Below are 72089 nucleotides of genomic sequence, written 5' to 3'. Positions count from 1 at the left end.
TATTTGGTTCTTTTTTACATGCCAAGCGTTGTTTAATTGTACTAATTAATCGTTCTATTGAACCTATTGCGCGATGATCGCTTGCTGGAGTGGTAAAGTTGAGCTAGATTGGGAATAAATTTACTAATATAATGAACCGAACCAAGGAATGAGGGTAACTTTTTAAATGTGTTAGGTGGTTGCAATGAAAGGATTGCCGAAGTTTTAGTTTCTAGAGGTGATGTCCTTGATTGGGTAAAATTATATCCCAACTATGAAATTTCTTGCTCCGCGAAATGACATTTAGGAAGATTGATTCGAAGGTTATCCGCGGCCAGTTTTTTAAGACAATTTACTACAAGATTAAAGTGATCTTCTTCTGAACCTTTACTTACAATCATTGTGTCGTCCAAAAAACAAAATGTGTTTTTAAGACCGATTAACGTATAATCCATCGCCTTCTGAAACTCATGTCTGTCAGTCCATAAAACCCTGTTTTAAATCGGTTTGTGCCTGTCATATCGCCACTGACGATATCAAAAATACATTGTTTTTCTGTCTCAGGGCGCTATACGCATACTTAAGGTCTATAGTAGAGAAATAGTTTTTTTCCGCTGGTTCTGTTTTGTAATCTGTTACTATTTGTGACATGGAGTCCATAAGTGTTTCAATATTTGTCATTTGATATTTTTTTGTGTATGGATTTGTTAAGAATTTTAGAATCCAAGGCTAATTTTGTTGTTTGGTCTCTTTTAAATGTAATTACAATAGGAGAAATAAAATATTGATAAGAACAATTATTAAGTTATTCTATGTGTCCTTCTTCAAGAAGTTTTTTAATTTCACTGTTAACTCGGTCTCGTAAATTAATGGGTACTCCTCTACCCTTTTGATGTTTGGGTTGGAAATTTTTGTGAAATTTAGATTTAACAATGTGAATTTTTGATCCGCCAATGCGTGAAATAAGTTGAGGAAATTGATTTGCTATGCGTGTTCTAAATGGACATTGAGTCGTGATAGTGTTGACCATACTACCTTCATTTGAACAAAGAGTTTGGGTGATTGAAATTCCCCGGACTTCAAATAAGTCTCTGCAAATCAGTGGTTTCAGTCCGTCTTTAACAACAACAAATTCGGCAACTTCGATCCGCCACCCATTACTTTCTATCGGTGCTTGCATCATTCCAATGACGGGTATTGGTTCATTAGCAAAGGTCTTGAATTCTTGAGCAGGTGCTGTTGTCAGCCATCGTGCAAGGGTAGAATTGTTGACTACTTCCGCAGGAAGAGATTCCTTCAAAATGCTACTAAACACGCTGCCGGAGTCAATGAGGAGTCCTACTTTGGTATTTCCGATCTGTAAAGTTGTCTTTTTTGGTTCGATTTGAATTGTGTTACTAGCAATGCGTGCTACCACAATATCATCTGAACTATCATAGTCGGATTCACATTGAAGATTGTAATTTGTCTTTTGCATTGCATTGACAGAGTGCTCAGTTGTTGTTTCTTCAATTGAGTTAACATTTGAGTGGGTGGGTTTCGTGGATGAAGACTTTGGCTTACGACATACGCGTGAAAAATGGTTCTGTAAACCACAATAATTGCACGTCTTGCCTTTCGCAAAACATTTATCCTTGTGATTTGCTGACTAAGTCAGGCCACAATTACGGCATAGTTGGTTTGACTGTCGAGTAGAAGTAGGGGTATTTGGTCGTTGATTTGATTGGCTAAGATGCAGTTGTGAGATTATAGCATTGACATGCGATGCGGGTTGTGTGTTTGAAATCTGTAACTGATTCCGTTGTCCGAGTTCCATGTTTATGGCCAAACGTAAGGCTTGGGGTGGTTCGAGAGTTTTTCTAAGTATTTCTCTTTGAATTTTAGGATCTTGCATATTTGCAATAAAAAGATCTCTGATCAGTGCATCTTCTTGATTTCCAAGATCGCAATTCTCGGACAATTCATTCAATTTGCCAAAGAAATGTTCGACAGATTCTCCGTTCGACTCCTTGGTAGTGAGGAGCATATACCTATCAAGTTAATGTTTCGCTGACGAATGAACGTAGATTCCATGATATTCCAAAGCTCCACCTTTGTCAGTATGTCCATCTTGAGATGCGGGTTTCTGCTACATATGATGCGTCTTCCTTCGATGCCCAAACTGAGATATAGCATTGATACTGTCTTGCGGTCTGCCTGTGTCCATGGCTTGTCTCCAGACATGATCCCAATCTCCGTCTGTTTCTGACATCGATTTTCCCAGTTCATTTTCAATTGCGCATTTCTTGCTAGTCGTTCTCAATCCGATTGGGCTGAGCAGCCTGTTATTGTGTTCTGGTAAATCGGTTCTAACGGTAGTTGACCTCTTTCGGGCTTTGGTTCAAGCAACATGTCTAATGCAGTATTCTCCGTCGCAATAAGAGCCAGTTTTGCCTGCATCTGCCTTTTCTCCCTTTTCAACGGAGGGTCTGCACTCGGTTTTTCCCAGAAAGGCTGTATGCCGAGTGGGGTTCGTTTTTGTGTTGCTGACTGTGCCATGTCGTACACAATCAAAATTGTGTACTTGATTTTGCAATGCGAATCACTATTAGTGTTTCTGTTGAGTGTACTTGTGCGGCGAGTGCACTTAACACAGTTTTGTATTTGAATTCGCTTAGTAAATTGCCTATCTGACACTTGTCTAGATTACTCAGATAGTAACCACGACTGACAAGAGATAAGTTAAATTGAATAACTGTACTCGAGGTGCAAAACTAAGAGAATGAAATATTATAACAGTTAGCAATTCAGAAGTCATAACTAATTGTGAACACATAATTCCCAGGGCGGGAATTTGGGCCAACAGACATAATGTGTGAATTAAAAGTGGTAGATGCTGAACTTAAAAAGCCTTTAAGATACGGCCTTCAAAATTAGGTACAATATTAAATGAGTACCTCGCATAATAATTTTAATGCACCAAATAAAATGATTATGTACAACATATATAAAGGAATTTGAAGGGAAATTGAGCTGAGCAAACTTTTACAGAAAAAAAAGAAAAAAAATCAACTCTTCTGTAATACAAAAAATTTCATGAAAATTAAACAGCGTAGCATATAACAGAAGAATAAAAACATAATTTTGTTGGGAAGTTCTGTAAGGTTTGTTTTTCAAAATGGGTTATCACTTCCTCCTAGCCAATTGACTTTTCAATTTTTAAAATAGCAGAGGTAACCCAGTCAATATCGGTGCAGGAAAAATTGACAGAGGTGGGTTGAATATCCAATCTTCACGCAGATTTGATCTTCTTTAATGGAAAAACCTGTTTCCATGTAAGGAATGTCAAATTTGGTATATTCTAGCTATGTGGATTAGTCCTGATGGTGGCCTGCTCAAATCAGAAAAAAATAGCTTCAATATTAATCTTTTTTGTGGGGGAGGGGGTCGAGCGCGCTGAACTGCGGGAGGAACGATGTCAATAGTCTACGGGGTGAAAGAGGCTGATTTTTATTTTTTTTTTGTGGGGGGGGGAGGTTGAAGTGGGTGGGGATTCAGACTGTACCCGTACCTATCCTTCAGAGATCATCAGTACTGAATCAGAACAAATTCAGAGAAATTTAGGTTTTCAGTACTGAATCAGAGATAATTCAGAACGAATTCTGAATTTCTCTGATTTAGAGAAAAATTCAGAATCAACTTTATCTGAAAATCTCTGAATCAGAGCAAAATCAGAATAACAATTTCTGAATCAACTCTGATTCAGAACAAAAATCAGAAATTTTTTAAAGCAGCAAAACAAACAAAATTGGTCAAAAAACTGGCTCCGAAATAGGTCTTTGCAACAATAGCAGTGATAAAAGTACGCATCTTGAGTTTTTTTGCACTTTTTAGAATATAAATATTAACTATGGTTCTGATCATTTTTTACAACATCTGCTCTATATCTGAGCACCTGGTTCTATGATGCAATTAGATACTCTATGCTAACCAAGAACACACAAAATTTTTGGTCAGAATGTGTTCCTTTGAGAGAAAAAACTGTCATTATAGAAAAATATTTTGCGACTTTCTTTTTAATCACTTATATAAAAAATCTTATATAAAAAGTCTGTTAAAGTAAATTTTTTTGATTTTCTTGATTTTTATGTAAACTAAACCGTATGGCCGCTCCGTACATAATCTGCAAAAACTGCAAAAAACACATATGAGAATAAAAGTTGTCTTTATTTAAGTAATTTGCATTTGCAACAAAGAGTTTTTCAATTTTTCAAACAAGTTTTATATGAATACTCATCACAAAATGTAAACCTTTGCGACGATATAAGTAAAAATATCCACAAAAATTTTGACTGAATTCAATAGTCGAAGGTGGAAAACGAATCGTAAAATAAGGGGAAAAATCTTTGTCACACAATTCCACAAAACTCTTTTTTTTTGAAATTTGATTTTTCGGATATTAGACTTATTGTTGGTTTTTTCGGGTATTTTTGTTTTAGAACCAGTTGTATGGGATATCTGAACTGTGAATCTGCAAAAGATTTGGGCAGAATGTGCTTATTTGAAAAAAAGTTGTCATTATGTACGCACGTTGCAATTTTCTCTATATTCATTTTTTAAAATAGGTTTTGTTGGTATTGTCATATAGTGCTATTTTCAGGCATTTCTGGTTTAGAACCAGTTGTTTGAGATATCTGAACTGTGAATCTGTAAAAGATTTGGTCAGAATGTGCTTATTTGAAAAGAGTTGTCATTATGTACGAAAGTTGCATTTTTCTCTATATTCATTTTTTAAAATAGGTTTTGTTGGTATTGTGATATAGTGCTATTTTCCGGCATTTTTGGTTTAGAACCAGTTGTATGGGATATCTGAACTGTGAATCTGCAAAAGATTTGGTCAGAATGTGCTTTTTTGAAAAAAAGTTGTCATTATGTACGCAAGTTGCATTTTTCTCTTTATACATTTTTTAAAATAGGTTTTGTTGGTATTGTGATAAAGTGCTATTTTCCGGCATTTTTGGTTTAGAACCAGTTGTATGGGATATCTGAACTGTGAATCTGCAAAAGATTTGGTCAGAATGTGCTTATTTGAAAAAAAGTTGTCATTATATACGCAAGTTGCAATTTTCTCTATATTCATTTTTTAAAATAGGTTTTGTTGGTATTGTGATATAGTGCTATTTTCCGGTATTTTTGGTTTAGAACCAGTTGTATGGGATATCTGAACTGTGAATTTGCAAAAGATTTGGTCAGAATGTGCTTATTTGAAAAAAAGTTGTCATTATGTACGCAAGTTGCAATTTTCTCTATATTCATTTTTTAAAATAGGTTTTGTTGGTATTGTGATATAGTGCTATTTTCCGGCATTTTTGGTTTAGAACCAATTGTATGGGATATCTGAACTGTGATTCTGCAAAAAATTTGGTCAGAATGTGCTTACTTGAAAAAAAGTTGTCATTATGTACGAAAGTTGCAATTTCCTCTATATTCATTTTTTAAAATAGGTTTTGTTGGTATTGTGATATAGTGCTATTTTCCGGCATTTTTGGTTTAGAACAGTTGTATGGGAAATCTGAACTGTGAATCTCCAAAAGATTTGGTCAGAATGTGCTTATTTGAAAAAAAGTTGTCATTATGTACGCAAGTTGCAATTTTCTCTATATTCATTTTTTAAAACAGGTTTTGTTGGTATTGTGATATAGTGCTATTTTCCGGCATTTTTGGTTTAGAACCAGTTGTATGGGATATCTAAACTGTGAGTTTGCAAAAGATTTGGTCAGAATGTGCCTCTTTGAAAAAAAGTTGTCATTATGTACGCAAGTTGCAATTTTCTCTATATTCATTTTTTAAAATAGGTTTTGTTGGTATTGTGATATAGTGCTATTTTCCGGCATTTTTGGTTTAGAACCAGTTGTATGGGATATCTGAACTGTGAATCTGCAAAAAATTTGGTCAGAATGTGCTTACTTGAAAAAAAGTTGTCATTATGTACGCAAGTTGCAATTTTCTCTATATTCATTTTTTAAAGTAGGTTTTGTTGGTATTGTGATATAGAGCTATTTTCAGGCGTTTTTGGTTTAGAACCAGTTCTATGGGATATCTGAACTGTGAATCTGCAAAAGATTTGGTCAGAATGTGCTTATTTGAAAAAAGTTGTCATTATGTAGGCAAGTTGCAATTTTCTCTATATTCCTTTTTTAAAATAGGTTTTGTTGGTATTGTGATATAGTGCTATTTTCAGGCATTTTTGTTTTAGAACCAATTGTATGGGATATCTGAACTGTGAATCTGCAAAAAATTCGGTCAGAATGTGCTTACTTGAAAAAAAGTTGTCATTATGTACGAAAGTTGCAATTTTCTCTATATTCATTTTTTAAAATAGGTTTCGTTGGTATTGTGATATAGTGCTATTTTCCGGCATTTTTGGTTTAAAACTAGTTGTTTGAGATATCTGAAGTGTGAATCTATAAAAGATTTGGTCAGAATGTGCTTATTTGAAGAAGAGTTGTCATTATGTACGAAAGTTGCAATTCTCTCTATATTCATTTTTTAAAATAGGTTTTGTTGGTATTGTGATATAGTGCTATTTTCCGGCATTTTTGGTTTAGAACCAGTTGTATGGGAAATCTGAACTGTGAATCTCCAAAAGATTTGGTCAGAATGTGCTTATTTGAAAAAAAGTTGTCATTATGTACGCAAGTTGCAATTTTCTCCATATTCATTTTTTAAAACAGGTTTTGTTGGTATTGTGATATAGTGCTATTTTCCGGCATTTTTGGTTAAGAACCAGTTGTATGGGATATCTGAACTGTGAGTTTGCAAAAGATTTGGTCAGAATGTGCTTATTTGAAAAAAAGTTGTCATTATGTACGCAAGTTGCAATTTTCTCTATATTCATTTTTTAAAATAGGTTTTGTTGGTGTTGTGATATAGTGCTATTTTCCGGCATTTTTGGTTTAGAACCAGTTGTATAGGATATCTGAACTGTGAATCTGCAAAAAATTTGGTCAGAATGTGCTTACTTGAAAAAAAGTTGTCAATATGTACGCAAGTTGCAATTTTCTCTATATTCATTTTTTAAAGTAGATTTTGTTGGTATTGTGATATAGAGCTATTTTCAGGCGTTTTTGGTTTAGAACCAGTTCTATGGGATATCTGAACTGTGAATCTGCAAAAGATTTGGTCAGAATGTGCTTATTTGAAAAAAAGTTGTCATTATGTAGGCAAGTTGCAATTTTCTCTATATTCCTTTTTTAAAATAGGTTTTGTTGGTATTGTGACATAGTGCTATTTTCAGGCATTTTTGGTTTAGAACCAGTTGTATGGGCTTCTGCAAAAGATTTGGTCAGAATATTCTTATTTGAAAAAAAGTTGTCATTATGTACGCAAGCTGCAATTTTCTCTATATTCATTTTTTAAAATAGGTTTTGTTGGTATTGTGATATAGTGCTATTTTCAGGCATTTTTGGTTTAGAACCAGTTGTATGGGATATCTGAACTGTGAATCTGCAAAAGATTTGGTCAGAATGTGCTTATTTGAAAAAAAGTTGTCATTATGTACGCAAGTTGCAATTTTCTCTATATTCATTTTTTAAAATAGGTTTTGTTGGTATTGTGATATAGTGCTATTTTCCGGTATTTCTGGTTTAGAACCAGTTCTATGGGATATCTGAACTGTGAATCTGCAAAAGATTTGGTCAGAATGTGCTTATTTGAAAAAAAGTTGTCATTATGTAGGCAAGTTGCAATTTTCTCTATATTCCTTTTTTAAAATAGGTTTTGTTGGTATTGTGACATAGTGCTATTTTCAGGCATTTTTGGTTTAGAACCAGTTGTATGGGCTTCTGCAAAAGATTTGGTCAGAATATTCTTATTTGAAAAAAAGTTGTCATTATGTACGCAAGCTGCAATTTTCTCTATATTCATTTTTTAAAATAGGTTTTGTTGGTATTGTGATATAGTGCTATTTTCAGGCATTTTTGGTTTAGAACCAGTTGTATGGGATATCTGAACTGTGAATCTGCAAAAGATTTGGTCAGAATGTGCTTATTTGAAAAAAAGTTGTCATTATGTACGCAAGTTGCAATTTTCTCTATATTCATTTTTTAAAATAGGTTTTGTTGGTATTGTGATATAGTGCTATTTTCCGGTATTTCTGGTTTAGAACCAGTTGTATGGGATATCTGAACTGTGAATCTGCAAAAGATTTGTTCAGAATGTGCCTATTTGAAAAAAAGTTGTCATTATGTACGCAAGTTGCAATTTTCTCTATATTCATTTTTTGAAATAGGTTTTGTTGGTATTGTGATATAGTGCTATTTTCCGGTATTTTGGTTTAGAACCAGTTGTATGGGCTATGCGAACTGTGAATCTGAAAATATTTGGTCAAAATGTGTTTATTTGAAAAAACGTTGTCCTTATTTTGTTTATTTTGTTTTGGAAAATTGTTCAAGCTTGGTTTTTTTTACCATGCTATACCAGTTTTCCTAGAGTTTATTTCAGTAACTCCGCCACTGCCGGTTCCCAGCCCGGAATGAAAAAGGAGGAGGGTTTAAACCACACAGAACATACTGGAAAATCTCAAAAAGTCAGTCTTTAACTTGACTTGAGGAGATTTCCGATAACATATTTTATAAATTTCTTCAATTTCTACAAGTATTGCATGAATTTGTATATTTTAAGGACCTGAGAGCGAAAGCAATGGTAAAACCTAGCTTGGCTCACGAACATAGTTATGAATTTTCCCTAATTCAGAGAAGATCAGAGTCTGAATCAGAGTCTGAATCAGAGAAAAATCAGAGTCTGAATCAGAGTCTGAATCAGAGAAAAATCAGAGTCTGAATCAGAGTCTGATTCAGACAAAAATCAGAGTCTGAATCAAAGTCTGATTCAGAGTCTGTATCAAACTCTGAATCAGAGGAATTCAGAGCGAAATATGACCTGAATCAGAGTCTGAATCAGTACTGATAATTTCTGAATTTTACTCTGATTCAGTACTGAATTTGCTTTTGAGTTAGGTACGGGTAACAACTGCAACTCACAGCATGAATTAATATCTTCAAAGTAGTTTCGGTGAATTGTTTAGAGATTAGTAAGTTGTAAGGCTCTAAGGGCCCTTATTGGCCTCAGGGCGCTATCTGTTTATTCCGCTATGAGGACGAAAACTCAAAAAGTTCAGACGAAAACTAGTTCAAGCGAAAAATTGCAAAAAAATCCCACAGGACTAAAACAATTGCTACAAACTTTGTTCGAGAGCAAATGACATTTTTTAGTTTGAAAGTGTAACGCAAAATTCGATTGGGCAAATACAGCATAGAAAAAAATTGCAGAAGAGAAGCACAGTCAACAAAACGAAACTAGCCAATCTGTTAGTTAGAATTTCAGCATCTTTTTCAATTTTGGCAGCAAGAAGAATTACCTTTATGTGAAGTTCTTGATGAGAAAAACGTCCGGATTACTGCAAACATGAAATCATAATTTCGACAAGAACTGAAAAATCAAACAAAAAACTACTGCCTTATTTTTCGCTTCTTTTCAAAACCAGTTTTATTTGCTTTAGGGATCAGTTCATAACCGATGTACATATTGTTGCTACAAAATCAACAAGGAGGCTAGGTAATGCGCGTTCGCACATTAAGTTCCGATCCCGCTCATCTACATTTTTTCACTTAATTGTCTACCAAATGAGGAAGAGATAAAAAAAATAACATATCAACATATCGTTCAATAAGCTACTAAAAGAATAAAACAATCTACTCTAGAGGGCCTATGAGACCCATGGCTACCAGAATATGACTACCAGAAAAGACGGCAAATAAAATCAAATAGCTACAAATATTAATTAAGACGAAAACTCCTTGTCCATTTTTCGAAACAAAATATGGGACATTTCCTCAATGCGACTTGGCAACAAGTCGACTAGAAATGAGCAAAAGCGGCATAACTTTATTAAAACATTGCTTTTTGAAAAAGAATTAAATTCGAACTGATTAGGAACATTAGGCATCAAATGAAATCTTGGAGAGAGTATTGTATACCTCAATAGAGAGCGACTGACGCCTTTCATTATCCAGGATATGTCTTACGGCTACAAAAAGAACGACAAATACAGGCATAAACGAAAAATTTGCACGAAAATTTATGCACGAAAACGATGTGACCCCAATTAATAAAACAATGACCTGATCACTAAAAACAAAAAATCTTTGTTTGCATTTTTTGCAGGTGACAACATTTGTAAGTCAAATGACGCCCATTATTGTGATACTGTGAAAAACAAAAACAAAAACCTACAAAAAAGGGGGCAAATTTGAAAAATCACGAAAAATGGTTTTATGAGAACTGGTTGTTCCAAAAAGAAAGAGCATTCGCGGAAACTAAAACAGTTATGAAGAGCAATTTGTTTTCGAAGATAAATGATGTGAATTGTATATAGAGATGCTTAGCTACAATTTAACAGAAACAAAAATTAGCAGATCTCAAAAATCTATCTTTTTTTACTAAAAACAAAAATTTTCAAAATTCATCGCCAACAAAAGCTTTCGACTAAAAGAGTAGACACGCTGTCTTGCAATTACTCGGAAAACTAATTGCGACTGTTATTAATGAGACTAAATTATAAGACTACAAAATAACATTAATTACAAGCTGAACAAATAAGTTTCACAAACAACTTTACGAAACCACAGATTTGAACAAAGTAAATTTACTAGATAAATAAATTGCGAGGATATACATCTTCATTTGCGTCTCCTTTGATCATCATAACATCTTTTTTTAAAACGACTGTCACAAACTGACAGCAAAAAGAACAACAAAAAATTAAAAGTAACCAAATTTCGCAAAATTCTTCTGAAACAAGTTGTCTAAGCCCTGAAGACATCAGTCAAAACCTTTAAACAACAGAGAGTTTTTTGTTTGATACAACAAAACAATAAAAAAAGCTCTAAATAAAGCGAAGTTACAAAAATGATACAACATTGTGAATCACGAAAAAAAAACGCAAACCAGAAAAAAAAAGGGGTAAGTTGAAGAATACTATTACTCTTTTTTTTAGAATTTTAATTCGAAAGTCAAAACAACCATTAGTTATTTACGAAAATCAGTTATTGTAGTTCAGTTGTTTATCTATAGTTGGCCGCTGAGACCTTTAATTACACAATATTTGGCAACAAATAAAGGGCAAAAATAGAAATCTCTACCAATTTCTGCAAATGAACGGTGTCACAGCTCTTCAAACCAAATTTTATGAAAACAAAAATTATATTCAGTTTCAAATGTTGCAAAGCTTTTTTCCGTTAGATTGTTAAATAATAAGACAATTTACAAAAGAAACAAAAACGACACCAAAATGGGCAATTATGCACAAAAATCAGAAACTTTTGTAGGAAAAATCGTAGTACCAAAGCAAGAAAGTCTTCTGTTAAAACAATTCGGTCACAAAATTAGTTCTTATTCTATAACGAGGAAGCGTTGACCTGTACTTACTGAGAATATGCAAAATGTTGACTAAAATAATATAAAAAATAGACAAGTTCAAAAAATCACAGAAATTTCCTTAAACCAAATACATTCAATAACATAAGAGACATTAGGTAACAATCGAATGGATTGAAAAGGTTCACTTGCACCTCTTGAGGAAGAAATTTAGATCTTTGAGTGGTTAAATTTAAAAATCAGACTGCCAGAAGAATAACAATTGAAGGCAAAAGATAAGAATTCAGTTAGAATTTTACTAAAACACCTCCTCAAAGCCATAAAAACTCTTTGGTTCTCTGAAAACAAACTGTAGCTACATTCGGCCCCAAATTTACGTAAAATGGAGCTGTCATTAATGAGGCCGTGAATAAAGAATATTGTCAGTAAGTAACATTAAAAAAACAAAAGCAAAATATTTTGAAAAAAGGCAGCATCAAAATAAAAACCAAAAAGTCTCTGATTCTAAGAGTCCATGATATTATCGAACCTCTCCTTGATTGTTCGCGCGCCCAACAAACCGATCAAGTATTTCAAGTATTTGCGAATTAGACCAATTGTTGAGTGGAATTCTTCAAATATTGAAAAAAAAGATGCAAATTAGTATAATTATCGAGTTAAATCTGCAAAAAACGGCAAATTTTAATTCCAGAAGACTTTCATACGGCGTCTAATTGCAACTAGCGTTCTTTTTGAGATTAGGGAGTCTGTGTTACGGTTTCTAGGTCACTAAGTCTGGCAAACATTAACAAAGTGGACCAAAAAAGCATTTTTTGTGCTATTTTTGATGAAAAAAGTTTGAATTTCGAAAATTTTATCCAAAATTTTAGCCAAAATAACTTGAATCAAACAATTCAGCAACGCTCTTTTATCTCTGACGATAACAACAACACTCTGCCGTTAAAAGTTTTAACATATTTTGAATTATGTTAGCGAAATTGTGCCAAATTTAGCGATAATTACTGAAAATGTGAACAAAAACAGTCGAATGTTCACAAACATTTAAAACTCGATAACTCCCTGTAAAACAAAAATCAAAAAAATATTTTTAATTCCTTATTCTACGCTGGACGGGTTTTTTAATGACACTCACAATTCTCTACGATGAATATATCGGTCGGCTAAAATTGACTGAACAAAAAAACATAGCAGGACAAGTCCTGACGTACAATTCAAGGAATTTTCATTGACTTAACAAACAAATAGACCTAGAACGGGCAATGAGTGAATTGGGAAAACGATTTCTAAAAAAAATCAGATAAAAAAATCAATCATGAAAATGTGTGAACAGATCTTAAAAAAAAGACAGCGCCCCAATACAATTCAAATTCTTTGAATTGTAAAAAAAAACCAGTTGAGTATATAGTTCCTCCCTCCCCACTAAATTGGGGGTCGGAACAATAATCATTAATTAAGTCACAAACATTAATGATAAAATAATAAGAAAAATCAAAACACACGCAGACGAAGTTCTTGAGATTTACGGTTATTAAAATGTTTAATTACTTTGCTAGAGAAAATCTTTTGAAGAAATCGGTAAAAATGAAGTTTTTTCAATTCGAACTATTTTTAGAACGTACTATTCAGATAATTAGGACGTTTTTGATATGTTTTACTAGGTATTGCACGTTTATTTAGATTCTCCGGTCACCTACTGGAAGAGGACACCCACAATCGGGTATTCTTATTTCATTCCTGTCAGCATAACTATCTGCGGTTTACTTTATCGATATCTGCGGTTAGGGATAACTATTTTTAATTTGGTGTCTCTTATTGTCTGATAAATAAAATTTTTCCAACCGATTGATTGTCTTCAAATTTTAAAAATGTCTAGCTTTATGACGCTGGCTGAAAATGGTTCTAAGATCTTTATTTACCACGTATTTGGAGACTCTGATCTCTTCACTCATAGGAGCATTACACTTCTGCAGTCTTCACGTATTATCTAATTGCGATTTCTACAAATGAAAACGTTGAAAAAAGTTAAATGCAAAGTACAATTTTGTTGAGCAGAGTAATTATGAAAATAAAGCATAAGGATCTAATTAATATTAATAATTGCAAACAATTAAAAGGGCTGCATAGGGCAGAATTCATTGCACGTTACTAATCAACTGCACTCTTTCCATAATTAAATCAATTAATATGTAAAGAACTGCACTGAATAATAACCGCAACTTTTGTACAAAAGACATTAAAGATCAGAGAAGCTGATCTCAAATACTAAATTTTGATTATAGCCTCTGTTTCTGTAAAATTGCGAGTAATGCATTCATTTTGAATTTGAATATTGACAAATTTTTTTGTAAATAAATTGATAGTTATGATCAAGCTTGAGCATTTTGATTGGATGACTTTTTTGATGCACTTTTCACACATGAGTCGTGACTAAAAGTTTATAATAGTTTATAACTAATCAACAGGTGTAAGATGACAGGTTATGACAGGTCAAAGCCAGACCCGGTTTTCCGTCTGGGTTTCCGGACGTACTCGGATCCCATGTTGATAGTCTCGGCCCTTCTCGGGGCGACCCTAGCAAGGGGCGAAGTTGTACTGTGCCCAGAAAAGTAGCCAGGGCCCGGCTGTGAACTGGTTGATACTTTTGCATGGGGTACTGATGTAGCCAGATTGTTGTCTGACACGTGTCTGTTGGCTTTGAATCGGGAAAAGGAAGTTTCCAGGAAGGCACTCAGTTTCCGACTGCTGCTGGAAAGACCCGTGTTGTGAGATTGGGAAAAGTCAAGTCTCGGCGACTCTGAAAAAAAAAGAAACATTTTGGGATAATTTTGTTCATCAATGGCGAAATGACCACCCGATACGCGCTCAGTTTTGCCCCCCCCCCCCCCACCGTACTATCGCTAAATTTGACATAGAAAGATGTGACAAGGTATCTTTTGCTATCCAGTAAGTCTATGTCTGTTTTATCAGCATGATTGACTAGTTGCGTTGCGAAGGCTAGCTACACTGACTCTATCTTGGAGGAAAACACTTTTTCCCCATTTTTCTTTCTTTTTACTTTAAAAAAAAACAAAATTAATATAATCCACGAGACACCTAAGAAAATAACCGCAATATCTCTAAAACTACGGGGTTTTAGAGAGTAATTAATTTACCAGCAAAGAACCGACTCTATTTTAATAATTCTCCGGTGGTTACAAGAAGCGGTGCATACCTAAACAACTTGCTGATTTGCAAATATGTGTTTTATTATTTCCCAGTTGATTGAAATATATGATTCTGTGAAGTTATGATAAAATGTAATTACTCAATTGGTAGGCACATTTCCTTTGTGTACGGGTAAAAGTTCTTGCCTCTGCAAAACACTGTAAAATTTAGTGGCACGACATTTGACTCACAGACGCTCGATTTTTCTTTCACACAAAGGTTCACGGGAAAGACGATAGTTATCTCGGCGCGTATTGTGTAACTACTTCAAATGAAGACAAATTGTTCAAACAATTTTCAGAATGTTGCTGGTTAATCGATTTTAGAACAAATTTTAGCAGTTCATATATATGTAGCTCGTAAACGGTTAGGATGGACTTCTTCACGATAATGTCTTCAAAAGGGCCACGCATTTTTTGTAAAACAGATTACCTTTAGGATTTTTTGCATTAGATTATTGAGGAGTAGGGAAGTAAAATTACAACAGCCGTAAACAAGAATATGTACTATAGGGTTTACGATTCTCTCGTAATATGAAATGAGTTGATTTCTGGGTACAAAATGCCGCACTTTACATATTATTCCGCATTGTTTACCAAGTCTCTCTTTTACGTGTTCAGTTCGCGTAATGAAAGACAGTTTAGAATCTATATGAATGCCAAGGTACTTGCATACTGGCTTAACTTCAATTATATTTTTGCAATGCAGCGTATTAGTGTCAGAAACTTATGAGATTAAAACTCGACATGCTTGAATAAATTTGGATTTCAATGGTCTTGCTTCAAGTGCTTTTCATTTGACTGGGCCGACCAATCGATATAGATTCATTAATGCAAAAAAGTATTGGAAAACATTGTGCTAAAAGTCGTAACTCTGCAAGTACTGTAAAGTAGATTACCTGAACATCATCCAAGCAAAATTCGTGCGTGTTTCCACTAGGAAAAAAGGACACCATTTAACTTCAATTTGCGTTTTCTAAAATTTGAAAATCAGCGTCAACTTGTTTCCGAAGCAATTCTAGATTCAAACAATTATATCATACTAAATTTTCTCCCATGTTTTTGATCTCAGTTTGCTTCAAATAGAACCAACACTATCGTCAAAATTAAATGCTGAAAATAAGATAACAAAATAATTTTCTTACCATTAGACAGCTATCGTTTTTCACAGATTTTTAGAAGGTCATAAACTCTTTTTTCCTGTTTTTGGCATATCAAATCGAACTACATCAGGTGATAAAATGCATAATGATCTAAAATGCTGCATTGGAAAAACAGTGCAACAATACTAAAATATTTGAAAAAGTTAATATTGTCTTTTCATTTATTGTTTTTTCAGGACGTTAGAGTAATGACAGAAACATTGAAAGCTGACAGTAATATAGCTATAAATTTTCATAAGCGAAAAAAAACAAAGCATTTCTCCAAACATAAACGAGTGAACATTCTAGAATCAAATTATCATTATCAATTAATATATTATTTTTACTGTTTCGATTTTAGATTTTAATTTAGGAGCACATCTTTTTACTCTGTAAACTGATAAGGCTCGAATAATGTTAACAATTGACGCAATATAGAGCTCTGATTATGTGTGCTTTAGGTTTCATCTTCATAAACTTATGTTTTCTGATTTCAAGCAGACAAAATTAACTATGAAAAAAAGAAAACAGCTTTCCATTGCTTTTTTTTCAAGAGAGACTTATATCAAGCATATGAATTAGCATAAAAGAAGATTTCCAGCAATAATTTTCGAAATTTTCACATCTAAAGGTCTTTTTGCAGTACCAATGATTGTTTATGTCAACTAAACCAATTTTCATTTAATTTCGATTGTTTTGATAGTATTCTGAATTAATTTTTTTGTTTAACCATTGATTTCTAGGATCTATTCTGTTTCGCCCCCCCCCCCCCAGCTTAGTGAGCATAAATCTTTTATGACCCCCAGGCGCACGTGCTATTTTCTTACATAGTAACGTGCTATATAAAAAATATAAATTGTAACTGGGGGTCATAAAAAACACTGGCAGGGAAACAGAATAGATCCGATTTCTTTTGTAAATACACATTGTTCAACGTTCAGATATTCAAGAATTGAAAAAACTAACAAATTTAGGTGCAATTAAGGACTGGCTTCCTCTTTTTTTATAACTTTGCGTGTCTCTTTGCTTATTTTCCAATTTTGTAAAACATCAAACTGAACCAGACTTTTTCTCTGGTGATTTTTTTTCGGTTTGGGAAGTCGGTTTCTCAAATGCTTTTTTTTTCTGGAAGTCACCTTGGATGAGAGCGGTCATAATATTATGTGAAAGCGCATATAATCGAGCCTTTTTTTCTGTTTAGGTATGCTGCTTCTGCTAAATAATATTTATTTTAAATTGAACTACATATTTATAGTATTTTCTACCTACCCAAGCCTCCCAAACAGAAGTGACCTCTGATCAGACCTAAGTTGTTTTATATATAGATGAAAAAGCATGCAGTTACTACAAAAGCGTTATGTGGAGGTCAACAGGTGTCTATATAAACTGTAAACATATAAGCAAGGATTAAGCTGAAATATTTGCGAAGCACGTGATCACTTTCGAGTCTACTCGAGGGAATTTATCTGCAATTTCAAACTAATGAAGAATGAGACATCAGCCAAAACATTTTTGGATCTTTTCCCTTTGTGCCCCCCCCCCCCCCCTCCAGCTTAATGGGGCGCATATTATTTGCACCCCAGACGCACGTGCCATACTATTACTTAATATTTTACAATGTAATGGCGCGTACTCTGTACCTGGGCATAACGTACTGGGGAAGGGGGCACAAACGGAAAAGATCCAAATTTTTATAAAATGCTGATAGAGTTGAGCATTGGAACGATTTTACCTGTACTGCTCTAATAAATACTTTAATTCTAGCAAACTCATCTTGAAATTGTCATAAAAAGGCACCGATTTGTGCTAACACATAAATAGTGGTTTTTATCCATTCTCAATTTTATCATTAAAAAGATCTCGATCATTATCAAAAGAAAAAATAGTGGGCGTTAGATTGCATGTGAACAACATTGATTTTAAAAAGAAGGCGAAAGACGACACTCTCGGCAGACCAAAATGACCTAGAATCTGACCCTCTTCGAGAGCACACATGTGCAGGGTGCCCTCGATTTACACGGTCCGGAAAAGTTGTCGGGCGCACTTTAGTTTGGACAAAGCAGTCGAGGACAATGCAAGGGTCTGGAACTTGTGTGATCAGAGGTCACTTTTGACTGGGACGGTCTGATTAGAGAGAGGCGATTTCGGTCTGGACCTCAACCTGGGAACCAAAATAGGCCAGACCAAAATTAACCTGTTCCAAGACCGGAGTTTTTTGCAGGGCTGAACAGCTCCAAAAACGCAGAAAAATCTGGACAATGAGACGAGGTCTCGTTAAAAGTCAACTTTGTCTGAAAGTGGCCCAGTTTGTCTGATTAAACTGCAGAGTCTATATCGATGTATAGGGTCCCCAATTTGAGAGAATTTCTATCGCAAAAAAAAGATTGGAATGACCAAAAAAAGTGCTTACCAACAGGACTATGTAACAAGTCCACACTACTAGGACATGGACTTGGACTTTCATCTTCTGAAGGCGAAACTATCAGTTTGGGTCGGGTACCCCCTCCGCCCCCGAAGCCTCCAGGACTGGGGCTGGCAATGTCGGAGAGGTTGGTGCTGGCGGCCCTGGATATTTTGGGTTTGATCGGGGGGAGGTCGGCTGTGCGTGACTTCTTGGTGTGTCTCTTGAGAGTGTTGCTGAATATCTGGGAAAGAGTTGTTTCACTCCCCCCGCCCGAACTGGTCTTGTGAGATCCTTAACCATGCATACATATATTGTCAACACTGTCTCACACAAATACAATAACATACCCTTCTTTTGGGCGAATATATCCTCCCGTACATAACTTACAGAGTAATTCAGTACTGAATCAGGGAGCTTTTTAGAAAATATTCAGTACAGATTTAGAGTCTGTTCATGTCACATTTTGCTCTCATATTTAGAATAAAGAATGCAGAAATGAGTTTAACGCTCAAAAAAACTATTGGGAAACATTGAACTATATAAACTCAACATAGCTGATTAACGTCGGGCGAATCGCTCTCAAACGGACCGCGAGCTTCGGTAGTAGCCAGCTGGGGCTTATGGATGCTACCAAGGGGGTGACCGGTGTGTGTGTGTGGGGGGGAGGCAGCGTTAGGGGGGTTCAAGAGATGAGGGATAGGGTTGCGAAGGTTACATGAGAGCGGTGTTCAAATCGACCGACAGGTGCATGAGGGTGGACAATGGGAGTGTGTGTGTGTGTGTGTGTGTGTGTGGGGGGGGGGGGTGACTGAGGGGGTCAAACTTTTAAGATTAAGAACTGCCCTTCACATCATGAAATTGTCTCCTTGAAACAGTTTTGTCTAATCGCATTCTTCGATTATAGTATTGCTTAGGGCTCTAAGATCACTTAATGCCCTTCGAGGGCTACCTGTTTAACCCGCTTTTGAGGACGAAGAGTCAAATGTTTGAGAACGAAAAATCGGTCAAGCAAAAAATCGCAACAAAAAGACCACAGGACTAATATAAATCCTAACATAGCCGGCAGATTGCCGGAAAATAGCCGAGATAGACGCTTGGGGACTTCCATGAATTGAAACAACTAAAGAGATTAGATAGACAGATCGACAACCAGTCCTTTAAAAGACCACTAGCACTAGACTTTTTGGGTTAGCTTTGAACTGTCACTTTTATGAGACACATAAGCTCTATAAGGAGAAAACCCTAGTAGGGCTTTTCAAAATTAGGATCTTTTCCGTTTGTGCCCTCTCAGCTTAGTGGGCGCATATTATTTGCACCCCTCAGATGCACGTGCATAATTTTTTACACAATGACTTACTATGTAATGACACGTGCTCTGTAACTGGGGGGCGCATAACGTACTGGGGGGCACAAACGGAGAAGATCCCAAACTTATTATTAAAAATCAAAAACTCAAGACTCTACTAATCAAGAATTAGGACATATGTTTGGCACTACGTAGATGCACACTATTGACCTTTAACAACTAAATGTTCATAAAAGTTAAAGTTCCGTAAGTGAGTTCAGAAGTCATTTTTAAATGAGTTAAGTCATTGAAAAAGACAATTCTAAGAAGTCAGGGTAGGACGAAACAAAAATCTGTTAGACGAAGTAAAAAACATAGCAGGACAAGTCCTGAAATACAATTCATAAACTGAATGAAAAATTCAGACGTACTCCACCTGACCAGCAGATCAATTGAGCAATGCCAGCCAAAACACAAAAATCATCAAAGAATTGAGAAACTAAAAGAACCAAAACTAAACAAAAACACTCATCGCTAAAACTCTCGAAGCTCTTAGCCCTAAAGTAAAAATTTTTTCCCTTTAAAAACACCTATTACAAAAATCAGTTCAAAACCAATTTTTGTTTCTGAAATCGTTCCAGTATTATATCTGCAAGACCTGAAAAATATTCATTGGCCCTTGATCGATTAACCGGAAAATGACCAAAAAATTTTTTAAAAAAGAAATCAATTGCAAATTATAAGGTAATGTTGCTGAAAATTGTGATATTAGAATTGTGATATCTTCAGAATCATTTCTGTGTCTCTAGAGGCTATCCAGTAACCCAATTGCAAGCTTTAAAAACTCATTGGCTCATAGATCGATAGGCAATAACTTTTAGAAAAAACTTCAAATTTCAAAAAAAAATAGAAATTCGTTCTATTAAAATGTTGAAAGCCATTCAATTGCCCCCTAGCAACTATTAATAACATACTGTTAAACCCTGGATGCGGTTAATTGGCTACTGAGGCAAGAAAAAATAAATAAAAAACAATTGTTAAAAAAACGCAATTCTATTAAAAAATTCCTAAAAGTCGAAAGGTTAAATTGTTGAAAACAAATCCATTGAAACTAAAAACTATGCAGTAACTTTTTATCAGAAACTGGAATAGATTTTCTTGCACTTGAGAATGGACGAATATCAAAAACTGACAAAAACGTTAGGAAACATTAAAAAAAAGTGCAGATCTTATCAAAAAATGCTAAAATTCGAGACATTAAAAAGTTAAAAAGCATTCCACTAATACTAGAAACAATGCAGTGCCCTATTAACAAACCTCAAAAGGAGATTGCCTGGTCCCTGAAACTGGAAAAAAGTGAAAAAAACTTATGAAAATGTTCAAAAACCTGAAAAAAAAACGCTGAAAAAATTTGTTCAAATAAAATTGCAAAAATTTGTGATATTCAAAAGTTGAAACTTATCCCATGGCAACTAAAAAATTTTCAGTAACTTATTATCCAACCACTAATGAGGTTTTCTTGCCCCTGGAACTCAAAAAACGTGAATGATGACAATAAATATGACAAAAAACATGAAAAATTTGCAACTTTTTCAAAAAATGCTAAAATTCATGATGTCAAAAAGTTGAAAACCGTTCCATTACCACTAGAAATTGTGCGGTAATCTATCGTCAAACCCTTTATCAAACTCTAGAGAAGTTTTCATGACACCGAGGGCTAAAAACTCAAAAAATGACAAACTTTTTCAAAAAACCTGAAAAAAATTGCAAAAATTAGTATCATTTTGTGTGTTTGTGTTTGTAGTACCACGACATATAGCTCATAAAATGGTCATAACAAGCAATTTTGTCTCGCAAAAGGCCTTCATAAGCTTTTACTAACTTCAACTTTAGACTAATTAAAAATCTCAAAAAAAATCAGAAAAAAAACATGAAAAATTGCACCATTTTGAGCCGAAAAACTCCTAAAAATGACCTTTTAACCTGAAATTAAGGCCATCCCAGCAGCTGCACCACTTTACGCACTTGAAGGACTGCTAAAGCCCACTTTGGGCCTCTAATGAAACCTAATGCCCTCTGGGCTTTACCTGTTTATCCCGTTTTAAAAGATCAAAGTCATTGAATAACGTATGAACACATCTTAAACAAAAACACAGCGCACCAATACAATTCAAATTCTTTGAATTGTAAAAACATAGCAGGACAAGCCCTGACGTAAAATTCAAAGAATTTTCATTGACTAAACAGAAAAGTGAAAAGTAGACCTACAACGGACTATGGATTGGGAAAATCCTTTAGAAAACACTCCAATCCAAAAAATCGAAAAAACAGTTAAAATAAAAGTGAAACTGCTGCATGTGAACAAAAAAACCACTAGCGAGAAAGCGAATTTTTGTTCAAACACCGTTTTCTCACTCTATTTTAAATTTAAAGCAAAAATATTTCACGCCTTAAAACCACTCGCTTTTTGGCTCCACTACCGGTTTCGGCGTAACTAAAATCACTAATCCAACATGACTTCAAAAATCATGAAAATGTGTGAACAGATCTAAAAAAAACATAGCCGGAAGAATTCTGGAAACGACTCGAAGGAAAAAAATTGCCCATACTTTTGACTACACAACTAGAACAACTATTGTGAACCCTGAACCTCCACAAACGCCATAAAAAATTAAGGAAGAATAGAAACGGCATTCAAAAACAAATTGAATACAAAAATCTAGAAAAATTTAATGAGTTTTTTTAAATAGTACAAGGAAAGAAAAAGCCGAGTAAAATTCCTTTTCAATTACGGGCAATGGAAAGCTCGCAAAACAATGGGCAAGTCATAATAGGCTAAGAAACTTGTCTAAGACTAAGAAAAAAGAAAAACTGCAAAAAAATAAGAAAAATGGTTTAAAATTTCTCAATTTTTATGTCAATTTTCCGAAGAAAAGAATGATTTACACCAATAAACTTTAGTCAATTGGTAGCTGAAAATTCCTTAAGTAAAAAGCTTCTATTCAAATCCCACTTAAAGCACTAATACAAAAAAAAAACAGGCAAAACATTAAATTTCGTCTAAAAATCAGTTAAACTGATCAAAACCCTCCAAACTACCACTAAACTCAGAATTAAATACTTGAAACCTTGAATTCCTATCAAAACAAGCCTAAATAAAACACAATATCATAATCAAACCTCATAACCATCAAAAGTTGCAAAAAACTGCTTTTAAAAGCCGCACGTGAACAAAAAAAAATTCGCTCGCTTAGAGAAATTTTTTTCACACATCAATTTCTCGCTCTCTCAAAAACAGCGGTATGAACAAAAACCACTCTCTTTTCGCTCCGCTTTTAACTTTTGTTCAGCCCCAAAATCACTCCAAATTTTTTCACGCATTTCATTTCCCGCTTCAAAAATCACTCAATAAAATTGATTCAAAAAAATCAGGAATTGAGGACGCGGCTATTAATAAACTTTGTTTGAGAGCAACTTATAACACTAGAACTCAAAATTTCTATCGCGGGACTTTGTTGATCTTCTTCTGGCCAGCAAGCTTGAAATTAAGTGAAGGAGCACAAAAGCGAAATGTTAAAGACATTAAGTCAGAATCATAGCATGCTAACACAACGGTTCTGAGCTGTTTCTCCATTAGAAAGAAATCAACAATACGGTTTGAATATAAACAAGAAACTAACTTTTTGCATCTTTCTTCCTTTGACAGCCCTAGTTTAATCGTAATGTCAAATTTGAAATTATTTTCAAAAAATATGCAAGTTTTGTAAAATAATGCATTAATTTTACAAATCTTTGCTAACAGGTCTGAATATTTTTGTCCCTTATCGTTATAAGTTGGCCTTGTAGGGTGATTTTACCACACATTTGGTTTACAAGGCGAACTTTACCCTTTTTTCAAATGAATTAAGCAATCTCCGAGAACCGGTTAGGAAAATGACCCACATTGCTTAATTAAGCAGAGCTCGACCGGAACGAACTCTTCAAATCGTTTGCAAATTTCTGCAAACTTAACATTATTTTGACCCTGTGAAGTGGTAATTTGCAAAAATTTACAAATTTGGTATTATCGAGCAAAAATTTACAAATGTTTGCAAATTTGTCATTAGTTTTGAACTAGGGAGGTACGTGAGAACTAATGACATGGTCTAACGTGTACATTGAGATGGTCGGAACACGATGTGTAGACGTACCATATACTTTCCTCTCTTGTTATTAATGTTTAATGATAATATTACTCACTTAGCACTGAAACAGTGGCTGAACAGTCTGTAACAGCCTGTTGTACTCTGCAGTCACTCTGTTCAGCTCTGCACTTGTAATGTCCACTGTCACTCAACACACACTCAGAGATTGACATCTTGTGCTCGCCTGTCATGAAGTTGCTCTCGAATGACATCCGAGGATCCCGCTCTTTTGATGGACCACGCGATGAAGATCCACTGCTCAGGTCACCAACTGAAACCAATGTTAAAAATAACCCAGGTTTAGACCTGGACTTATGAAGGGACCAAGCTTGACCAAAAATGGGTTTGAAAAAATTTTACTCGAGCCAAATACCCTATAAAATCAATTTAGCCAGGTTTTAGTCAACAGCTGAACTTTTGCGTGACACTATTTTTTACGCTGGAATTTACCTCAACCCAATCTGGTGCTGGGCTTTTTGCTTGACACGAAATGTAATTTTGCTCGAATCACAAAAAATTGACTTGCAAAAATTGAGTCTAGCTAGTGTCAAGTCATGAGTCCAGGAAAAATCTTTTCATGAGTCTGCATTTTTGCCTCAAAAAATTTACGTTCAATTTTATTGCCGACTAATTCTTACACGGTAGTTATCTAGGTTGCCAGTCCTACAAAGATATTGGTAATCATACAAGGTCACATATGATTCACCGTAATCATGCAAAGTCATGATTGATTTGTATGATTTCCTGGTAATCATAAAAGGGTTACAGAAATTTTAAAAGGATGCTTAAACAGCCATATTGTTGGCGCTCATTTCGCGTGAAGTAAGTTGGATAATGGTTTTAGTTCGAATTATCAATAAAATACATTAAACTTTTCCGATAATCATACGAGGCCATTAAAAAAAATCTGATGTCCTGGTAGTCACACGAATATCATAAATTGAAAGTGAATTATTTGTGAAAATTGGATAACAACAAGCAGGTCATATATAAAGGCACGGATATGCAATTATACAAAAATTATAAATTAAAAGCTGGAAGGATAGTTTTTCTCTGCAAACTAATGAAAAACCACCTGGGATTACCACTTTCGTTCAACTTGATCATATTTTATTTCAATTTTTTTCTGAATTCTTATGTTTTAGTTGGTTGTCAGTTGTAACAACTTTATTCGTTGTAATTTTTGTCAAAACTCCGCCAAAAATAATCAAATTGCAAAAAGTTGGGCATTCTAAAAAAATGTTTGTGAATAAAAACATTTTCAATATCTTTTTGGCTCATCTTCCTAAGCTCTGATTTTCCTATGAGTTTCTTACGATATCACTACGATGATATTATTACCGTTCATTTGCGTACATGATGCTTTCAGTAAAAATTATTAATAATGTTGTCAGGTTTATGTGTATTTGTAATTTTAAGTTCAATTTCGAGTGGGCAAACATTTGTTTAACTAAAAAACTCAGTTTATGTCATGTTTAGTAAATAATTCCAAACTTCCCAGAATGGTGCTTGCTCTTTCATAAGAGCCAATATCCCCATTTCATCGTCCTGCTAACGTATAAGATTTTTATTTGATTTCATGTTAATCATACAAAAACCGTTACAATTTCCTGATAACAATATTCTGATCATTCATAATTCCCCTGTAATCATACATCGGCCATAAATGGTTTCGAAGTATTAACAATAATGCAAAAAAGGTTGGAACATTTTCTGAATCCTGGTTATTGTACAAGGATCGTATATGATGTCCCAGTAATCAAACAGAATCACAGATGGTTATCTAGCAATCATACAAAAATAGTTCAAAAAAATGAGATATGATCTGTGTGAGACATTACATATGATCCTTACTGAGAGATAGCAACCATATTCAGATAGAAAGTATGTTTCATCATCTACTGCAATTTTGATTGGAATCACTAACCAATCACAAATCTTCATTGTTTTTAAAAAAATGCTATTTCACTTTCGAAGGGAAATCAACAAAAATGTCACATTTTCATTATGTTTAATGAGAAGAACGTCATTACAATTACTTTTGCTCGACCCATGAAAATATCATGCTCGGCCAATCAGTTGCTCGACTATTGAAAAACTCTTTCTCGACCCATGAAAAGACCATTGTCGATACAAAATGTCACCATGCTTTTTCTAGACCATGTAAGTTGCCTAGTACTATAGCCCGGTCAGAGACTGAAAATGGTCTGATGATAGAATAAGAACTCAGTCAGGGAAGTTGAGAATATTTACCCCACAATGAGCCTGACTCAATCGGCCCTGAAACGATCTCAAAAAAATGATCTTTTCGTTTGCCCCCCCCCCCAGTAATTCATGCACACCCCAGTTACAGCATGCCATTACATAGTACATTATTATGTAAAAAATGACAATTGCGTTTGAGATATGCGAATAATATGCGCCTATAAAGCTGAGGGGCACAAATGGAAAATATTCTTAAAAAATATTGCAAAAAAAAGGATGGAAGCAAATAATATCAACCTGATGATGTTCTGGATAAGATGTCGTCTCCCTTGAGCCATGATATGCATGTCACCCTCCTGTCCACAATCACATCCAATTCCAGGAACTGACCCTCGTACACCTCCTGGTCTTTTATCACTTTCTTGAAAGGTGTTGCTGCAACAGAATAAAAACACTTAAAATTATCACCCAAAATAATCCATAATTATTGTAGTCGCGTATTATCACAACAAATTTTCGATCTATTCTGTTTTGCCCCCCCCCCCCCCCGCAACCAGCTTAGTGAGCATAAATCTTTTATGACCCCCGGGCGCACGTGCGATTTTCTTACATAGTAACGAGCTATATAACAACATATAATTTGTAACTGGGGGTCATAAAAAACACGGGGGGGGGGGGGGGGGGTTTGGTGGTGGGGGGGGGGGGGGTGGACAGAATAGATCTCAAATTTTGAGATTAAATTCAGCGTTATTATAACTTCATCTCATCGTTTTGTTTTGTTACATGCTAGATAAATACTAATCAGTAACTTTCCATTACTCGCTTCTCTAAGAATTGCCAATTTTCTCAATGACTACATCAGAGTTACGTAACTTTATACTGAATTCATCATAGTTACATAATCTATACTTGGACATACGAACTTTGCTAATTGTGAAATGTCTCATTGTATATAGAAACATCTGCAATTTGGCACTATTGAGATTTTCTACTGTTATTTTAGAACTTGGATCTTTCAAGATGAAGACGGATTTTTAACTGCGAAATATTCACAGAATCTTGCAAGACATCAATGAGCATTGAAGAGTGAAATTTGTCTAAATATCAGATATTTGTTCTCAAATCTTTTTCTAGGTCATTAAAAGGCCTTATAATTTTGGATCTATTCCAATTGACCCCCTCCCTCCGTATTTCTTATGCCACCCCCCCCCCCCCCCACCATTACTATGTGCTGCTATATAGCACATTCTTATGCAAAAGAGCACGCGCGCCTGTGGGGCGTTAAAGTTATATGACAACAAAGCTAGGGGACCGAAGCAGAAGGATGGATCCTTAATTCTTGGCCAAGATTTGTATTTTGTAAGCCGGCTTTTATCAAGAATCTCTCAAGATTTCTATCCGCTCTTGCAAGACATTGAATTCTAATTGAGAAAACCTAAATTCTCTCTTACCACTTCCCTCGTCAATGACCTGTTGGTGTTTCGTCATACAATCTCGCTTGATCTGGGCACATTCTCCCGTTTTGGATCCAGTGATTGCTCGAACCCACACCAACTTCTCACCCAGAGCAATTTCGGCTGGACTTTTTGAACTCGCTGGTGTTCCTGGTGTACCTTTTGAACCCTGTGCACCTGGTTTCGATCCAGAAGACCCAGACCCAGCCGAGGATGACCCAGGGGGTTCACTTTTCCTGTAGGGTTCCTCGGTTGACTTTTTCCTGATTGATGAAGGAGAAAAGAGGTTGTGGAGGGAGGGGGGTTCGTTAGAGGGCACTTCTATGATCTCGACATTGTCTCCAACTTGGAACCCAGGACCACATGGGTATACAATGCCGTAAATGCCCCCTGTCACTGCCTCCTCCATCTGAAAAAAATGAATTTATGAAGAATCAAGGAGTTTATTTAAAAATAATGACAATGACCGGGTCTAGGAAATAACCCCCCAAGGAAATAAACCCCCACAGAAATAAACCCCCATTTTAAAATTGAATTTCGGTCGTGATAGTTTGTTCGGTTGTGATAGTTTCATATCAAGTCCCACGGGCCACTGAGGCATGGCCATGGCCCGCGAGGCATGGTAAAACGCGCTAAATGCGCAGCTCTTTGATAGTAAAGTGGGGGTTTTATTACCAGCTTAAAGTTATGTTGCATTTCTAGCTGGAATAACAAGAGCTTTGTGGGGGTACTTTTTGTTGCAATGGGTGCCAGCTCACTTTTTAGATGCCCGTCGAAAGATCGAATTATTCAGAGAAGTAGATTTTTCCACACATAATCGCTCCAACTTCTCTAAATCAGTCGAAATAAATCCATGTTTGCGAACTCAGAAAAAATATTTGGTAGGGCGCTGCATTTTTTGTGTTCTCCCTAGGGGTGAGGGGATTCGATTCTTGAAAGAATCTTGCATGATGATTAAAAATTTGTAATATTCTTGGAAAAATCTTGCAAGATATCAATCCAGGCAAAAAAAAATAAATCAGGGTGGTATATAGTTTTAGAGATCACTTATGAAACAAATTAATGTTTTAGCTCATGCTCGCCATTGCTCAGAAACGATTGAAATTGTTTTGACGCCATTTTTGATGAGTTTTTATCTCTTTTTTTTCAAACAGACTGTGTAGTAAAAACCTGTGAATTTCTGTTAATGACAATATTTTTTTCGGAAAGTTTCAAAACATAAATAAAAATGGCCAACAGACGTCGCCGGAAAATCTTTTCTGAAAAAACGGCCACGGTCGTGCTTTGCCTGTAGATGGGGAACACCAGAGGTACTCTGGAGGTAAGAGGTAAAAAAAATAATTGCGGAAGCGAAAAATTACACTTAAGAACGGGTCATTACAGCCTAAAAGTGATCTACCTGTTGTCATAGTGATGTATTTTGTAAATGAATGTCGTCATTGTGTAAATTTGTTGACTTAAGAAAAGAATTTATTATTATATTACAAATCGGGAAGAAGGAGGAGTTCAACACACCCAAATACTATCCTTGCACCATAAATTCATGCCCATAGAGTCAGCAGTTTGGATACACGTTCATTTAAAGACAAAGAAAATCAAATCAAGTCAAATCGTTCACACAAATGACCATTCAGCGATCACGCAAAAAAAACCAATGAGCAAATAAAAATTACTTCAAGCTTTATTCATGAAACTGTTCTTGAATAAAATTTTTGTAAGGCAGCAAAATTAAATGGAATTGTTAAATAGACGCGCAATTAGAACAATTAAAACGAGCCAATACAAACATAGCCGGCAAATTGTCAGAAAAAAGCCACCGTTGACCCGCTTGACGCACATTGGGATTGAAACAGAAACAGAAAAAAATAAGAGATCAAAACTGACTGAATTTTTCTACGTGTCAAAGTTTTCTTATTTATTTGGCGTAAATCCTGCATATTCAATTAGAATCTAAAAATCCACTTAATTCAGCTTCTTAACTAAAGGCTTTTAAGCATAACGCTAACGCCAGTCAGCATTCGCTTTAATGATATTTGATAACCTAATGCATTATGACTTTACATCCCGTTTCTTTTGATTTCGCTCTTTTGACTTTGACCGAATTTACTACATTACGTAATGCATTACGTGAAAGAACTTAAAATCCATTCAGTTGAAACAGTGAGTGGAGTAAGTCAGAAGTAGAAGTGACTTATGTAAAACGAAAAACGCGATGAGAAGGTAAAGCGAATTTTAAAAAAGAAAAGCTCCTAAATTGTAGCCGTTGAGAGGCTGGCGGTGACTATTAATCATTACAAACACTTAACCAAAACCTAATTGAAACAATTAACAGTTTTATAACCAATTGGACACTTCAACATTTAAAAGGTTAAGGCTTGACAAACAGGACATAACTAAACACAATTCAAAACTGATTTGAAAAAATTCAATGCTATAAAACAAAAACTAGATATTGGGCAGGCGAATTAGCTATGCCTGTTGCACTTAACAGTAAAAAAACAAAAAATTTGGTTTTTTTAAAAAAAAATATAAATTTGGAGGTGAATTGCGAAGTTTCAATATAGAAAAGAAGTCTCAAAGGATGGTCAACTGAAGACGTTTATCAAAACTCATAAGTGTTTTCCCAAATATTGTTACGCCCACTAGTTACCACAAAATTGCTTAAAGTATTCGATCGTACAACTATAGCCAAAACAAATAGCTATTCGAGAAAAAAATTTAAATTTCGCAACACCAAACATTCAAAGTGTACCGATTTTAGCAAAAACAAATCCGGATGTTGCGGATTTATTACGTAATCTATGTATGACAATTGCAGTAGAAACTTTAGCTGAAGAAAAGACATAAAAACAGCCCAAGGCTGATCTGAGTTATATCAGTACACTGCCGTAAGTTGAGAAGCTCATTTTTAAGATTAAAGAAAAATTGGCCCAATAAAAGTTCAAAAAGTAAAAGCCAAAAAGTGTTTTATATTAAATACTGCTGCAAAACAAAAGATAGGTCGAAAAACGATGAGACGAAAAAACGGTACTACTAGAAATGGCACTAAAAAGACCAACAAGATTAAATATTTGCTAGAAACTTTGTTCGAGATCAATTGAAAGTTTAAAACTTAGACATCATCAGAAGTTGTTGTAATAATCCTAGCCACTTCAATTCGACAAGGATCGACAAGACAAAAAACTGATTTCAGTCGTAAATACATTGGTGCAAAAAAAGTTCCAAGAAAGTTTTAAAAATAAAGTTAGCCGGTCAGAACGCTAATTTGCATTTTATATGAGTAAACAGCAGAAATAGAACCAATTAAAGTTGGAAAAACTGTTCTCGTGCAAACGGCGAGGTTTTGGTTCTGATGATGGGGCCGAATGGGGAGTTGGATCTAATGGGAGAGGCGGAGAGATGTAGTGAAACATGAATTTAGGTCTCCTCAGCAGCTTTGATGAATAGCATACTTCGAAACAAGAAAAGATCTAAGATAATTGCTCACCAATTTGATGTGGAGCTCCACCAGTCTGGAGCTTGCTTGTCTTATGAAAAGAACGTCTTCGGCCGTCATTAGTCGACAAAAAACAAAGTACTTGACTCTGGCTTGATAATAAACGATGTTTTTATGTTTGACTCGACAATAAAAAATTGTCCTCGACTTTAGGTTAAATTTCTGGCAGATTTTCAAATTGCACATCTTAAGGTGTGATGAGATAGATCTCAGACTAAGTTTGGGTAGGAACGAACCCGACGACTTAAGCTTGTCTTATGAAAGGAATTAGTCTTAACTTTATTAATATCACCAGCTGTGTAATTGAAGTCAATATTTACCTCCCCACCACCTGGAATTATTAAGTCTCGTAAAATCGAGCTCCAAACTAGCGTGCCCTCAAGGGTTATCAATAAATACCTTTGCTCAAGACGAAAAATCTCAAACCAAATTTTGCTGTTCAGGCGAAAAAAAAACATAAACCGACTAATGTTGGAAGAATTGCTCTTGAACAGCAGGCGAGGCAATTTGATTCAGGGGCTGTAGCCTAGATACATTTTTTAAGGGTACAAAAATAGTTTACCACGCCGGGATTCGAACCATTGCCCTACCTGTCCCTGGCCAGAAGCACTGCACTCGGCTATCAGGTCATTGCTCTTGCTTTGCTGCAATCAATTTTATTTTAGCAACAAGCTTTACTTCGGAGTGAGAGCAATAGAGATCACTCAAAAATGAAGAACGAAACGTGAAAAAGTCACGTGAGAACTCAAAGAATGTTCTAGAAGAATAACGCAAAATGGTCAGGCGAAAAATTTACACAAAAAAAGACCAACACCTTTACAATAATTGCTATGAACTTCGTTCAAGAGCAATTAAAAAACCAACAACATTGTTACTACGAACTATCGAAGAGTATACACAAATAGGGACTAATATAATTGCTACGAACTTCGTTTGAAACCAATTAAAATAATAGGCACTTGATTTCAACATCAAATTTGAACCCATGCAGCTGGTTATAACAGTGGCTGAATGATTTTTAGGTTAATTGAATGTTAATTTAGAGTGGTTAAAGTGCAGATGTCTGTAAAGTGAATCTCACAGGTGTTATTGGTGAATTTACCACGTCATCTGCCTCTCTGAAACCACAATTCAATTTTTAAACAGTTGTAAAGCAAAAAAAAACTTAAATATTAGTTCAGCTTTTTAACGCCTATCTTGTAAAATATTGCAACCAAGTACGTGAACTAATGCTTTAACATTGTCCCGCTTTTTCAACCCATTTTTTCAACTCTATAAATTACCACCGATAAGTTTGCATCTGTCATTTTTCCCCTATTTTAATTTTTCATATAAGCAGGTTATTATATTGGTTTTTAATACCAAATCATTTCAACCCTATTTGGTTCATCTCGAAAAAATTTCCCCGAACCCTATCTTTTAACTTGATTGTTATTTGTACAATTAACATTGAAAATTATCGATAAGTAAGTTTTGGTAAACATTTTTCCCCAAAATTTACTTATTGAAAAAAAACATCTGATATTGAAAACCAATATTGAAAACCTGCTTCAAATGTATATAATCTTCTAAAAAAATCTTTTGAAAAATTCTTCCTAGTTCTGACAAGATAAGCGTTAACATGCAAGGTTTTCTACAAGACAGGTTTTTTTGCAAAATTCTTTCAACTTTCTTTAGAAAAGCGTTGGTATCTAATAAGCGAACATTGAAGCAACTTAAGCAACTAAAATAGCTAAACTACCTAAAAACTGCAAAGCTGCTACTTCCTTTTTCCCTAAAATTTGAAATGGTACTAACTTAGTGTCGCCCAGTTTTCGGTGCAGACTGTCGAATCCGGAGGCAACGTGGAATGGAAACGGCTCTGAGTTCCTGGTCACACCTCGTCTGCTCTTCGCTTTTGATCGCATGTCTTAACAGTCCAGAAGTTTAAAAAAAATATATAACACAATAAAAAAATTATACAAATTTGCATAAAAAATAAACAAGAATCTGTATAAACAAATTTTATAAACAATTTATAATTTTGGCGTCTCATTACTAATTCTATCGGCTTATATCAGAGACAATGAGAGTTATTACATGAAGTTAAAATCCTCTGCCATTTCACTGACGGGTTTGGCTACCTGAACCAGAAAAGCCAGGTCTTTTAAAGATTGACTTCATACACGCAAGCATTTAGATTATTTGCTTACAAAAATAAGATTTCAGCGCGAGCTCTTTAACCATAACGTACAGGTATGCCATTTAGATATGATTTACTGACATATCGAGAAACCAATTTGTGAAAAACCAAATCGATTGAAAGGTAAGAATTTGGCTATGAAATTGAAATTGAGTTTATCCTTAAAATTGAAAATGAGTTTTGTGTTTTTTGGTTATCACTAAAAAACTTATGTTTGCGGTTTGAGATCTGTGTTCATGAAATAAACAAGTCGGCTCGGTAAAGTGCTCCTGCATATAATGTTGCGACCCCGCTGATCCACATTTTTGATTTAGCTGTCTACCAAATGAAGAAGGAAAATTAAAAAAAAAATACTGTTCAAAAATTATTGGTGAATGATTAAAAAAAAAACTTAGAAAAAATTGTTGGTGCGAAGTAAATTAATAGTACATGAAGATGACTTGCCTTGAATTTCCTCATTGTCTTTGGCTTGCAATGTCAGAATCTCCTTCACCCACGCCTCTTTCTTGTAAAAGGATTTAGCCTAAAACCAAAGACAAAATGGTCCAAGGAACAGTTTCAAGGAAAAGATTCGACAACGTCGCTCATATCAAGGCACATATCTGAAAGTTTGGAGTTTTCGAATAAAGACATATAACACGATAGATCGAAGTAAACTTAGATAAAAATGATTTCACAGTTCTCAGAGAAAAGAAACCTGATTCATTTTGCCAAGATATGCACGTTGATTTTCTTGACAGAACTTGAAAATTCCAAGTAACACATCAACCAATTTTAGTTTTTTTAAAACTAATATTGACATGCCATGATTAACTCTACTTAAAATGTTTAAATTTTTAAAACACATGCAAATATCTTGCAAACTTGTACTCATAACTGTAATCGATTAAAAGGCAGAGTGATAACCTGAATGATGGAGAAGTTAGTGGTGACTTCCCGCCTGCCCATGTACAGTTCAAATCTCCGTTTATCATCCTTGTCTTTGAAGTTGATTGCGACACCAGCCACCTGAAATAGGAAAACAAAATATAAGTTTTCAAAAACAGTCAGGTCATATCAGATGTGACATTCAAAAGGAAAAATAACACCTACGAATGAGATAATTCAGGCTTGCAGAATTAACTACAGGAAAAGATTTTAAATTCATTTGACCAATTTTTGTCCCATTTCTCCTCAAACTTGGAATAACAAAATGCGCAATTTACTTGCTATTATTGTGCCGATAGAGTATATGTTTACAAAAATAGTTAAGTGAAATTTAGGAACAGCTGAATTTATTAAACGTATTGAGCAAGACATCATATACAAAAGAAAAAGACATAACAAAGACTCAATAAACCTGAAACTTTTTGCGTGCAACAAACGACAATTGGGATGTAAACTTTGGGGAAAAATATTTAGAACAGGTATTCGAACGTTACAGGATCGCTAAAAACTGGTGGTAGAAAAATTGATTAAATTTTTTTAAATAAATTCAAGACTAAAGTTTCAACTAAACAAGTAATCATCAAATATAATTAAGAAAAATGTACGGCTTAGCAGTCACAGCCATAACTGTTAATTCGTCGGAATATTTCTTTTGCTTTTTAATTCAATAGCTAATTGTGTTTTAAAAATTCCGATATTTTTGGCGATATGCGTGCAATCCCTCAAGAGCTTGGTCACACTTTTAATCAAAATAGTTTCAGATTCAGGTATCTTAACTTAAATTTCGTCTCGCTATGGGCTCTAGAGGGCTCAAACAGTGTGAAAAATTAGTGAAACTGAATTCACACCATCACTTTTCAGCAAGCCTAGTAAGACTGTCTGTAAGATCTCCCATTTTGTATTGCCAATATTTCGTTCCTCTGCTGGTCTTAAATCTCTCTCAGGTTTGTTAACAAAGACAGCGCGTTATGAATAGTCTGTGTTTCGCTGTTCATTCAACCTCCCAACATAAAAGACATTGCAAAACTTTAACAAGCAATCAGTTGGTCTTAAATGTATTTCCTGAGAAAAAATCAGCCCGCAATCCGTCGTAGTTAAACTGAACCACGCGAACTGAATGAACAAAATCAACTAATCTAGGACGGACAGCTCTCAGCATATGTCCCTAGAGAGCTTAGGGAGGCCGGCATAAAATTCACTGAGATAGGAGTAAAAGAGGGGAGAAAGGGAGTTCATTAGCGAGTTGGTGAGGAGGGGAGCGAACGAGCGGTTTTAGGGGTAAGATGCGTTGAGCGGAGATCTAAAACAATATGGCACCATGATTTTGTGTTTTCTCAGCAGTTTCAGTGATTTGTATTTTTTGAGACAAGCAAAGCTCTAAAAGACTTCATCAAATTTATGCCCTCCCGGCTGGATGCTTTGCCCTTTTGTACCGTTTTTGAGGACGAAATGTCAAATGGCAGGTCCAAAAAATTGTTCATTTGAGAGGAAAAAGTTTTCAGTACAAAACATTGTGGAAAACATGTAGACAAACAGGACTAGCACAATTGGCAAAAATTTTTATTAAAATTAATAAAACGTATTTTTTCTGTCCCCAGTGTTGTTCATAAAACAATTTACAAATTAAGCGTTAAAATTTACGGATCTTCTCAGTTTGTCTCCTCCCTCTCCAATACGTTATGCCCCCCCATTACAGAGCACGTATAAGTACAGGTTAAATCATTATGTGAAAATATGGCACCTGCATCTGAGGGGTGCAAATAATATGCACCCATTAACCTGGGGGAGGCACAAACGGAAAAGATCCAAATTTTGTTTTTAATGGGGGGGGGGGGGGTCGTAGAAGTTAAATGCTTAGTATAGATCCAACAACTACTCTCAAATGTCCTATATGGTTTCTTAAATCTATTCTGTTTTGCCCCAGTGTTTTCTACGCCCCCAGTTACAAATTATATGTTGTTATATAGCACGTTCCTATGTAAGAAAACAGCACGTGCGCCTGGGGGGGTAAAAGATATAAGCCCACTAAGCTGGGGGGAAGAATAGATCCGGATTCTTTGACACAAAACAAAATAGGATTTTTCTGTTTGTGCCCCCCATACCTTATGCAATGTGTAATTGCATGGTAAGTTATTCTGTAAAAATATGGCACTTGCTCTGCCCAGACGGAGAAAATTTATGTGTTGCTAGCACTTACGTCTGGGGGTTATTTGTTCACTAAGGGGGGGGGGGGGGGGGTGTGAGTGGTTGCACGTGCTACGAGCTACCTTATAATATGATGGTTTACTATGTAAGGGCACAATGTGTCGAAGAGGCAATGACGGAAAAGATTCCAGTTTAAACGGATCTTTTCCGTTTGTAGCCACCCCCCGCCCCCAGTACAGTATGCACCCCCAGTTACAGACCACGTGGCAATACATAGCAAATCATTAGGTAAAAAGATTGCACATGCGTCCTGCGGGTACGAATAATATGTGCCCGATAAGCTGTGGTGGGGGGGGGGCAAAACAGAAAATCTCCGCACGATCATATACATAGCATTTTCCTTACGCTTGATGGAATCATATATTGTCCTAGATATAAGTTATCTAAGAGGTGATCTGGGCAGTCCATACCTGCATATGTTTTTTGTAGCAGTACACGGGTGAAGATGCGTGACCGGCTCCAGATGACCCAGACGCCCCTCCAGAACCCCCAGATGACGACGAGTGGTGATCTGTCTTCTTTTTAGTGAATAGAATCATGTGTCTGAACAGGAATAAAGTCCTCTCTTTGCCCTGTGTCCTTGGCTTACTCTCCCACACAGTGACGTCATCTATCATGATTAGAGGACCTAACTTGTCCAAGTTCAGCTGAAACGAGATGGCAAAAAATCAACATACCGCTTTTGGGCAACACGCATTGCTAATTCTATTAAAAAAATAAGCTCCCAATTTTTTTTACTTTTAAAGCAAAAATCTTGGCTACAGAATTCTTGAAGACCCAGAAAAAATTATTTACAACAAGTTCCGAAAACATAGCTGGCAGATTGCCAGAAAATAGCCGCAATAGATCCGTAGATCGGCAATCTAAAAAAAACAGTAAAAAAAGACAGACCAAAAAAAATCGTCTTTTCATTGAAGGCTGATATGTTATATTTTGATTTAAAATGTGTACACTTTTTGCTGCCTTTATTTGCTGCACTCAAATAACCTTCACTTAGAGTGACACACACACCCACTTGACCTTATCACTTTGAATTGAAGTAAATAAAATTCAATTTCAAAGTGAGGGAGCCATTTTTAAGATTGAGGTAAGTCAAATGTGACCAAAACTTTAATCACGCGAATGAATAAAAAAAACTCGCTCCACTAAGAGCGAAAAAAGACATCACGTACGCAATTCAATTGAAATTGAATGAACGAATGAACAAACATAGCAGGACAAGTCCTGAAATACAATTCAAAGAAATGAATGAAAAACTCAGACGTACTCTACCTGACCAGCAGATCAATTGAACAATTCCTGTCAGAACACAAACAAAATCATCTCAAAAAATTGAGAAATTAAAAGAATCAAAACTAAACAAAATATACTCATTGCTAAAACTCGAAGCTTTCAAACCTCAGGCAAAATTTTTTCCCTTTAAAAATACTTATTTCAAAAATATGCTCAAAATCAATTTTTTTTCTAAAATCGGTCCAGTATTATATCTGCAAGACCTGAAAAATATTCATTGGCTCTTGAAGATCGATGATTAACTCGAAAATGACCAAAACGTTTAAGAAAAAAAGAGATCAATTGCAAATTATCAGAAAATTTTGCAGAAAATCGTGATATAAATATCTTCAGAATCATTTCTATGTCTCTAGAGGCTATCCAGTAACCCAATTCCAAGCCTTAAAAAACTAATTGGCTCATAGATCGATAGGCAATAATTTTTAGAAAAAATTTCAAACTTCAAAAAACAGAAATTCGTTCTATTAAAATGTTGAAAGCCATTCAATTGCCACCTAGCAATTAATAATTATTTAATAACATACTATCAAACACTGGATGAGGTTACCTGTCTACTAAGACAGGAAAAATAAATAAAATACAATTGTTTTGAAAATACTTGAAAAAAATTGCAAATTTTATCAAAAAACTTCCAAACGTCGAAAGGTTAAATTGTTGAAAACAAATCCTTTGAAACTAAAAACCATGCAGTAACTTTTTATCAGAACGTGGAATAGAGAATCAAGTTTTCTTGCACTTGAGAATGGACGAATATCAAAAGCTGATGAAAACTTAAGGAAACCTTGAAAAAATTGCACATTTTATCAAACAAAATGCTAAAATTCGAGACACTAAAATGTTAAAAACCATTCCATTGTTACTAGAAACTATGAAGTGCCCTAATAACAAACCTCAAAGGAGATTGCCTGGTCCTTGAAGCTCGAAAAACTGAAAAAATGACGAAAATTTTCAAAAAGCTGAAAAAAATGTGAATTTTGTCAAAAAAATTACTAAAATTTGTGATATTCAAAAGTTCAAACTTATTCCATGGCAACTAAAAATTTTTCAGTAATTTATCATTCATCCGCTAATGGGGTTTTCTGGGACTCAAACAACTTGAATAATGACAATAAATGTCAAAAAAATATGAAAAAATTGCAAGCTTTGTCAAAAAAAGCTAAAATTCATTATGGAAAAATTTGAAAACCATTACATTACCACTAGAAACTATGCAGTAATCTATCATCAAACCCCTATTCAAACACTAGAGGCGGTTTCTTCGTCCTAGGGCTAAAAAACTCAAAAAATGACAAAAAATTTCAAAAAACCTGAAAAAAATTGCAAAAATTAGTATCCTTTCGCGAGTTTGTGTTGTTTGTAGTACCAAAAGTTATAGCTCATAAATTGGTCAATACAAGCAATTTTGTGTCGCAAACGACCTTAATCAACTTTTAAAAACTTCAACCTAAGACTAATCAAACAAAGAAACTCAAAAAATTACAAAAACATGAAAAATTGCACCATTTTGAGCCCAAAAACTCCTAAAAATGACCTTTTAACCTTAAATTAAGGCCATCCCAGCAGCTGCATCACTATTAGCACTTGAAGGACAACTAAAGCCCACTTTGGGCCTCTAATGAAACTTAATGCCCGCTGGGCTTTACCTGTTTATCCCGTTTTGAACGATCAAAGTCATAGAAAAATGTGTGAACACATCTTAAAAAAAAACACAGCGCACCAATACAATTCAAATTCTTTGAATTGTTAAAAGCAGATTTGAAGTGGTTGTGTCGTCATATGGTCGTAAGAAAAATCGCGACGACGAAATAAAAAAGAACAAGAGAAGGCCAATAATAGCCCCAGCTATCGCTGTGCGGCTATTAATAAAATTTATCGAGATTATGATGAATTTCATATTCTGCTCTAAACAGAATAGATACAAACCCCTTTTGTTGTTGTAAATTACACATGAGAACGAACAGCCACAATTTTAGTATTATTATATTAATAACAATAATAATGTGATTATTTTATTTAACATTGGAAAGCATGTGGATATTTAACCTTACGGTTATAATCAGAAAAATTTACATGCTTGCGAACTTAAAAAAGCAACTAATTCATGTAAATATTTCGCGCTTTTCGAAGCCATGAAGTTATCATTTCCTCGTTTAAATGAAAAGCAATTCAAAACTCACTGGGCAGTCCACAATACTGTCAATCTGCATAAGGTTGTTAGCCCTGGCAGGTAGTTCTATCATGACACTTAGAGCCCTCTCTATGGCACCAGTGTCTCTCTTCAGCTTACTCGCATACTTCAGAATCTCCTTCAACACCAAATGGTACTTTGTGATTCTCTGCACCGGCTTGATGAGGTAAGTTCCCAAATCCATCTTGATACCCAGGCGCCTCAGGTAGTCCTGAAAATCATAGTATATACCTGAATAAACCAATTTTTTAAGGGACGAAGGCAAAATTGAATATTTTATTATTTTGATTTGACATCCAATTATTAAAAAATTCCTTAGCTCATAATCCATGACCATATAGAAATCAGGGTAGTCAAACTCAGGTAGTCCTGGGAATAGAGGACACTTTAGTATCAAATCAAAATTTGAAGGATTTCGCAACTTTGCAGATAAACTTTTACAAACTTTACACAAATCAATTTTTTTAAGGGACTAATGCAAAATTGAGCATTTTTCTAAGTATCTACTTTGGCTTGACAGCCATCAGGACATAATTTTTTTATCTAATAACCCATAACAATATAGAAGTCAGTTTATCGAATCTATTAGTAGCAGGTTATTCAGGGTTATCGGGTAAGTGCCCAAGTCTATTTTGGTAACCAGGCGTCTCGGGCAGTCCTGAAAACTGAGGAAATTTTAGTAGCAAATCAAAGTTTATAAGATTTTTCAATTTACAGATAAACTTTACACAAAAATAAGGCAGCTTTAAAACTTCTGAACTTTACTTAAAACAGTTTTCGTTAAAGAAAATGAATTCTCTCATAATTATCTACAAAAAATGGAAAGGTTTTGATTTAATTGTTCTTCGAATAAAGTTTGAACAACCAAGAGTTCTATCAAGAACTTTTTACAGATGAAAAATAGGCATATCATTTAATTCCATTTAATTGATGGTCTCAACCGCTGCTACTACGGTACATGCCGATTAAGCGAAATAAAAATCAGCCGACATGAAAGCAACCCGAAAGTTATGTAATACAATAGAACCAACAATTTGTTAATCGCTACAATCAAGATTGCACCAAGTATTTTAAATTATAATGTATCCCAGTGGACCAAAGCAACAAAGATACGTCATTTTTAGACATCTAGTGGTTGCGGGCCTCAGGAGACCGCTGTCCAAGACTTTTGTCTGATGTAGGAAGTAATCCAGCAACCGCGACCAGCGTGCGACCCACCGCCCGCCAGCGGCAACTTATAATAAAGCGAGCGCCAAATCTTGAATAAATTTTTGCAGATACGCACAATACTTTCATTTCCCCTTGCAAGATTCTTGAACGAACATAAATCTTAAAAATTTTAGAAGGTTTTGAATACTTTGTTTTTATTTGTATAGATGAAGACAGCAGTCAAATTGGTGGTCTTAATGGTCAACATGAAATGCTGTTTCCATGTTTATCATTCAAAATGTCAACTCAGTTTTACAATTTAAATTTAATTTCATCATTTTTTGTCATGTCAATAGTTTTCCGGCCTCCACATAGCTGTAGGGAGAAACTAAATGAGCAAATGGTTTCTTATGTTCAATTAATTCTGGTGGACCAATAACTTTATCGAAAAATTATATGAGTGGTATTATGAGAATGCTGTCGAGTGTAGAAACATTTAAAATTTTCAATAATTGTGTTTATTGAGGACTCATCGAGTTCTTGAAGCTTCAGCTAAACAATTTTTTTTGCTCTGTTTTATGTAATCTGGTACCACTTGCATAATGTTTTTATCATTCATTAATAAATGCTAAAACGTTTGCATGAACCAATGATTTGATTTTGGGCTTATCAACAGTTAATGGCAGAAAAAAGAAATGGCGTCAGAAGAATTACACAACGTCTTTTTTATTTAATTTTGTTCAGGTTTACCAAGTGTTACAAATACGTTACGCCAACTTCATAAAGTAGCATAAAGTGGTTTCTTTGGGTTTTCTAACTAACGCCATAACGTAATTTATGATTGCAAATATGGATATTAATAATAAAACAGCAGCACATGGTTTTTTATCGCCCTCGCGAAGTTATTCAATTACTGGGCTTCGTCTCGGAGTTTGATAAATTCTCGCTTGCGATAAAAAAACGTTTAGTTTTACTCAACAACCCACTTTTAGGTGACCGGACCATAGATCGAAAGGACAACAGATCGAAAACAAAAAAATGGGACAAGAGATCGAAAGTTAAATTTCTATTCTTATTGAATGAAAAAAAGCATTATTTGCGAGCTGAAATATAAATACCATATTATCTTGCAATGTGCCAGCCAAGTTTTGTTCTCTAATTGTACCCGCAGTTTTTTTTTGTGCAGCCAGCAATTAACACGGAGTGATCCATTGGTCGAAAATTCATCCTTAAGTAGAAAACTATAGGCTGATTTCCTCTCACTTATTCCTTTTCCTTATTTAAATGAGCTGCTTTGATATGAAATTTCATATTCACAATCTTAAATCTGCCATGTAGCATGATGGGGTTGTCTTTTCCATCATAGCCCACCCAATATAATTATACCCCCTGTATGTTATATTTACCATGATCGAGGGAGGGGGCTACAGGTTATCTGACCTCTAAGCTGGTTGACTATAATGGGAAAGACCGGAATGTTGAACAGACAATAATTTTTGAGTACAAAATGAGCTTCACATCAGCCCATGGACCTTTATATGTGCAGAAAAAATTGGTTTCGGAAAAATCCTCACTTAATTTTAGATAAAAAAAACCCCTCGGAAATAAATCACCCACTGAAATAAACCCCCACTTGACTATTAAATAGCTGCGCATTTAGTGCATGCCTCGCATATCATGGCCATGGCTTAGCGGCCTGTGGGACTTAATATGAATCTATCACAACCGAACAAAATATCACAACAGAACATGAAATAAATGAGCGCTCAAATGTGATTGGCCAATACGCAACTTGAATAATTTAATTTTCGATCTGTTGTCTTTCGATCTATTGTCCTAGCACCCCATTTTTTTGCCTGCAGTTGATCTCCTTCTATTTTGTTACCTCCATTTTATTGCAAAAGTCTGAACAGAATCCAGAAATGGTGTTTGCCAACAATGTTCAATAACTGGCATTGATATACACTAACATCAAAGAAAGTCTTGACAACAGAAGTAGACAGGAACTTGTGGGCACTCTCCTTATGTTGACAGTACTGAACATACATCTCAAACGACTCTTGCTAAAACAAGTCAAACTGATGAAAAAAACTCAATATGTAAAACTCAATGAAAAAAAATCTCAATATAATCACCTGTGAAACAATTAATAGAGCCACCCCCCCCCCAAACAAAAAAATCGCGTTTCTCTAATATTATCTGAGCAAATCAATGTATTCATGTTAATAATTGTAAAGCAGGAAAATCAATAAAGCAGTAAAGACCATTGTGTATGTATTAAAAAATATTCCATCAGAGAAAAATGACGAACAGCAAAGTGAACAAACAGAACAAATGTGAACAAATGTGAACAAAATCTCCACTAACCCAGTTGAGGAAGCAGTTGCCGACCTCTTCTGGTTGCATGTTTTTGTACCTTCTCAAGTCAGGCAGGAACATCCTAGAACAAAGTATCTCACTATCTGACTGTATACTCACCAATTCGACAAACAATTTTCGGATCTATTCTGTCTCCAAAGTGTTTTTTATGACCCCCCCTCCCCCCGTTACAAATTATATGTTGGGGTGTGGGTGGCAGAATAGCCCAATTTTCGACAAACAATTTTTATAACTGGGAACAGCAAAAGCCGAAAAGACTCACGTGCTGTTGAACTTGTATATCTTCTCTACATTGATGAAGAGTCTGTGCTGTGCACTTTTGTCCTTGAGAACAGCAGGCGCAGAGGGGGTCCGTAGAGCAGGGATGAACTTGTCCACGATTACCTGTAGATCGCTCACATACGCCTCCTCCGTCACAAACAGCTCCTGCATTGCTAGCCTGAGGAACAGAGGAAACGCAATTTCAAATCCCATTCGTTCCTAGAACTACTATCATTGTAATTTGACAGTACTTTCACGGTAATTCCAATGTAATCATCATGCAGGTTTTATCTATTATATTATATAGCGTGTTTTATCTATTATATTAAAAAGTGGTGTCGGGAAAAAACACTTAATTTCCTAGATCCATTAAATAATTCACAGCTATAGAAGATCAGAGGTTTGTGCAATTTTCAAAATGCCAGATCTATAAAGTTCCATATTCTAAATAGCCAGATTTTCTTATAAACAGAGCCAGATTTCAAGCATGCACATTCGCGTTTCAAGCAAAACTACGCGAGTCTGTTGAAGTAACTTCAAAATTCTGACTTATATCTCGAACCTGACTTCATCAGAGTCACATAGCCTTTACAAAAATCTACATGGGAGTGCACAGTACTTCTTAAAGACCAAACGAAGCCTAATTGCTCCGACCCAGCGTAGTGAGGGAGGAACTATATGCCCCAGGAACTATATGTGAACATTAGACTGATTTCCGTTGTTTTGGTTCACATTTCTTGCATTGTTGCCTATTTTTTTTACCAATTTCGATGAAATATGTTAAAATTGTTAATAATAATGCAACGGATTCTAATTTTAAGGACAAAGGAGAATTGCTGAACTATTTGATCTAAGTTTTTTTATTAAGTTTTGGCAAAATTTTCAGAAATATCAGCTTTTTTGGAACCACATGGATTTTTACAATCCAAAATTATTTAGATTGTTTTGGGGTGCTGATTGTTTTTTTTCAAATTAAGTTTGCCTTTTCTATGTTACAAATCATGGCCTTACTTTTGGGATATAACATCTACGCGAAGATGAGGCCCAACGAATATGTATTACAATTTTGGTTGAAAAATCATGGTTTTTGAAAAAATGTTGGTTAAAGACATATCGTATTGGTTTTCTAAGTAGTTACAAGTTAATCTGTTTAGTATTTTTAGTTGAAATCTTCTGGATGTTATGACAAATATTTTAATTGTTTCTGACACCTTGTAGCTTAGTCTTTGCAAAAAGAGAGTAAGCTACAAGGTTTTTTCAATCGCATCTTCCTTTAATTGAATTAAAATTATTTCTCCCATGTTTTTTTAAATAATTGTTTTTGGTTCTGATTTGGCTCTGATAAGACGAGTTTTCACAATTTGTTTTCGATTTTCTTATAATTGCGCACTTTTGAGGTTTTTGTTGTCTTGTCACCTTACTGCATTAGTGGCATCTCAAACGTGACATTTATGAGATTAATTTTTGGTGAAAAAAGGGCGAAACTGAACATATATGTTTTTAGAGAATAGATTTTTGGTTCAACGTTCTCTAACAAAGTTAATTTGAATTTTTGATTTTTGACTGTTTGTGGTAGTCAAATGACATATTCTTCTATGTATAAATTCTCCATATTTATATGTAGTTATATGTTTCAATGGTTCCTTAGAGCAATAAATGAAACTTTTTTTATTTCAGTTGATAGCTAATGATTTTCCTGACTTTGAATTTAATTTGTTTTCAAAAATATAAACGTATTTAACTAATTTTGCCATTTTTGTTCTTCTTTTTGTCTACCTGTCACTTAGTATCCTTAAGCACAGTTCCAGTATCTTTTCAAGTAAAAATACACGTTTGTTTAGTTTAAGTGTTTTTGTGATGATATTTTGTCTGTGTTTTGAAGTGCAAATCTTTGTTTAGTAAAAAAGACATCGAGTTTTGGTCTTACCGAATGTTTTTTGTATGTCTTGTCTCGCAGCCTCGTTAATGGCCCTCTAATTCGTTTGGTGGTTTGAGTTTAAATCATTTTTTATTCATACACCGATTATTTTTGAACAATATGCGAGTTTTTGAAAGAATTCTATCTCTTCCTCATTTAGTTGACAATTAAGTCAAAAATGTGGATGATCGGAGATGCGGGATCGGAACATTATGTGCTAAGATAAAAGGAAAAATGCAATTTAAACCGGGAAAAACCGCACTGGGAACCCAACCTTAATTTGTTCTCCGCCAGTTCGTCTCCTTGGGGCGCTGCTGCAGTTGTGCTATGTACTAGTAAGTTAGACGCACTAGTGGCAACTCTTTTGCCCAGAGGGTGTTTGCCCCCAACTGCCCCTCCCCCCTCTGTTCCACCGATGCCAATTTGTCTGGCTATAGCTGAAGTTGGAGAGGTCGGAGTGCCCGCACCTGCAGTGGAGGCTGCAATCACTGATACCTGAAAAAAAATAATTTTGGCACTGAAAAAAAATGTCCAGATGTTCAGCCAGAATTTCTAATCGACTTTAGCAGAGTCACGTAACCTCGCCTAAAACACTCACCTACATATTTCTAAATTTCTAAGTTTGCAGTGCCAGAAGTTAAAATGCCATAAGTTTCTATATACTTAGCCAGAAGTTGAATTTCGTTGACTTTCGTCATTTTGAAACGTGCGCGTTTCGTGTTTTAAGCATGGTTAAGTGACTCTGTAGAAGTCACTTCGAAATTCTGACTTAACATCTCGAACTGCTTCGCGGTTCTCGATAAACGCCAGAACTTCTCAGTGACTTCAAGCGGACTTACGTAGCCTATATTTATAAATTTTAAAAGACACACTGGCAAGTTATAAAATGTGTAAACTGATAGTAGATAAAATTTGATTTCGTACTTACATAGCCAGAAATTTAAGTTCATGAGATTCTGGTCTTTTAAAACATGTAAGTACAGGCTACGCGAGTCTGCTTGAAGTCGCTGAGATCTTCTGGCGTTGATCGAGAACAACGAAGCGGTTCGAAATATTAAGTCAGAATTTCGAAGTGACTTCTGCAGAGTCACTTAACCATGCTTAAAACGCGAAACGTGCACAACGTAATTAATTCCTACTTAAGCACCTGAATCTGCACGAAGGGTGGTGTACCTGTTTCTTGAGGGTGTGATGAGCTGCTTCTGAACTCTCTGAGTCAAAGTTCCAACTCCCTGGTCTCTTCAACTCAATCGTGTCCAGAACCTTCTCAAGGAAACTGGACGGTACCCAGCCCTAAAAAACAACAAGAAACCGTTGTGTACGGCACCGTACTATTTCAAAACCACAATTAAAGTCAAATTTTTGCATCTAGTTTGATAATAGTTTTTTGAAGTATTTGATTTCAAGCTTTCCTAGGATAATTATAAGGAAAAACATGAAAACGTAAACTTACTGCATTGAAAAATTTCCATACCGTAAGATCTCAATAAAAAGAAAGGCTGGCACAAACGTACAAAAGATTGCTGATAAGCTACTTTTTTGGCTCAGTTTTGTATTCTTTGGAAAAATGTGTACTTGTTTTTCATTTTAAATCCTAACTTTTTGCAGTAAAATCAGGCAGATAACATTAGTAAAAACTCTGATTAGCTAATTTTTTGATCAATGTCTTAGTTAAAATCTAGTGTTGCAAATAGGAGAGCCACCAGTCATCCCTATTAGAGTATAACCGCTAAAATGGGTGTTGAACTTTTTGAGACGCTACAATGAAAATAAACCAAAATTGATGTGGAATACTAACAATTCTGACAGGACTGTTTTTGGACGCCTTCGTTCTGACCATCCATTTATTGGCATTGGAGTTGTCGAGTACTTCCACAAACTGTCCCTCCGAGAGCCAGATACTGTCGTCGGAGGAAGATGAGGACGAGTCTGCTCTGTCAACCAAGAGACCCCCTCCCCCGGCCCCTTTATGAGACGAATGGTGACGGTGACTGGCTGCTGGCTGGTAATTGGCTATTGACCGGTACAGCTCGAAGAACTAAACAAGTGCGTTAATCCAATATTAATTTAAAACACTGATCTAGGAGTCAAAGCTATTGATTTATGAACTTTCGAAACCAAAACCGTCATCGCTTTTTTCTTCATGAAATGGAGTAGAAAACAAAAACGGATGCTGAAAACAAAATTTGAGGCAACCATCATATTGAAATTAGTTTTTTTAATATTCAACAGGAGTAATTCAAATCCTCAACTCTTGCTTTTTGCTGAGATTTTTCAATAAGTGTCATGCGCCTTCAGTTTAAATTTAATTTGGTGTCTAAAAAATTGCTGAAATATTTTGCGTACTTCAACTCTATTTACGTGTCGTTACTTCTCTTTACCTCCCATTATAGCCCCTTCCCCACCTTAGTGGCCCTATAAAGTATAACAAGCCCCCATCAAGGTAAATATATCATAATGGAGGGGGCTTGTTATAGGTAATTATATCATAATGGGGGGGGGGTTGTTATAGGAAATTATATCATAATTTTTCTGGGAATTGGGTGGGTGGGGTATAATGGGAAAGATTCCTATTTACCTCTCCGGATGTTCTGTCATCAGTTTCACTGCTGGCGGAATCATTCTGAGTGGGCTTCCGCTTCCTTGCAGATTGGATTCCACCTCCTCCACCGAATCCACCCCTGTCATCTGATGATCCACTAGCACCACCTAAACAAAAATAGGTAGAATCATTAAAACATAGCTGGCAAATTGCCAGAAAATAGCCGCAATAGCTTCATATATCTGTAGTCTCAAAAACAAGGTAAAAAAGACAGACCAAAAAAGGAACTTATTTTTTTCATTAAGGACTGAGATGTTAAATTTTGATTAAAAATCTTTATAATTACTGCTGTTTCTATTAGCTGCTCTTAAATAACCTTCAATTAGAGTGACAAGCACTCATTTGACCTTATCTCTTTGACTTAAAGCAAAGAATAGTCAGTTTCAGAGTGAGGAAGTCATTTTTAAGAGTGAGGTAAGTCACGTGTGACCAAAAATTTAATCAAGCGCATGAACAAAAAAACTAGCTCAACTAAGAGTGAAAAAGGACGTCACTCACGCAATTCAGTTGAAATTGCATGAACGAATAAACAAAGAGCAGATTTGAAGTGGTTGTGACGTCATATGGTCGTAACAAAAATCGTGACGACGAAATAAATAAAACATAGCAGGACAAATCCTGACGTACAATTCAAAGAATTTTCATTGACTTAACATACAACTAGACCTAGAACGGACAAGGAGTGCATTGGAAAAACCATTTCTAAAAAAATCAGATGGAAAAAAAAACAAGAAAAAACAGAAAATCAATGTCAAAAAGCTGCTAGAGAGAACAAAAAAACCCTTAGTGAGATATGTAATTTTGATTCTAACAAAAAACTAGGTTCAGAATGAGCTGTGAATGGATTGGGAAAACTATTTAGAAAAAAATCCGATTGAAAAAATCGAAAAAACAGTAAAAATGAAAGTGAAATTGCATCATGTGAAGAAATTGCATCATTTCCAGATTGCCGGAAAATAGCCGCGATAGACGCTTGGGGCCATCCATGAATTGAAACAACTAAAGAGATTAGATAGACAGATCGACCACAAGTCCTTTAATAGACCACTGTGGTGGACGACTTTTTGGTTTAGCTTTGAACTGTCATTTTTATGAGACACATAAGCTCTAAGGAGAAAACCCTAATAGGACTTTTCAAAATTAGGATCTTTTCCGTTTGTGCCCCCTCAGCTTAAAGGGCGCATATTATTTGCACCCCTCAGATGCACGTGCAATAATTTTTACATAATGACTTACTAAGTGCTCTGCAACTCGGGGGCGCATAACATACTGGGGACACAATCGAAAAGATCCCACAATTAAAATTCGAAATCAAGAACTCAAGACTCTAATAATCAAGAATTAGGGCATATATGTTTGGCACTACTTAGATGCACACTATTGACCTTTAAAACTAATGTTCATAAAACTCAAAGTTCCATAAGTGAGTTCAGAAGTCGTTTTTTTTGAGTGAGGTAAGTCATTGCAAAAGTCAATTCCAAGAAGTCAGGGTAAGACGAAACAAAAATCTGTTAGACGAAGTAAAAAAACATAGCAAGACGTACAATTCAAAAAATTTTCATTGACTTAACAAAAACTAGACCTAGAACGGACTGGAAAAACACATGATCGAATTGGAAAAACACTTTCCAAAAAAAATCTGATCAAAAAACTTTTTAAAAAATAATCAATGTCACAATGCCGCATGTGAACAAAAAACCCCTAGCGAGAAAGCGATATTTTATTCAAACACCATTTTCTCATTCTACTTTAAAATTAGAGCGAAAAAAATTCACGCCGCAAAACCACTCGCTTTTTGGCTCCATTTCCTGTTTCGGCGTGACCAAAATCACCACTCCAATTTGACTTCAAAAATCGTGAAAATGTGTGAACAGATCTTAAAAAAAAAGACAGCGCCCCAATACAATTCAAATTCTTTGAATTGTAAAAACAAAGCAGGACAAGTCCTGACGTACAATTCAAAGAATTTTCAATGACTAAACAGAAAACTAGACCAAGAACGGACTATGAATGGATTGGGAAAACCATTTAGAAAAAAATCCGATCCAAAAAATCGAAAAAACTGTAAAAGTCAAAGTGAAATTGCCGCATGTGAACAAAAAACGACTAGCGAGAAAGCGAATTTTTGTTCAAACCCCGTTTTCTCACTCTATTTTAAATTTAGAGCGAAAAAATTTCACGCCGCAAAACCAATCGCTTTTTCGCTCCACTTCCTGTTTCGGCGTGACCAAAATCACTACTCCAATTTGACTTCAAAAATCATGAAAATATGTGAACAGATCTTAAAAAAAACATAGCCGGAAGAATTCCGGAAACGACTCGAAGTGAAAATCTATTTAACCGCCATCCAACTACTCATCAGAAAAAACTTGCTACCACTAATTTATGATTTTCTCGAAATCAAACTATAAAACAAAAATGTAAAAACAAAAAAATCAAATCTGTTAAAATATGATTAAAAAATCTGATCAAATTTTGTCATAACTTGAGATCCCGAAATAACTATCTCTGCCAATATTACTTCATCAAAACAACTATTACCTACTAAAGCCACTTAAGTGAATGTTTTAAAAATACTTGAGGCCAAATTACGAAAAAAGCTCTTAAAAACAACTACAAAAGCATATAAAACCAAAGAAAAATCTTTTCAGCCATTATGGCATCCAGATGCTCGTAAAACAATAAACAAGTCATAATAGTCTAAGAAACTTGTCTCAAAAAAACAGAAAAAAAACCGAAAAACTTCGAAGAAAAAAATTAAGAAAAATAGTTCCAATTTTCGCCATTTTTTGGCATAATTCTCAACACAAAAATAGATTCATATCCAAAATTGCCCATACTTATTACTAATAAACTAGAACAACTATTGTGAACCCTAAACCTCCACAAATGCCATAAAAAACTAAGGAATAGAAACGTCATTCAAAAACAAATTCAACAAAAAACTATCAAAACTAAATGAGTTTTTTTAATAGTACAAGGAAACATACAGCCGAATAAGGTTCCTTCGCAATTAGAGCACAGAAAAACTGGCAAAACAATGGGCATGTTATAAAAGGGTGGGTAAGACACTTGTGTAAGATTAAAAAAAAAGAGAAACTGGAAAAAATGAGAAAAATGGTTTAAAATTTCGCAATTTTTCCGTCATTTTTCCTTAGAAAAAAATGATTTTTACCAACAAAACTTTAATCAATTGCTATCTGACAATTCCCTGAGTAACAAACTTCTATTCAAATCCCACTTAAAGCAGTAAAACAAAAAACAGGTAAAAAACCGTTAAATTTCGTCTAAAAATCAGCAAAACTGATCAAAAACCTCTAAATTAGCATTAAAAATCAAATTAACTACTTGAAACCTTCAATTCCTATCAAAAAACCTAAAACTAATACAATATCACAATCAAACCTCATAATCATCAAAAGTTGCAAAAAACTGCTTTTAAAGGCCGCACGTGAACAAAAAAATTTTGCTCGCTTAGGAAAAATTTTTTCACACATCAACTTCTCGCTCTCTCAAAAAAAGCGGTGCGAACAAAAACCACTCTTTTTTCTCTCCGCTCTTCTATTTTATTGAGCACCAAAATCACTCCAAATTTTTTCACGCGTTTCATTTCCCGCTTCAAAAATCACTCCAATAATGTTGATTTAAAAAAAAGGACTTCTCCAATACTCCTCTTCGAGTCGTAAAAAGACAGCGCCCCAATACAATTCAAATTCTCTGAATTGTAAAAACCAAGAGCCTCAGCTATGCAAAAACCGAGGGCCAATAATAGCCTCAGCTATCGCTTCGCGGCTATTAAAAACACTACTATCTTTGTTGCAGTGGTAAACCCCCACGGAAATAAACCCCCCAATTCAAAATTGAAATTTTGTCGTGATAATTTGTTTGGTTGTGATGGTTTCATATCAAGTCCCACGAGCCGCTAAGGCATGGCCTTGGTCTGCGATGCATGCACTAAATGCGCAGCTATTTAATACTCAAGTGGGGGTTTATTTCAGTGGGTGATTTATTTCCGAGGGGTTTTTTCTTATCTAAAATTAAATGAGGATTTTTCCGAAACCAATTTTTTCTGCACATATAAAGGACCATGGGCTGATGTGAAGCTCATTTTGCACTTAAAAATTATAGTCTGTTCAACATTCGGGTCTTTCCCATCATAGCCACCCAGCTTAGATGGCAGATAACCTGTAGCCCCCTCCCTTGATCATGGTAAATATAACATAAAGGGGGCTATAAATATTTGGGGTGGGCTATGATCAAAAAGACCACCCCATCATGCTAAATGGTAAATTTAAGATTGTGAATATGAAATTTTATATCAAGGCAGCTCATTTGAAAAAGAAAAAGGAATAAGTGAGAGGAAATCAGCCTATAGTTTTCCACTTAAGGGTGAACTTCCGACCAATGTATCACTCCGTGTTAATTGCTGGCGGCACAAAAAAACTGCAGGTACAATTAGAGAACAAAACTTGGCTGGCTCATTGCAAGAAAACAGCTGCAAGAGATTTGCAGTAGTACAAAAAACTGTCGATAAAACAAACAAAAAGATATGTAATAGAAGCGCAAAAAAATTGTTTTCCTCACTGAAATTTATGGTATCAGAAATCATATAATTTATTGAACCACAGAGGAGCTGAGTGGCAATCGGAGTGGGGGAAGGGTCGAGCGTACATGTTTACAGATGAAATGAGATGAAATGAGAGTGAACGAGTGGCAGTGCAGTGGCGGGTGGGAGGGGGGGTGGGGGGGGGGGGGAGGGGTGAGTGGAGGCCGTGCTAAACTCGTACAAATCGACTTCACATCACGAAATTATGTCTGCTCAACAGTTTCTGTGAATCGCATACTTAGAGACTTCTTGTTAAACGTCTTCTTGTTTCTGTTGCTTTTGTTCAGACAAAAAATATTTAAAAGAAATGTTAAAGAAACACATTCATAAAAATATCAAAGCACTCAAATAACAGCTACAAACTTTATTCGAGAGTAATTATATGGATAAAGGTTGAGCCACTAATCTAAAAATACGGATGACGAGAGGCTATAGGGAATACAATTAAATGTGTTTTAAACCAATTTGGTGCCTAAAATAATAGCGTTTCAGTTCATTAACGACTACTTAAGTTAATCAACAATTTTTTTTAAAAAAATCTTAAACTGGTCAATAAATCATCGACGTATAAAAAAAAGACTAACTGGTCCACCTTTAAGAGCAAAGACCAAAAAACTGTCATTTTAAAGCTCTATTATCGCTCTCTCATCTATTTTGGTGCTCAGAAACTTACCAGTAAATAACACGTTTCAGAGAAATCTTTCAGCAGACAAAAAGTTTCAAAAATAAAACATAAACCGACCAACGTCGGATGAATTGCACTCGAATAACGGACGGCGGCAATTTCATTTTCTTTTCTCTCACAAACGTTTTAACCAAAAAATTACTTTTCAGAACGAAAGCAATCTATATCACTCATAAAAGAAGAACTAAAGTGAAAAGGTCACTCTAGAAGTCAAAGAATATTCTAGAACAAAGGCGCAAAAGCGCCAAGCACAAACTTTGCATAAAAGAAAAACACAACTTTACAATAACTGTTTCAAACTTCGTTCGAGAGCAATTAAAGGAATAGCGTTGGACAAAATGTTCTTGAATGAGAGCAATTTTATGGGAGGACACAACCTAGACAACTAATTATGTGCGAAAATCTTGCGCTCAAGGAGGTTCGTACTCTAGCCCTCCTGCATAATAGACTCATTCATTAACTACTCGGTTGTCAGTTCCTTAAGCTTATCTTAAAATCGCTTTTGTCTTAGCAACCGACCTAATTTCTGAATAAGAGCAATGTAGTCCAAAATCAAGCAGTGAAGCGTGAATAAGAAAATGTTCTGGGCCAAAACGTTCAGCAAAAACTTTGCATAAAAATGACACACGTTTGTAATTATCATTATCGCTTCAAACTTCGTTCGAGAGCAATTACACAAAAAAATATATACTGCGAAAAAAACTTTACGCGTACCTCCACCCTCTGACAGATGGGGATCTGGAAGAGACATTCCGGATGAGTTCTCGGCAGCCGAGTCTCTGCTCCTAGGAGAGGAAACTTGGAAGTAGGAATCCACAATTGACACCGGAGAAGTGGCCTGCTTATCCTTAGAGGTCACAGACTGCCTTCTGCTGCTGTTCATTGTTTGATCACGCAGGTCTTCAACGCTTTTGAGAATGTATGCAGGCACACACCCCAACTGAAAAACAAGAACAACTTGTATTCTAGTTTTATCTGTTAGGGGTCTAGGCAGTCTCAGCTATTGTGAAAATAGACCATAAAAATCTGCGCTGAAATGCACTATTTTTTCAAAAATTTCAGCGCAAAAACCCTACATAATAATACGCTGAAATGTGCTGAAATGCGCTGGAACTTTGTAAGAAATGCGTTGAATAGAGTTGATTTTTCAAAAAGTTCAACGCGAAATCATTACATAATAATGCGCTGAAATGTGCTGAAATGCATTGAAACTTTGCAAGAAATGCGCTGAATTTTCAGCGCATTTCTTGCTAAGTTTCGGCGCATTTTAGCACATTTCAGCGCAGTATTATGTAGGGTTTTTGCGCTAAAATTTTTGAAAAATCAGCGCATTTCTTACATAATTTTCGAAAATTTCTTGACCCGGGCAGCACTGGTTTCGAAACAGCGTCGTTTACTTAGTACTTAGTGTGCCAAGGACAATACCACCTAGCCTTAAGATCCCAAACTTGGGCTCTTGGGTACCTGTTATAACCCATTTACTTGTTTTTTTTTCGTTTTCCTTAATGCTTCAACTACCCAACACGCTAAACAAATTTACGCTAAAATAGTAGAGCTTGACAGTCTATATCAAGATTATCTTAAGCGCAATCTACTTTTAGTTGTTCTCTCGCCAGCCTTCTAACAATATCGTAAATAAACTTTGTAAATTTGTAACCAAACTTCATAAGCAGATATCAAAAGGAAATTTTTACTCCAACTTATCAATTCGAACTTAGACCCGTTAAAAAGGGGTAATAGTGTCATTAAGGTCCGACATTAATTAGCTTGGCTAGCTTGGTACTAAGCTCAGTAATTAATTTAGAAAATCAATGGTAAAAATAGGAAGGCACTAAAACCGAGGCAACTCTTGATCGGGAAATCTGGCATTCTATGATCTGGCGCTCGAGAGATCTGGCGTTTTAAAACTTGGACGTAAGCGCCGCAACTTCGAAAGCTTTATATTGTTTCGGCCCCAATATTTTTATGCCCATTACAATTTGTGTGCTGTCATATAGCACCGTGGAACGTAAAAATTAGCTTATGCGCCTCGCGGCGTAAAATTTTTATGCCCACAAAGCTGGGCGGGGTGGGGCAGGGCAAAACAGAATAGGTTAACCTTTAATCATATCTAATTTGAGATCGCGACACCTTTTCAGGAAAGAATAGGTTTTGTCAGCCAGATGCTTCAATGCCAAATTCATAGTTCATTTGTTTTGCAAAACATTAAAAATTGCGGTTCTATTCTCAATTGAAGTAAAATTGGGCTAACAGCGAGTGTGTTTGCGTGTCTGACAACCCACTTCTCGGATGAGTCATCAATCACAACAACCTGCTCTCCCTTTCCCAATTTGAGGTTGTTGTCCTGGTCTGTGTAGCTCGTGATCACTTCCCACATTTTGGTGTCCTTGTTTATTGAGGAGGAAGAGGGCGGATCCTACAATGCAAAATAAACTCTTGTTGACCCTGTCGAGGAAATATGGGATCAAATCGGTTTCACCCCCCCCCCCCCCCAGTGTTTTTTATGGCCCCCAGTTTCAAATTATATGTTTTTATATAGCACGTTACTATGTAAGAAAATAGCACGCGCGTCGGGGGGTCATAAAAAATTTATGCTCACTAAGCTGGGGGGGGGGGGGGGCAAAACAGATTAGATCCGAAATATGATAAAGATATTCTATAATCACATTGAAGGCGCCTACTCGTGAATCTCATACAGGACATCTAAGCGTCAAACGAATGGGATGAAATCCATTTATTTTCCACAAATTTTTGGGATCTTTTCCGTTTGTGCCCCACCCCCCTAGCTTAGTGGACACATATTATTTGCACCCCACAGACGCACGTGCCGTATTTTTACAGTATGATTTACTATGTAATGGCACGTGCTCTGTAACTGTGGGGCACATAACGTACTGGGGGGGGGGGGGGCACACAAGCGGAAAAGATCTAATTTTTGTTATCCAAAAAAAACAAAAAATAATCTACCTTTTGGGCATGGGCGGGGGACATTCCATCGGGCGGTCCCAAAGCCGAATTGGAGTCGTCAAAACTACTGCTCACAATATTGCTAGTCATAGAGACCCTTCTGCTAGCAGAGCAGGAGGAGTCTACTACAGTGTTAGATCCGTCGTCTGTCTTCACACTCTCACACATCGTGTCTTCATCACTCTCAGAGATACGACGAAGCTGATTGGCTGAAAAAAATACATAATAATGATAAGTTGATTTGCATGGTCATTATCAAATAACACCCAAAAAAATAACATCAGTGTCTGATAAACAAATCCTGCAATTAACCTTGAAAAAAAAGCACCAAAGAGATCATTATTAGATGGTTCTTTTTCAACAGAAGAATTAAGTGAAATGGTATCAATTCTATCGACGAATTAAAAAAATATTGGACACAATTGTTTATCCAGAAGAAAGCAAGAGAGGTTTAAGATGTCAATCGTAACAAAATCCCAAAATTAGCCATAAACTTTATTCTGTCATAAAGTAGCTTACCAGTTACAGATAAGCAGTATTAAGTTGGATTCAAGGGGTTGTTTTTTTTTTGCCTCGTTTCTTTTTTCTGTGACAGGAAACTCGATTAGAGACCGGAAATCAATCTTGTGATTGTTGCAATCGTTTTTCTAAAATATATTGTTGCAGGATCTCTTAGAACACAAAGCTAATTTTAAACAGAAGAAAATTTTAAACACAGCTGGCAGAGTGCCAGAAAGTAGCTGCGATAGATTTGTTCACCTGCAGTCTCAAAAAGATTATGCAAAAAATCTAAGAAGAGAAATTTAGTTTTTCTTTTAGTAATTGCCGAGATTTCGAATTTTCAATTCGATGGAATGATATGTGTTGTTAGTAATTGTAAATATATAGACCAGTGCCTACTTCATGTCGCTCAAATTTAGTCCATTTCCCACAATAACACCACAACATGAAAACAGCGATAGCGAATATGGTTAAAAAAATAAACTGCTTAAAAAACTAAACTGTTTTTATCGAAGAAAGTACCACATCACAATTAACCCCTTATGCGGTGCAACTACAATGCTTCTGTGGTTTTATATGTTAAATTGACTAATTGTGTGTAAAATTATTATAAACAGCATTTATATATTTACAATTAGTAAAAGCAACAACAGTAAGGATATAATATCTTATTTGAAAACTAGCTCAAACAAAGTGAAGGACGATTTTGGCTCAGTGAAAACATTACTCGTCTGAATGAGACGAAAAACCGAAGTATTCCAAAAGGCTCAAACAATTGTTTCAGCCCAAAATATTAGACCCTTACAAACTCACTACAGACCAAATTTACTCAATAAAAACAAGAAAGGATTGAAAGAAGAACAATGAATTAGAGACAGAAACTAACAGAAGAAAAAATTATGAAAAATTCAAACAATTATGTATATAAAAGATATTAAAAAAATCAACAATTAAATTAAAATTATTGAACTGCACCTGTACCTAACTGCAAAAGCGTTTCAGTACTCGGCAAGTATAAATGCAATTCCTCATCATTGCTGAATCATAGACTGATTCATGTCATTTTTTTTTCCTTATCAGACTTGAGTTCAGTCTGATTTTACAATGCTCAGGCTTGGACCACGTGGCAAAAAAACATTCTTTTTCATTACTGCACCACAATGACAGTTGAAAACTTGTTTTTTGCGCCGCAAATATACGCTTGAATGAAGCAAACTTCAAGTGAGAGGCGAGCAAAATATATTACATGGGGGGCTTGCATGTACAATTCTCCGGTATTGATTTACACTTGGAATTCGGTATAGGCTCACACTACCATAGCAAATCAATAATAGGCTCAAGAGTTTCCTAATATTAACCTAAAAACAGGAAAGAGAAAAATGAATAAGAAAAGAAAAACATTTGCCAAAAGTTTTCACATTTCTCTCCAAAAAAGAAATTCTATCACACAAAAAATAGTTTCAATAGGTAACTAGAAGAATTTCTGAGCAATACTTGTCATTCCGGTTCTCGAGGAATGAATTAAAACGAAGCATTTGAAAAAATCTTTAGAATAGCCAAAAGAACCGCAAAGTGTCATATTTTTTTTCAAAAAGTTAGTAATATTTCACGGTAAATAAACCGACACTATCAAAAATTTTTTGAAAATAAATTATTTTAGAGCCTATTCGAAGATCTCAACCCAGAAGAAGACAAGAACGCTCAGTAATGTACGTTCAAACATAAAATTTCGTCCCCACTTATTCATTTTTTGGAATAAACATCTACTAAATGAGGAACTGATAGAAAATCCCCTGATATTTTTTTAGATGTGTAGTAAAAAGATCGCCTCCAATGAATATAACTCAGTGGAGTAACAAAATGACGCAATAATCTGATGAGATCAGCCATTATTAAAAAAGCAAGTCAAGACGAAAAACAAAATAACACAACGATAACAACCAACACACAAGAAAAAATACTGGACTACTCCATAAAAAGGCTCGGTAACAATTAGACAAATAGAACAAAAGACAGCAAAACTAAAAAAATGGCCTATATTTTTAAACACAATTAATTTCAAAGTAATGAAACCATTAAATAGCACTTGAAAAAATCCACATGTTTATGATCACATACGCCTCTAACGGAGGGCATTAAGAACTCACATCATTCATTTTTTATGTGAATCTAAAAAAAACAACAAATAGAGACAACAAACAAAAATTCAATTAAAACTTGAGAGAAAACGCTGGCGCAACCATAAAGCCTTATTTTGCCCCTCAAAATATGTTCAATTGAGCCGTCCTCGAACCCCACTTCTGTGGTAAGCCACCTGTCATTCAAAGGAACAGTTAATACGTAGACGAAAAAAGTGTAAAATTAATTTTTTTATTTTTCGGAAGCAATTATTTTCGAATGAAAGCCATTAGCTACAAAATGAAATAAATAAATAGCTTCGTTTATTCGTCCAAAGGAAGCGCTTGAGAATTGTAATTATTCAGAATAGGCATTAAGTCTACAAAAAGAACGTCAAATGTAGATAAAAATCAGCAATAATGACATATGTGACCTGTAATTATTGAGACTAGGTAACAAATAGACAAAAAAGAACAAAAATGCTAAATTAGAAAATGTTATTTCATCTTTGAAAAAAAACGTTTTCAATGTCATGAAGGCGATCAGCTATCTACTCAAATAAGAATATAGACTCATTTTTTCGTCCATAAAAGGTCGACGAGACTTGTCGTTTTCCAAAAAACACAACGTAAAAACTTGAGTTAAAAACAATTGTAGAAATTTCAATTAAATTCTTCGAGAAAGGGGTTTTGAAGCCCTTAAACCAGAATCTATGCTTTTAAAGACTTTTGTATGTTCATTGCGCCTTATTTTGAACACCAATATTGAAATATTTGAACTTTCACTATGGTGATATTGTGACAAACAAGAAAAAACGTGAAAAATGGGCCAAGCCCTAAAATTAAAAAAAAAAGAGAGAGAAATCTAGTACAGTCGAAGCCAGAAAACCATAACTTAACGCGAAACCTGAAAATGGATTAGACTTTACTTCAGTAACAAGAGAAGGAGGAAGAGGCATTCTGTCTCTGCTGACACTAAGCTAAAAGGTGACCAAATTAAAGGGAAAAAGTAGCAAACTTTAATAAGCCATTGTTTATCTAAAAACAAGTTTTTGAAAGTCAAAACGACCATAATCGTCAAGTAAAGAACTTAGTTACATTAATTTAGGATTTTTTAGGGGAAAAAGAACCTTTCGACAATCGGCTTTGATTTGAACTGTTCTGTCTCTTAATTAACATGAAAAAAGATAGATTTTTTTTAAAAAAAGACTGACTGATTACAATTCGATTTTTTTGGATTGCAACAGTCCAAGACTGGACCAAAATCAGCCCTGCTATTGCTTTTCATCTATTAAGAACACTCGATTGTTTTAAAAGTTATTTATCTAGATAATTTTTTAGTTAAAAGAGCAAAAACACATTCTGCGTTTTTCATAATCACAGAGTAAAGTTAGCAAAAAAACGGCAAAAATTTAATTCCAGAATACTCTCAATGGAAGTGGAAGTCAGACTATCTCCCTTTGTAGTTCACAAAGATTGCGTGAGTTGTTTTCTGGTGTGTTTTTCCGGCAAGTTTAGTCAAAGTGGTCTGAAGAAGCTTTTTTCGAAATTTTTCATGAAAAAGACTGAATTTTGCCATAGACTGAAATATTTAGCCAAAATTTTAGCCAAAAAACTAAATCAATTTAGTCAATAATACTTTTTTTATCAAGAAAAAAATCAACAGTACTATTGTTAACAATTTTTACATATAATAGCAAAAGCGACAAAATTTTAGACAAAAACTCCGGAAAATGTGAAAAAAATTAACGCAAATCGGTCTAATGTTCACAAAAACTTTAACCACGATAACTCACTCTAAAGAACGAAATTCACAAAAATCGTATTTTTATATTTCCCTTTTATACGCTGGACCAGCTTTTTAATGATACCACTCACAACTCTGTACGATGAATATCGGTCAAATTTGTCAGAACAAAAAAAACAGTTGAGTATATAGTTCCTCCCCCCTCAAGAGGAGTTGGAACAACTAGTAAAAAATTGCTCGATAAGGCAGCACGTGAACACAGTTCCATCGCTTAATAAAAATTTTTCACATCTCAATTTTTTACACCCTGTGAGAGAAATGACTGATTTGAAAAACTAGGTCACTGTGTTTCTACACTTCAAGTTGTAAAAATAGGCCGCATAATGAAAAGTATATCCCTTGGATTTACCCCTTGTAAGTATATGCCTTGTAAAAACCAAGAGAAGGTTATTAATAGCCCCAATCAGCTGCTGCTAGTGCAGTTATTTAAAATGAATTATGATAATGATAGAAAAAAAGGCATCAGACAAAGACTAACTAGTAGTAATATAGACAGCACTAATGTAGAATTTTTTTGTTTTAAGATGATTATTTGCATGGTTATTTGCTATTTGATTATTTGCAGATAAGATGATTATTTGCTATTTTAGGATTCGTGCAATTCGTGCAAACACATTTTCGGGTCAAAACTCTAGAGTGTTTGAATAGAGTATGAAATCACCCAATTTTGAGCCCTACAATAAACCTGCAGTTGCTGTTGCAGTTATTAAAAAAAATTACGGTTATGATAGAAAAAAAAATATTGGTACCAGGCAAAGATTAGATTTTAGTACAAACGACAAAACTAATCATGAGTTTGCATGATTATCTTAAGATTTCTGCAACTCATACAAGCCCATTTGTGTTCAACACTAGGAAAGTTTGGATAGCGCACTTTGAATCACCCAATTTTGAGCACTTTAATAAACTTACCTTCCACTTTTAGAAAAGCTGAGCTCTGGATTACCCCCAGCACGTTTTTCCCAACAACCTCATAGATTCCTTCATCCAGAGGAATCGCAGCGTGAATACAAAGCGAGGCCTTTCCGGTCTCCGGATCATTGTTGAAAGCTATTGAATGATTAGTCTGGACAAGCTCATTGTTGCGAAACCACTGTATTGTATCTGGCATCGGCATCGAAAAGGTACACTCTAGGTTAACCAGAGACCCGGACGACACAGTGACGTCAGTCAAAGGGTGAAGGATCTCTGGCGGAACCTTTGGCATTTCGGAATATGCTGTCTTCATTCTTGGCGATATTGGACGCTCTCTGGTCGGGGGTGAGGCGTCGGGGCTCAGTTTAGAATTGGACGTTTTAGTGGACGTTGCTGCTAGTTTCTTGTCTGCAAAAACGTCGTCGCTGGTTCCGTAGGAATCTGTTTTTCTCAATGCTGGGTGGCAATGTGGAGAATCAACAGCAGGTGACGCAACCGAATCGACATCCAATGGCGTTCTTGTCATCGAACTTGCGTAACTTGAGTCAATTGAAGCATTCGAAGTGTTTGAAAACTGCTTTTTCATTTTCAGTGTCTCAAAAATCTCATTTACAAGCAATGAGTCTTCACCCAACGTGTCAAAGAACCCTGGTGATGTTTCGGGTAAGTTAATTGTAGGCAGAGCCGATCTTGGTGACGTCACGCTTTCGTCATCGTCGTCATCATCTGAGTCAATTTCTGGTTCTGGCTTGTAATTTGACCCAAAGAATGCCCGTTTTTCACTCGCAGGACTTTCAGAGACACCAGCTGCCCGACTCTGTCCGAGACTTGGCGTCAAAGTTCGATTGACGTCGTCATCAGCACGTAGGGTGTCATTACGACCTTCAACTTTCTTCGTGGGCAACGGAGGGTATTCTGGCGACTGCAAGTCGGCGGGTGATTTGGGTTCCAGTTTAATGGTGTCGTGGCGTTGGGAGGCATCGGATTCGGTGGGTTCTGGTGACTTGACATCTGAGGAGTTGTCATCGGGAGTGGGTTCGCCTTCTTCGGTTTCCGTTCCCTCCTCTTCCTCTTCCTCCTCAATTCCGTCTTCCGCCTCTTCCGCCTCCTCCTCCTCGTCATCATCTTCATCTTCTTCTTCCTCCTCCTCCTCCTCCTCCTCTTCGCATTCTAAAATATTATCTGTTTTCAGAGAACAAAAAAATGACACGAAATGCCACCGGCCAGAACCGGTCTGAAATATCCCTTTAAACACTCACGTGCACATTTTACAATGCCGAAAGTCCGCAGTGTCAGAAGTTAAAATGCCAGAAGTTGCTACTTAGCCAGAAGTTGATTCCGTTGACTTCGTCATTTTAAAACGTGCGCGTTTGGTGTTATAAGCATGGTTAAGTGACTCTGCAGAAGTCACTTCAAAATTCTGGCTCAATATCTCGAACTGCTTCACGGTTCTCTATAAACGCCAGAAGTTCTCAGTGAGTTCAAGCAGAGTCACGAAACCATTACATAAACAAGTTCAACCTAACTTCATTTAAATGTGAAGTTCAATTTGAAGTCGCTATTGCGATAACTCTGCGGAAACTTCTGTACGTATTGCATCGGCCCTTTTTGATTACTTTTTATGTAAAAATTATTTGGATATTCTTGTTGATAGTATCAGTAGTATACATATCTGCCATGTTACTGGAGGGGGGGGGGGGGGTCCGGACCCCCCCCCCCCCCCTACAAGATCTCTCACCACCGAAAAACTGATTTTCTCTTAGTGAAAGCAAGTTTTTTGGTTAAGTTTCGCCAGCCTGAGAGAAGTTCTTGGGTTATGTTGACTGGCGAAACTTAACCAAAAAACTTGCTTTCACTAAGAGAAAATCAGTTTTTCGGTGGTGAGAGTTCTTGTAGGGGGGGGGGGTGTCCGGACCCCCCGCCCTCCAGTAACATGGCAGATATCCGCTGTTGAAATGTTCGCTGTATATAGAATTAGGTGTTACCTAAGTTTTGAACTCTCACTAAATCTTTTTGGTGAAAACATAAAAAACCTAATATAAGACACCAGAAGCTTAAAATTTTTCAAAAAATTTCAAAAATTTTTTCGAAAATTTTTCAAAGTCCTAAAATGGTCTGAAATGGATTTTGCGCTATGAAAGAGCACTCAAAAGTGATTTTTTGTTGACTTCACTCTTTTCACCTAAGTAGTATAGGGGTCGAAACATATAAAAATTTCGAATTTTTTGAAAAAAAATTTAAAAATTTTTTGGAGTCCTAAAATGGTCTGAAATGGATTTTGAGCTATGAAAGAGCACTCAATAGTCATTTTTTGTTGACTTCACTTTTTTCACCTAATTAGTATAGGGGTCGAAACATATCAAAATTTTTTGAACCCCTAAAATGGCATGAAATGGATTTTTCGCAATGAAGGAGCTTTCAAAAATGATTTTTGTGGACTTCATTTTGTTCAACCAAATAGGACATGAAAAACTCAGTTGACAATACTTTTGCAAATGTTCAGTGTGATGTGGAAAGCTTGGCTTTATTTTTTTTATATACATGTGTAACTATGTATATTTCTATCAAAACAAGTACGTATATTTGCTTACATGTGTTCAAAATTGTAATGTTTATGTAGGAATGAACAATTGAAAGAAACAAAAGAATGAGAGTTTTATTTATATAATTATTCGTGTTCATGTGTATAATGAAAGTATAAATGAATGTGTCTATCTGTTTATAAGTAAATATAACTGTGCTTAAGTTTAGTAATATGTTTCTATGAGTATAAGCTAAAGTGTATGTCTGTGGGTAGAAATTGTAAATGTGTGTGTATGTCAAGACGTTCTTGGTTTTATGTGTGTATGTTTTTCTATATCTATACAGTGAAATGTATGTATATATGTCTGAATGTGTTTATGTATTTATGTATTTATATGTTTGCAATCCGATGAGAGAAAGAGAGATAAAGAGAGGGAGAGAGATAGAGAGAGGGGGGAGATAAGTTCCTGGAGGGCAATTTAATTGCCTTGAAGAATGTTGTTATTTGTCTCCACGATCCAATAGTATTATATCTTGCACACGGATTTTGACCTTCAGCGTAGCTAAACTCTGTCCCATTAAGCATTGGCAAGCAAAATGTCACAAACGAAGACGACAACAAGTTTTTGATGTTCTGAGCATGCTTTGTTGAAAACTGAATTTTCTACACCTATCTAGCTACCATATTAAAAACTATCAAGATTTTGAACGAAAAAAAATTCATGCTCTTTGTCTTTTAATCCTAGGCAAGAAAATGATAAAATGTTGCAACACAGAAGACAAAAACAACTTCTTGATGTTCTGAGCATGCTTTGTCGAAAACTGAAATTTCTTCTATCTAGCTACCATAATAAAAAACTATTAAGATTTTTCTTAAAAAAACAAATTCATGCTCTTTATCATTTACTCCTTGGCAAGAAAATGATAAAATGTTGCAACACAGAAGACAAAAACAACTTTTTGATGTTCTGGGCATGCTTTATTGAAAATAAATTTCTCTATACGCATTCAGCTACCCTTCTAGGATTGAGCAAGATTATTTACAGGAAAAAATTATTTGAGATAAATTGTTGAGAGATAAACAATAAATTGAGCTGAGTAAAAAGATTAAATTCTGTAAAAAACCGAAAAATTTGGTGGGAAAACTATGATATGCAGGAGCAGCTGAACGTGTTAGTTAAATAAAGTAGAATGATAGGAATTCGTCAAGAGCTTGAATCAAACAAATAGTGTAATGATGTACAAGAAGAGTAGTTTCCCTTGGAACTGTAAAAATAGCTAAATTTTCAAAAGTTAATTAGCCACTTGATCAATTAAGCAAGAAAGAACACAAGCTTTGTATCTGCGGGGGGTTGCTAGAAACAGCTTCAGTAGCGAATAATTCTTGTTTGCGTATTGGGAATAACACTAACGGATAATGCGTGCTTTGATTGAAATCTTAAACAAAAGCGAATCTCTTCTTCAGTAAATGGTTCCAGCATACTGAATATACATATACTCAACTATTAAACACTGGAAGTAAAATATCAGAGCACCTCAAGCCAATAAAAATCGAATGAGTTCATTATTGTTATTTCTTGAATCAAATTTTCTGTGCATTCAGTAACCCTGTGTTAAAATTTTGGATTACTTATTGTTCTGTCGACGTTTTAAAATAACATCACCGTAACGATATTTGGTAGAGCATCGGAAAGAGTAACATCCAAAGGAATTTGAAATTTAAAGCGACAGAGTCTGTATAACATATTGGGTTATGAAGCCTGGCGAACATTTCGGAATTGAACACAACACTACTGCTACTGTCTACTACTATCTACAACTACTATCTACAATTAGTACCTACTACTACTACTGCTACCTACTAGTACTACCTACAACTACTACTAGATACTATTAATATCTACTAAAACTACTTATTGGTTCTAAGTTACACTAGTATCTACTACTACTTCCTTTTAATACCTTCAAATGTTACCTTTTGTTTACTAACTATCTACAAAAAGCTCTTTCTGTTTCTCTAAAAAAATGAAAACAATTCTTATCTCTACAGGAGACTCGCTGAGCATAAACAACAGAAGCTTTTCTCTATCTCAAGTTAATGTGTCCTGACTGACACAGACCGATAGAATTTAGCCGCTAATATTTTCAACAATTCATTAAGTGTTTGAAGTTTTTTCGAAGATATAAAAAACGCTGAATCTATGTTGTATACGTTAACTCAGTAATTTTCAACTCAATGTTAATTTCTTAATTAACAATTAAGAAATCCATGGTATGGTATATCAAGTGGTACTTAATTAATTAAATGAATGTAGGGTTTTATTGTTTAGCGAACCAGTCTAAATTTTAGGAGTTTTTTTGATATGTTCTTTTTTTGAAGTGCAACTTTTTTTATACTTTATTCAAAAATTGCTTGCTTCAAAAATTCTATAGTGTGTACCTTAAGGGAAACAAACACTTTACAACGTACCTACATTATCAAAAAAAACAGGTTTTACACTATATAGTTGTTTTCGTATGTTTATTCAGAGCCACCTGTTGTTTCAGTTGTCAGGAATTACACAAATTTTCCGAATCCCTACGTTTCAAAAACTTGTATAGACAGAAAACTGCTGGGATAGCTTGCCAGAAGGACAATGCGTTTGTTGAGTTTCATATTAACCTTAGCTTCGGCTCAGGATGTGTTCAAAGCTGAGACTGTAATTGTGAACTTGCTATGCATCAAAAGTTTAGCGCTACATGATCTTGCAATTTTTGTTATATTAACTTCTTCCTAATTTGTTAAATTTCATTTGGTCATTGTTTATCTGAAGAAAATTAAAAACGAATCAACCTCATGAAACATTCTTGCACAAACTCGTTGCGCAGTCTTGTTGCATTCTTGCACAGTCTTGTCACATTTGAGAGCTCAAACAAAAACATTAAATTTAGGTGTATAGCTGAACAAATTTCGTTTGTTTTCAGCGTCTGTTTACACTCAATGGGCACCAAATGGTTCCAGAGAAGTACTTCTCGCAGAATTTGAAACAAAATTCTTCTTTATTAGTGTTCAAAACACAACCGGAGACAGTATGGCTTTGGGTAAGCAAGTAGAATAAAAATGTGAAACATGGTCGATCACTTTACCTAAAAGTTGAACCATTGTGTTCGATTTCGAGTTTGTGATCTAAACAGTATTCAAGGATAATTGACTTTTTAAAAAATGCTTCTTTTTTAGTATTCAAAACTCAGAGGCGGCATGGATTTCGATAAGCAAGTTTATTAAAATGGTGATTTTGGTCGATTGCTCTACAGAAAAATGGAAGTCTTGAGTTTGTGTTTGAACTTTTGATCTAAAAACACTATTCAAGGATAATTGACTTTGAAGAAAGACTACTTTTAGTATTAAAAACACAATAATCGGTGACCGCTTAACTTTGAATTACCAAATATAATAAAATGTGAAAACTTGGCCTATCCCTCTAATTTAAAGTCAAAGTTTGAGTTTGAGTTTGTGATCTAAAAATAGTATTCAAGGGATAATTACGTCATAATAGTTGTTATGTTATATAGTTGTGAACGCAAAACATTTGAAATACGTTCTCCCAATCTATTTAGACTACAGCTATATATGTGTCAAAAAAGTAAAGGAGACGTTCTGGTTTTACTAAGCTTTTTGATATAATTTACTATATTGTATAGACTATATTCACGTGGTCTATTATGCAATCTTTACTGCACGACTTCTGCAAGCATTCTAAGCTGAAGAGTATAATTTTGCATTGTTCTAAAGAAAAAACAGAAAAAAAACCTGATTTTCCTGGTGCTAGGAAAATTGTCGGACAGGTCGTTTAGACGACAAGGAAAAAATGAGAAATTTAGACGACAGTTTTTATCATAATTGGTAATAAAAGTCTAATTGGTTAATAAATCAGTAGTTCGATGGTGATAGATTCATATCAACTCCCACAGACCGTTGAGGCATGACCATGGCCCGCGAGGCATGGCCAGATGCGGTTAAATGCAGTCCAACCACGTAAAGCCCTCCGTTACACTAGTTGATGAAAAAACTAAGGTATACTTGTCCGCTTATAGAATAGTGTTTTAAATTGGCCAATCACAGCTTCAGAATAAGATTTATTGCTCATTTTACTTAAATTGTCGGTAAAAATGTTCATTTTTTTGGTGTGTTGACATATTTTACCAGTAATTTTTGAAAAGATAGGTCAGTGCAACTCTTTAAATGATTAGATTTCTCTGAAGAATATTCGGCTAATGAACATTAAATATTGTAAAATAACTAATGTGGAGATACCTTTAAGTCATGGCCACATTAAGTAACAGTTAACACAACTAATTTTGATTTTTGCTACCATAAAAACCGACAACACAGACAGTAGAAATCAGATTAGGAGCTTCGATACCATAGTCAAACTGACAAGTATACTTCTACATTCATTTGGCCGATTTGGAAAATTTCCAGTGTTAAAACCCTGCAACCCATAGTGCATCAAGTTCAAAGTTTAAGGTATTCAAAATTTTTGGAAATTAGTGTTTCACTTTTCTATGTGGTAATATTGTATTATAATACTAGTATTCTTGGGTTTGTGTACTTCGTTTTGATGTTATCTTTCCGAAAGGGTTTCTATGTTTTCAAACGTTTGTTTGTTATGGATCCTATGAAGAGTCGATTTGAGTTCTTTCAACTGAGTCAAAGACAAAAAACAACTGTCAAAAGGCAAATCCTGATTATAGAGGCAATTGAGCTGATAAGATTTCCAGATTTTTTAATGCAGTATTTTAATTTCCTCTGAGCTTAAAAAATGTGAGAAATAAGTAAAAATGTCTCTTGGAAAAAATCTCCAGGTGGAATTTTACTACTGCGTGTTTTGCTTATTGCCACTATTGTCAATAGAGACCATTGTATTTTAACATGATTTTTATCCTCATGAAAATTTGTAGCCTCTATAACAATAAATGGTTGAATCATTATGTATATGAAAAAGTTGTTTTTCACGAGTAATCATATAGCAAAACCTTAATTTTCAATAAAGCTTTATTGATCGGCAATTTACGCTATGAAAATGAACCAGCGGTCTCACAGGTAGTATGAAAATTTTTTTTCATGGCGCTCAAAAAAAGGAAACCTCTAACAGAACTGCAAAATTAACAACGGTAAGAAAAGAAACGCTTTTTAATGTCAACTTTGCTTTTAATTTGAAAGACTTAATATAAAACAATGCCTATTTGAAATAAAAAAAAGACTTAGATTGTGCAAAGCAAAAATTTATAAGATATCCTTGTCAAACAAATATTTATGTACAAGCTGATTTTTCATTACTCCTTTAACAAATTTGTTTTTTACAACCTCAATAGTTTGCCTTGAGAAAACTCATAGGAGAACGGAGAAGTATTCACTTCTTGCATCTATTGGAAATTTCGTTCCGATACGTTAAATGCTTACTATTCATGATACCACAGCTTTATGGATTAAAGAAGTTTTAAGTTCGCGTTAATGAATACTTAGGTTTTAAATTTTTATGAGTTACTTGAATAACATACTGAAATACTTCAAATTGACACATAGCTCTAAAAGCTACTGAAGGAATTCTGTGAAAACCAAATGTTCTAAGACAAACACAAGTTGTTGCACACGCATACAGAAAACAGTAGTGCATACTTACGTCTATGGTTAAAATTGAGCCTTTGAGCAAAACATGTTTGTTATCTACTAACGTTAGCAGAAAACTTCATATCGTTCCTTACAATAAACCACGTCAATACTATGCAAAATCAAAAGTATTATACAAATAACTTAATACTAAACGTACAAGTTAACGTTATTTTGCTTAAATTGAGCACAGTGGGGGGTCAAAATGTACTCCCAAATAAAGAATTGCAAGCCTATGTATTCACTCTCTATTTATCACAAGTTTTGCTGCAACACAGTAGACTACATGTATATATACGCCTTCTTGATCAGAGACAAGAGAATACTTAAGCAAACTAATAAAAGTGCTTTTAGCCGAAAATGTTATGCAACCATTTTGCAGAGAAGACTGAACTTCTCACAATATAGGTTTTTTTATTCATAAAAAGCAAGTGGTCAGGTTGAATTTTTTGTTTCAACCCGTGACTTGTAAGAGAGCCGAAGTGAAAAGAGCCGATTCAAGAGAACCTACATTTTATTTAAATTATAAGTTGATAATTTACGGTAAATTACTACATTCGAGTATTGGAAAAAATAATAATTAGTATCTTCTAGTATAAGACACTGAAAGCAAATTAAAAAAAATTTATCTTGAAATCATCGCGGACCACGGCCATGCCCCAGCCTGTTGGGACTTGACATGAAACTATCATAACCGAACATGAGACCAATTAACCCACTCAGGTACTTTTTTAATAATCAACTAACAATTTAGGGTAATTAAGGGCAACTTTTTGGTTTCGGCTCTACTTAAATCAAAACAAGTTGCGGCGTATTCTAACGTCAGCTCTTTATAACGTCGACTCTTGCGCGTATCCATTTCAACATTTCAGAACGATAATCTACGGTTTGGGGATCCTACTCTACAACAAATTTCTGATTTTCTAGTTCCTTAAACAGATCGAAGCCTGTTTCCTGTTTCTCTGACGTGGATAATGTTCAACCAACATACTTTAGTTTAAAGGAGTGGTTTTTCAACTACTAAAATTTGGATAATAAGCATACACAACGGATTTTAATAAAGCACAGCATTTCAAAATAACAGGTTATAAATGGAAAATACTGGATACCAACGTCTAGTTCATAAGCTTTAATCGACAAGAATTTTTCAGTACTAGTTGATATTGTCGCATGAGCACCTCACATTTTCATCGAATCTCATTCTTTTTGGAAAAATTCCACTGTGAATTACACAACCTCCAACAACACGAGATTGGCTCCTCTTTCGTAGAGCATTGTTAGCCGATGGCTCAGTGCTAAGTTTCTGGAAGTTTTCTTCAATTTTCGAGTTTTCTTCAAGAAGACTAGGGAATCGTTCTAAGATGGAAGATATCACAGTCTTTCTGTTATCATCGGGTGTGGATGATGTTGTATGATCAATTTTATCGTGAATGGTGGTTAGTTTTGTTTCAATTCTGCATGATTCGAGCTTTTTCCACATATTTTCCAAACCTTCTAAAGCAGCGAAATATTCTTCATGGCTCCTGAAGAGTGGCATACTTTCGAAATCATAACTGCGCAAGATCCTATTTATGTCCATAGGAAGTGACCATATGTCAGAAGTCAAAGGATTAGGTATATTCTGAGAAGTTACTCCCGTTTCTGAGGGGGTTGAGTTGTTGATAAAGTCTTCCTTTTCGGTTATATTAGGTAATGTAGTAACAAAGTCAATAAATTTTTTGGGTATGAGACAATGATCGAAGGTAGTCCAGCTTGAAATTGAGCTGCCTTTCCTTTGTTGTATAAAGGCAATATTGTTTTCATAACGAGTTTGATAGACAAATGTGCGCTGAAATGAGCCTTCAAATTGCGTTAGGATATGATACATTATAGGTTATAAACAGGCAGTTGAGTTTGGGTTTTGGCATACACTAACTGAATGAAATACAAGTCAAGAATGAAAACGCTAAAATATTAATTTGAGAAGCAATTCATTCAGTTAAAAGTAAATATAAGCCGTTCGCTGGGATGTTAGCACTCGTTCTATTAGCCTAATTAGCCAAATAGTTTCCAATGAAGACCTATAACATTTCGAGGAGAACTCAGTTGTTAAATCAGTTAGACTAATTCTTATTCCTTTTCAGTTGTAAAAAGAATTGAAGTTTCTCCTAAGTACCTCAGACATTAACATTTCAAGGTTTTGATCTGATTGCTACGTATAAAGCTGAAGAATTGCACTGTGCGTATGAGAAGTTCAGTCTTCTCTGCAAAATGGTTGCATAATATTTTCGGCTAAAAGCACTTTTATTAGTCTGCTTAAGTATTCTCTTGTCTCTGATCAAGAAGGCGTATATATACATGTACTCTACTGTGTTGCAGCAAAACTTGTGATAAATAGAGAGTGAATACATAGGCTTGCAATTCTTTATTTGGGAGTACATTTTGACCCCCCACTGTGCTCAATTTAA

General features: G+C 35.2%; 1 protein-coding gene across 1 annotated transcript; it reads right to left on the bottom strand.

Annotated features, from left to right (window-relative positions):
* Window positions 1-13403: 13403 nt before the first annotated feature.
* On the bottom strand, window positions 13404-71179 carry LOC142345134 (uncharacterized). Its single transcript, XM_075397220.1, has 23 exons — window positions 70879-71179; window positions 61467-62639; window positions 56130-56338; window positions 55414-55578; window positions 53877-54102; window positions 47848-47978; window positions 47068-47307; window positions 46443-46562; window positions 45544-45764; window positions 43353-43529; window positions 43079-43151; window positions 42682-42774; window positions 39552-39773; window positions 36492-36728; window positions 33856-33957; window positions 33394-33472; window positions 32565-32676; window positions 31870-31885; window positions 27269-27680; window positions 26115-26252; window positions 23668-23883; window positions 18150-18434; window positions 13404-14188 (listed from the first exon to the last, which is right to left on the bottom strand). Exons 1-23 carry the CDS (start codon window positions 71177-71179, stop codon window positions 13872-13874), a joined length of 5265 nt encoding a protein of 1754 aa, XP_075253335.1. The 3' UTR covers window positions 13404-13871.
* Window positions 71180-72089: the final 910 nt, after the last annotated feature.

This window comes from Convolutriloba macropyga, chromosome 8, assembly GCF_964194025.1.
Source record: "Convolutriloba macropyga chromosome 8, txConMacr16.3, whole genome shotgun sequence".
In the NCBI taxonomy this organism is placed as follows: domain Eukaryota; kingdom Metazoa; phylum Xenacoelomorpha; order Acoela; family Convolutidae; genus Convolutriloba; species Convolutriloba macropyga.
Note: the sequence above shows the minus strand (reverse complement) of the source record. Positions and strands in the feature narration are given on the sequence as shown.

What these genes read in the sequence shown, in the direction of transcription:
- LOC142345134 (XM_075397220.1), bottom strand. Translation starts at nt 71,179, where the DNA reads ATGCCACTCTTCAGGAGCCATGAAGAATATTTCGCTGCTTTAGAAGGT. An exon ending in CCATCTGTCAGAGGGTGGAG is followed by an intron (nt 47,979 to 53,876) that starts GTACGCGTAAAG and finishes ATTTTTGTTTAG; the next exon opens with GTGGTGCTAGTGGATCATCA. An exon ending in AAAACAGTCCTGTCAGAATT is followed by an intron (nt 46,563 to 47,067) that starts GTTAGTATTCCA and finishes GTTGTTTTTTAG; the next exon opens with GGCTGGGTACCGTCCAGTTT.